The following is a 72,089-nucleotide window of genomic DNA, read 5'->3' on the forward strand; positions in this document are numbered from 1 at the left end:
TTAGCGTGGGCCATTTGATCTACAAGACATATTGCAAAGATTTTAGACTAAGTTCATGATAATTAAGTTCATCTAATCAAATTATTTAATGAACTCCCACTCAGACAGACATCCCTCTAGTCATCTAAGTGATACATGATCCGAGTCAACTAGGCCGTGTCCGATCATCACGTGAGACGGTCTAGTCATCATCGGTGAACATCTTCATGTTGATCGTATCTTCTATACGACTCATGTTCGACCTTTCGGTCTTCCGTGTTCCGAGGCCATGTCTGTACAGGCTAGGCTCGTCAAGTCAACCTAAGTGTATTGCGTGTGTAAATCTGGCTTACACCCGTTGTATTCGAACATTAGAATCTATCACACCGGATCATCACGTGGTGCTTCGAAATAACGAACCTTCTCAATGGTGCACAGTTAGGGGGAACACTTTCTTGAAATTATGTGAGGGATCATCTTATTTAAGCTACCGTCGTTCTAAGAAAATAAGATGTAAAACATGATAAACATCACATGCAATCAAATAGTGACATGATATGGCCAATATCATTTGCTCCTTTTGATCTCCATCTTCGGGGCGCCATGATCATCATCATCACCGGCATGACACCATGATCTCCATCATCATGATCTCCATCATCGTGTCTTCATGAAGTTATCTCGTCATCTATTACTTCTACTACTATGGCTAACGGTTTAGCAATAAGGTAAAGTAATCACATGACGTTTATGTTGACACGCAGGTCATAAATAAATTAAGACAACTCCTATGGCTCCTGCCGGTTGTCATACTCATCTACATGCAAGTCGTGATTCCTATTACAAGAACATGATCAATCTCATAGATCACATATATCATTCATCACATCCTTTTGGCCACATCACATCACATGGCACATGCTGCAAAAACAAGTTAGACGTCCTCTAATTGTTGTTGCAAGTTTTTACGTGGTTGCTATAGGTTTCTAGCAAGAACGTTTCTTACCTACGCCAAAACCACAACGTGATATGCCAATTTCTATTTACCCTTCATAAGGACCCTTTTCATCGAATCTGATCTGACTAAAGTGGGAGAGACAGACACCCGCTAGCCACCTTATGCAACTAGTGCATGTCAGTCGGTGGAACCAGTCTCACGTAAGCGTACGTGTAAGGTCGGTCCGGGCCGCTTCATCCCACGATGCCGCCGAATCAAGATAAGACTAGTAACGGCAAGTAAATTGACAAAATCAACGCCCACAACAACTTGTGTTCTACTCGTGCATAGAAACTACGTATAGACCTAGCTCATGATGCCACTGTTGGGGAACGTAGTAGAATTTTAAAATTTTCTACGCATCACCAAGATCAATCTATGGATTCATCTAGCAACGAGGGAGAGGGGAGCGCATCTACATACCCTTGTAGATCGCTAAGCGGAAGCGTTACTACACACTTCCTGTGCCCTTCTACACACTAGTTGAAGTGACGGTTCAGTAACCTCATCAAGTCTCCACCATCCTCCCACTCAATTTTTTCAAGAGAAACTTTTCCTCGAGAAAGGACCCGTTTCTAGAAACAATCACTTTTGCTTCCGGATCTGAAATAGGAGGTATACCCAACTATTTTTGGGTATTCTATGAAGATGTATTTATCTGCTTTGGGTTCGAGCTTATCAGCCTGAAACTTTTTCACATAAGCATCGCAGCCCCAAACTTTTAAGAAACGACAACTTAGGTTTCTCTAAACCATAGTTCATATGGTGTCGTATCAACGGAATTGTGTGGTACCCTATTTCAAGTGAGTGCGGTTGTCTCTAATGCCTAACCCATCAACGATAGTGGTAATTTGATAAGAAACATCATGGTATGTGTTGGGGAACGTAGCAGAATTTTAAAATTTTCTACGCATCACCAAGATCAATCTATGGAGTCATCTAGCAACGAGGGAGAGGGGAGTGCATCTACATACCCTTGTAGATCGCGAACGGAAGCGTTCAAGAGAACGGGGTTGATGGAGTCGTACTCGTCGTGATCCAAATCACCGATGACCTAGCGCCAAACGGACGGCACCTCCGCGTTCAACACACGTACGGTTGGGAAGACGTCTCCTCCTTCTTGATCCAGCAAGGGGAAGGAGAGGTTGATGGAGATCCAGCTGCACGACGGCATGGTGGTGGAAACAGCGGTGATCTCGGCAGGGCTTCGCCAAGCTCCAACGAGAGAGAGAGAGAGAGAGGTGTTACGTTGGGAGAGGGAGGCGCCAGAGACTTGGTGCGGCTGCCCTTCCTCCCCACCACTATATATAGGGTCCCTAGGGGAGCACCGGCCCTAGGAGATCCAATCTCCAGGGGGGGCGGCGGCCAAGGGGGGCTTGCCCCCCAAGTCAAGTGGGGCGCCCCCACCCCTAGGGTTTCCAACCCTAGGCGCAGGGGGAGGCCCATGGGGGCGCACCAGCCCACTTGGGGCTGGTTCCCCTCCCATTTCAGCCCATGGGGCCCTCCGGGATAGGTGGCCCCGCCCGGTGGACCCCCGGGACCCTTTCGGTGGTCCCGATACAATACCGATTACCCCCGAAACTTTCCCGATGGCCGAAACTGGACTTCCTATATATAAATCTTCACCTCCAGACCATTCCGGAACTCCTCGTGACGTCCGGGATCTCATTCGGGACTCCGAACAACTTTTGGGTTACCACATACTAATATCTCTACAACCCTAGCGTCACCGAACCTTAAGTGTGTAGACCCTACGGGTTCGGGAGACATGCAGACATGACCGAGACGACTCTCCGGTGAATAACCAACAGCGGGATCTGGATACCCATGTTGGCTCCCACATGTTCCACGATGATCTCATCGGATGAACCACGATGTCGAGGATTCAATCAATCCCGTATTCAATTCCCTTTGTCAATCGGTACGTTACTTGCCCGAGATTCGATCGTCGGTACCCCAATACCTCGTTCAATCTCGTTACCAGCAAGTCACTTTACTCGTACCGTAATGCATGATCCCGTGACCAAACACTTGGTCACATTGAGCTCATTATGATGATGCATTACCGAGTGCGCCCAGAGATACCTCTCCGTCATACGGAGTGACAAATTCCAGTCTCGATCCGTGTCAACCCAACAGATACTTTCGGGGATACCTGTAGTATACCTTTATAGTCACCCAGTTATGTTGTGACGTTTGGTACACCCAAAGCACTCCTACGGCATCCGGGAGTTACACGATCTCATGGTCCAAGGAAATGATACTTGACATTGGAAAATCTCTAGCAAACGAACCACACGATCTTGTGCTATGCTTAGGATTGGGTCTTGTCCATCACATCATTCTCCTAATGATGTGATCCCGTTATCAATGACATCCAATGTCCATAGTCAGGAAACCGTGACTATCTATTGATCAACGAGCTAGTTAACTAGAGGCTTACTAGGGACGTGTTATGGTCTATGTATTCACACATGTATTATGATTTCCGGATAACACAATTATAGCATGAACAATAGACAATTATCATGAACAAGGAAATATAATAATAATCATTTTATTATTGCCTCTAGGGCATATTTCCAACAGTATGCACCATATCCAATAGGGTGCAGTTGTGATGTTCGGACACACCATCACACTATGGTGGTCCAGGCGGTATTAGTTGTGAAACAATTTCCACAATGTCTTAATTGTGTGCCAAACTCGTAACTCAGATATTCATCTCTATGATATCATAGACATTTTATCATCTTGTCATGACAATCTTCAACTTCACTCTGAAATTACTTAAACCTTTCAATAATTCATACTTGTGTTTCATCAAGTAAATATACTCAACATCTACTCAAATCATCTGGGAAGTAAGAACATAATGATATCCACTATGTGCCTCAGCACTCATTGGACTGCACACATCAAAATGTATTACTTCCAACAAGTTGCTTTCTTGTTCCATCTTACTGAAAACGAGGCCTTTCAGTCATCTTGCCCATGTGGTATGATTTGCATGTCTCAAGTGATTCAAAATCAAGTGAGTCCAAACGATCCATCTGCATGGAGTTTCTTCATGCATATCTACCAATAGACATGGTTCGCATGTCTCAATCTTTTCAAAAACGAGTGAGTCCAAAGATCCATCAACATGGAGCTTCTTCATGCGTTTTGTACCAACATGACTCAAATGGCAGTGCCACAAGTACGTGGTACTATCATTACTATCTTATATCTTTTGGCATGAACATGTGTATCACTACGATCAAGATTCAATAAACCATTCATTTTAGGTGCAAGACCATTGAAGGTATTATTCAAATAAATAGAGTAACCATTATTCTCCTTAAATGAATAACTGTGTGGCGATAAACATAATCCAATCATGTCTATGCTCAACGCAAACACCAAATAACAATTATTTCGGTTTAACACCAATCCCGATGGTAGAGGGAGCGTGCGATGTTTGATCACATCAACCTTGGAAACACTTCCAACACATATCGTCATCTCACCTTTAGCTAGTCTCCGCAGCCTTTTATTTCGAGTTACTAACGCTTAGCAACCGAACCGGTATTTATTACCCTGGTGCTACTAGGAGTACTAGTAAAGTACACAATAATATGAGGTATATCCAAAATACTTCTGTCGACCTTGCCAGCCTTCTCATCTACCAAGTATCTAGGGTAGTTCTGCTTCAGTGACCGTTCCCCTCATTATATAAGCACTTAGTCTCGGGTTTGGTTCAACCTTGGGTTTCTTCACTAGAGCAGCAACTGATTTGCCGTCTCATGAAGTATCCCTTCTTTCCCTTGCCCTTCTTGAAACTAGTGGTTTAACCATCAACAATTGATGCTCCTACTTGATTTATACTTTCGCGGTGTCAAACATCGCGAGTTGCTCAAGGATCATCATGTCTATCCCTGATATGTTATAGTTCATCACGAAGCTCCAATAGCTTGGTGGCAGTGACTATGGAGAACCATCACTATCTCATCTGGAAGATTAACTCCCACTCGATTCAAGCGATTGCAGTACTCAGACAATCTGAGCACATGCTCAACGATTGAGTTTTTCTCCCTTAGTTTGCAGGCTTAAGAAACTTGTCAGAGGTCTCATACCTCTTGACATGGGCACTAGTCTGAAATCCCAATTTCAGTCTTTGGAACATCTCATATGTTCCGCGACGTTTCAAAACGTCTTTTGTGCCACAATTCTAAACCGTTAGTATTACGTACTGAACTATCACGTAGTCATCACAACGTGTATGTCAGATGTTTCCCAACATCTACAGACGATGCTCGAGGTTCAAAACACTGAGCGGTGCATTAAGGACATAACCCTTCTGTGCAGCAATGAGGACAATCCTCAGTTCATGGACCCAGTCCGCATAATTGCTACTGTCAACTCTCAACTAAATTTTCTCTAGGAACATATCTAAAACAGTAGAACCAAAGCGTGAGCTATGACATAATTTGCAAAGACCTTTTGACTATGTTCATGATAATTAAGTTCATCTAATCAAATTATTCAATGAACTCCCACTTAGATGGACATCCCTCTAGTCATCTAAGTGATACATGATCCGAGTCAACTAGGCCGTGTCCGATCATCACGTGAGACGGACTAGTCATCATCGGTGAACATCTTCATGTTGATCGTATCCACTATACGACTCATGTTCGACCTTTCGGTCTTCCGTGTTCCGAGGCCATGTCTGTACATGCTAGGCTCGTCAAGTTAACCTAAGTGTATTGCGTGTGTAAATCTGGCTTACACCTGTTGTATGCGAACTTTAGAACCTATCACACCCGATCATCATGTAGTGCTTCGGAACAACGGACCTTAGCAATGATGCACAGTTAGGGGGAACACTTTCTTGAAATTATTGCGAGGGGTCATCTTATTTGTGCTACCGTCGTTCTAAGCAAATAAGATGTAAACATGACAAACATCACATGCAAATCATAAAGTGACATGAGATGGACAATATCATCTTGCGCCTTTGACCTCCATCTTTGAGGCGCGGCATGAACACCATCGTCACCGGCATGACACCATGATCTCCATCATCGTGTCTTCATGAAGTTGCCTTGCCAACTATTACTTCTACTACTATGGCTAACGGTTAGCAATAAAGTAAAGTAATTACATGGCGTTTTCATTGACATGCAGGTCATAAATAAATTAAGACAACTCCTATGGCTCCTGCCGGTTGTCATACTCATCGACATGCAAGTCGTGATTCCTATTACAAGAACATGATCAATCTCATACATCACATATATCATTCATCACATCCTTCTGGCCATATCACATCACATAGCATACCCTGCAAAAACAAGTTAGATGTCCTCTAATTGTTGTTGCATGTTTTACGTGGCTGCTATGGGTTTCTAGCAAGAACGTTTCTTACCTATGCAAAACCACAACGGTGATATGCTAATTGCTATTTACCCTTCATAAGGACCCTTTTCATCGAATCTGATCCGACTAAAGTGGGAGAGGCAGACACCCACCAGCCACCTTATGCATCAAGTGCATGTCAGTCGGTGGAACCTGTCTCACGTAAGTGTACGTGTAAGGTCGGTCCGGGCCGCTTCATCCCACAATGCCGCCGAATCAAGATAAGACTAGTAACAACAAGCAAATTGAACAAATCATCGCCCACAACTACTTTGTGTTCTACTCGTGCATAGAATCTACGCATAGACCTAGGTCATGATGCCACTGTTGGGGATCATAGCAGAAATTTAAAATTTTCTATGCATCACCAAGATCAATCTATGGAGTAATCTAGCAACGAGGGGAAGGGGAGTGCATCTACATACCCTTGTAGATCGCTAAGCGGAAGCATTACTAGAATGCGGATGAGGTAGTCGTACTCGTAGCGATTCAGATCACGGTCGATTTCGATCTAAGCGCCGAACAACGGCGCCTCCGCGTTCAACACACGTGCAGCCCGGTGACATCTCCCATGCCTTGATCCAGCAAGGAGAGAGGGAGAGGTTGGGGAAGACTCCGTCCAGCAGCAGCACGACAGCGTGGTGGTGCTGGAGGAGCGCGGTACTCCAGCAGGGCTTCGCCAAGCACTATGAGAGACGAGGAGGGAGAGAGGTAGGGCTGCGCCTTGGGAGAGAGAGACTCGTGTGTTGTGCAGCCCCAAAACCTCCACTATATATAGGGGCAAGGGCAAGGGGAGGCGCCCTAGGGTTTCCCCTAGGGGGGGGGGTGGCGGCCAGGGCAGATGGGATCTCCCCCTTGGGTGACTTGGCCCCCAAGCCAGGAGGTGGGAATCGTAGATGGGGCGCCCCAAACCCCCTGGTCACGTGGGAATAGGTGAGGGGGGCGCACAGCCCCTTAGTGGGCTGGTTTGCCCCCTTCCCTTGGACCATGAAGCCCCCCAACACTTGTCGGGGCTCCCGAAACACCTTTCGGTCATGCTGGTCATCACCCGGTACCTCCGGAACACTTCCGGACTCCAAAACCCTTCGTCCAATATATCAATCTTCACCTCCGGACCATTCCGGGACTCCAAACAACATTCGGTAACCGCGTACATACTTTCCCTATAACCCTAGCGTCATCGAACCTTAAGGGTGTAGACCCTACGGGCTCGGGAATAATGCAGACATGACCGAGACATCTCTCTGGTCAATAACCAATAGTGGGATCTGGATACCCATGTTGGCTCCCACATGTTCCACGATGATCTCATCGGATGAACCACGATGTCAAGGATTCAGTCAATCCCGTATACAATTCCCTTTGTCTACCGGTATAGTACTTGCCCGAGATTCGATCGTCGGTATCCCGATACCTTATTCAATCTCGTTACCGGCAAGTCTCTTTACTCGTTCTATAACACATCATCCCGTGATCAACTCCTTGGTCACATTGTGCACATTATGATGATGTCCTATCGAGTGGGCCCAGAGATACCTCTCCGTTTACACGGAGTGACAAATCCCAGTCTCGATTCGTGCCAACCCAACAGACACTTTTGGAGATACCCGTAGTGCACCTTTATAGCCATCCAGTTATGTTGTGGCGTTTGGTACACCCAAAGCATTCCTACGGTATCCGGGAGTTGCACAATCTCATGGTCTAAGGAAATGATACTTGACATTAGAAAAGCTTTAGCAGACGAACTATACGATCTTGTGCTAGGCTTAGGATTGGGTCTTGTCCATCACATCATTCTCCTAATGATGTGATCCCATTATCAATGACATCCAATGTCCATGGTCAGGAAACCATGACCATCTATTGATCAACGAGCTAGTCAACTAGAGGCTTACTAGGGACATGTTGTGGTCTATGTATTCACACATGTATTACGTTTCCGGTTAATACAATTATAGCATGAACAATAGACAATTATCATGAACAAGGAAATACAATAATAACCATTTTATTATTGCCTCTAGGGCATATTTCCAACACTATGCACATAGGTGACTAGCGGGTGTCAGTTTCTCCAACTTTAGTTGAATCGAGTGTGGCTACGCCCGGTCCTTGAGAAGGTTAAAACAACACTAACTTGACAAACTATCATTGTGGCTTTGATGCGTAGGTAAGAACGGTTCTTGCTCAGCTCGTAGCAGCCACGTAAAACTTGCAACAACAAAGTAGAGGACGTCTAACTTGTTTTTGTAGGGCATGTTGTGATGTGATATGGTCAAGACGTGATGAGGTATAAGTTGTTGTATAAGATGATCATGTTTTGTTGAAGTTATCGGCAAGTGGCAGAAGCCTTATGGTTGTTTCTTTATTGCATAAGATGCAAGAGCCAAATAATTGCTTTACTTTATCGCTATGCGATAGAAATAATTGCAAGAGCAATAGTTGGCGAGACGACCATGTGACGACACATTGATATAGATCAAGATGATGGAGATCATGGTGTCATGCCGATGACGATGGAAATCATGACGATGCTTTGAAGATGGAGATCAAAGGCACAAGATGATGATGGCCATATCATGTCACATATTTTGATTGCATGTGATGTTTATCTTTTATACATCTTATTTTGCTTAGTTCGGTGGTAGCATTATAATATGATCTCTCACTAAATTTCAAGATAAAAGTGTTCTCCTTGAGTATGCACCGTTGCCAAAGTTTGTCGTGCCCAGACACCACGTGATGATCGGGTGTGATAAGCTCTACGTCCATCTACAACGGGTGCAAGCCAGTTTTGCACACGCAGAATACTCAGGTTAAACTTGACGAGCCTAGCATATGCAGATATGGCCTCGGAACACTGAGACCGAAAGGTCGAGCATGAATCATATAGTAGATATGATCAACATAATGATGTTCACCATTGAAAGCTACTCCATTTCACGTGATGATCGGTTATGGTTTAGTTGATTTGGATCACGTGATCACTTAGATGATTAGAGGGATGTCTATCTAAGTGGGAGTTCTTAAGTAATATGATTAATTGAACTTTAATTTATCATGAACTTAGTCCTGGTAGTATTAGCATATTTATGTTGTAGATCAATAGCTCATGATGTTGCTCCCCGTTTAATTTTTATATGTTCCTAGAGAAAACTAAGTCGAAAAATGTTAGTAGCAATGATGCAGATTGGATCTGTGATATGAGGATTATCCTCATTGCTGCACAGAAGAATTATGACCTTGATGCACCGCTAGGTGACAGACCTATTGCAGGAGCAGATGCAGACGTTCTGAATGTTTGGCTAGCTCAATATGATGACTACTTGATAGTTTAGTGCACCATGCTTAACGGCTTAGAATCGAGACTTCAAAGACGTTTTGAACGTCATGGAACATATGAGATGTTCCAGGAGTTGAAGTTAATATTTCAAGGAAATACCCAAGTTGAGAGATATGAAGTCTCCAACAAGTGAGCTAAAAGATGGAGGAGAATAGCTCAAGCAGTGAGCATGTGCTCAGATTGTCTGGGTACTACAATCGCTTGAATCAAGTGGGAGTTAATCTTCCAGATAAAATAGTGATTGACAGAATTCTCTAGTCACCATCACCAAGTTAGTAGAACTTCGTGATGAACTATAATATGCAAGGGATAAACGGAAACGATTCCCAAGCTCTTCGTGATGCTGAAATCGACGAAGGTAGAAATCAAGAAAAGCATCAAGTGTTGATGGTAAACAAAACCACTAGTTTCAAGTAAAGGGACAAAGGGAAGAAAGGGGAACGTCAAGAAGAACGGCAAGCAAGTTGCTGCTCAAGTGAAAAACCCAAGTCTGGACCTAAGCCTGAAACTGAGTGCTTCTACTTCAAAGGGACTGGTCACTGGAAGTGGAACTACCCCAAGTAATTGTCGGATAAGAAGGATGGCAAAGCGAACATAGGTATATTTGATATACATGTTATTGATGTGTACTTTACTAGTGTTTATAGCAACCCCTCAGTATTTTATACTAGTTCAGTTGCTAAGAATAGTAACTCGAAACAGGAGTTGTAGAATGAACAAAGACTAGTTAAGGGTGAAGTGACGATGTGTATTGGAAATGGTTCCAAGATTGATATGATCATCATCGCACACTCCCTGTACTTTCGAGATTAGTGTTAAACCTAAAATAAATGTTATTTAGTGTTTGCGTTAAGCATGAATATGATTGGATCATGTTTATTGCAATACGGTTATTCATGTAAGTTAGAGAATAATTGTTGTTCTGTTTACATGAATAAAACCTTCTATGGTCATACACCCAATGAAAATGGTTTGTTGGATCTCGATCGTGGTGATACACATTTTCATAATATTGAAGCCAAAAGATGCAAAGTTAATAATGATAGTGCAACTTATTTGTGGCAATGCCGTTTAGGTCATATTGGTGTAAAGCGCATGAAGAAAATCCATGCTGATGGGCTTTTGGAATCACTTGATTATGAATCAGTTGATGCTTGCGAACCATGCCTCATGGGCAAGATGACTAAGACTCCGTTCTCTGGAACAATGGAGCGAGAAAAAGATTTGTTGGAAATCATACATACTGATGTATGTTGTCCGATGAATATCGAGGCGCGCGGGAGGTATCATTATTTTCTGATCTTCACAGATGATTTGAGCAGATATGAGTATATCTACTTGATGAAACACAAGTCTGAAACATTTGAAAAGTTCAAATAATTTCAGAGTGGACTGGAGAATCATCGTAACAAAAATAAAAGTTTCTACGATATGATCGGAGAAGTAAAATATTTGAGTTACGAGTTTGGCCTTCAGTTAAAACAATGTGAAATAGTTTCACTACTCACGCTACCTGGAACACCACAGTGTAATGGTGTGTCTAAATGTCGTAACCGTACTTTATTAGATATGGTGCGATCTATGACGTCTCTTACTGATTTACCACTATCGTTTTGGGGTTATGCATTAGAGACAGCTACATTCACGTTAAATAGGGCACCATCTAAATCCGTTGAGACGACACCGTATGAACTATGGTTTGGCAAGAAACCTAAGCTGTCGTTTCTTAAAGTTTGAGGCTGCAATGCTTATGTGAAAAAGTTTCAACCTCATAAGCTCAAACCCAAATCGGAGAAGTGCGTCTTCATAGGATACCCAAAAGAAAATGTTGGGTACACCTTCTATCACAGATCCGAAGGCAAGATATTCATTGCTGAGAATGGATCCTTTCTAGAGAAGGAGTTTCTCTCGAAAGAAGCGAGTGGGAGGAAAGTAGAACTTGATGAGATAACTGTACCTGCTCCCTTATTGGAAAGTAGTTCATCACAGAAATCTGTTCCTGTGACTACTACACCAATTAGTAAGGAAGCTAATGATGATGATCATGTAACTTCAGATCAAGTTACTACCGAAACCTCGTAGGTAAACCGGAGTGAGATTCGCACCAGAGTGGTATGGTAATCCTGTTCTGGAGATCATGTTACTTGACGATGACGAGCCTACTAACTATGAGGAAGCAATGATGAGCCCAGATTCCGCGAAATGGCTTGAGGCCATGAACTCTGAGATGAGATCCATGTATGAGAACCAAGTATGGACTTTGATTGACTTGCCCAATGATTGGCGAGCCATTGAGATTAAATGGATCTTCAAGAGGAAGATGGACGCTGATAGTAGTGTTACTATCTACAAAGCTAGAATTGTCATAAAAAGGTTTTTGACAAGTTCAAGGTGTTGACTATGATGAGAGTTTCTCACTCGTATCTATGCTTAAGTCTGTCCGAATCATGTTAGCAATTGCCGCATTTTATGAAATCTGGCAAATGGATAAACAAAACTGCATTCCTTAATTGATTTATTAAAGAAGAGTTGTATATGATGCAACCAGAAGGTTTTGTCAATCCTAAAAGTACTAACAAAATATGCAAGCGCAAGCGATCCATCTATGAACTGGTGCAAGCATCTCGGAGTTGGAATATATGCTTTGATAAGTTGATCAAAGCATATAGTTTTATACAGACTTGCGGTGAAGCCTGTACTTACAAGAAAAGTGAGTGGGAGCACTACAACATTTCTGATAAGTATATGTGAATGACATATTGTTTTTTTTGACAGAAAGACTGTAAGGGAACCCCTTACAGTATAATTGGTGCAACAAACCCAAATTGCAAGTACCATGCCTTGAACCTGGGTGGGTGGGAAGGCATCAGCGCCTTCCCACCACTAGGCTATGCCTTAGGAGATAATGTAGAATTATTCTGCAAAGCATAAAGGAATGTTTGAAAGGAGTTTTTTTCCAAAGAAAGACCTCGGTGAAGCTACTTACATATTGAGCATCAAGATCTATAGAGATAGATCAAGACACTTGATAAGTTTTTCAATGAGTACATACCTTGACAAGATTTTGAAGTAGTTCAAAATGGAACAGACAAAGAAGGAGTTCTTGCCTGTGTTACAAGGTGTGAAGCTGAGTAAGACTCAAAGCCCGACCACGGCAAAAGATAGAGAGAGAATGAAAGTCATTCCCTATGCCTCGGCCATAGGTTCTATAAAATATGCCATGTTGTGTACCAGATCTATTGTATACCCTACACTGATTTTGGCAAGGGAGTACAATAGTGATCTAGGAGTAGATCACTGGACAGCGGACTGGACATCGGTCAAAATTATCCTTAGTGGAATAAGGATATGTTTCTCGATTATGGAGGTGACAAAAATGTTCATCGTAAAGGGTTACGTCGATGAAAATTTTGACACTGATCCAGATGACTCTAAATCTCAATCTGGATAAATATTGAATGTGGGAGCAATTAGCTAGAGTAGCTCCGTGCAGAGCATTGTTGACATAGAAATTTGCAAAATACTTACGGATCTGAATGTGGCAGACCCGTTGACTATACTTCTCTCACAAGCAAAACATGATCACACCTTAGTACTCTTTGGGTGTTAATCACATAGCGATGTGAACTAGATTATTGACTCTGGTAAACCCTTTGGGTGTTGGTCATATGTCGATGTGAACTATGGGTGTTAATCACATGGTGATGTGAACTATTGGTATTAAATCACATGGCGATGTGAACTAGATTATTGACTCTAGTGCAAGTGGGAGACTGAGGGAAATATGCCCTAGAGGCAATAATAAATTTATTATTTATTTCCTTATATCATGATAAATGTTTATTATTCATGCTAGAATTGTATTAACAGGAAACATAATACATGTGTGGATACATAGACAAACAGAGTGTCACTAGTATGCCTCTACTTGACTAGCTCGTTGATCAAAGATGGTTGTGTTTCCTAACCATAGACATGAGTTGTCATTTGATTAACAGGATCACATCATTAGGAGAATGATGTGATTGACTTGACCCATTCTGTTAGCTTAGCACTTGATCGTTTAGTTTGTTGCTATTGCTTTCTTCATGACTTATACATGTTCCTATGACTATGAGATTATGCAACTCCCATTTACCGGAGGAACACTTTGTGTGCTACCAAACGTCACAACATAACTGGGTGATTATAAAGGTGCTCTACAGGTGTCTCCGAAGGTACTTGTTGGGTTGGCGTATTTCGAGATTAGGATTTGTCACTTCGATTGTTGGAGAGGTATCTCTGGGCCCTCTCGGTAATGCACATCACTTAAGCCTTGCAAGCATTGCAACTAATGAGTTAGTTGCGGGATGATGTATTACAGAACGAGTAAAGAGACTTGCCGGTAACGAGATTGAACTAGGTATTGAGATACCGACGATCGAATCTCGGGCAAGTAACATACCGATGACAAAGGCAACAACATATGTTGTTATGCTGTCTGACCGATAAAGATCTTCGTAGAATATGTGGGAGCCAATATGAGCATCCAGGTTCCGCTATTGGTTATTGACCAGAGACGTGTCTTGGTCATGTCTACATTGTTCTCGAACCCGTAGGGTCCACACGCTTAAAGTTCGATGACAGTTATATTATGAGTTTATGTGTTTTGATGTACCGAAGGTAGTTCGGAGTCCTGGATGAGATCGGGGACATGACGAGGAGTCTCGAAATGATCGAGACATGAAGATTGATATATTGGAAGCCTATCTTTGGATGTCGGAAGTGTTCCGGGTGAAATCGGGATTTTTACCGGAGTACCGGGAGGTTACCAGAACCCCCCGGGAGCTTAATGGGCCTATATGGGCCTTAGTGGAAATAGAGGGAAGCAAGGGGAGTGTGGGGCGCGCCCCCCAAGGCCCAAACCGAATTGGTTTAGGGCAAGGGGGCCGACCCCCTCTTTCCTTCTTCTCCTCTCTCTTTCCTTCTCCCGAATCCTATTCCAACTAGGAAAGGGGGGGAGTCCTACTCCCGATGGGAGCAGGACTCCTCCTGGCGCGCCCTCTCCCTGGCCGGCCGCACCCCCCTTGCTCCTTTATATACGGGGGCAGGGGGCACCCCATAGACACAACAATTGATCGTTTGATCCTTTAGCCGTGTACGGTGCCCCCTCCACAATAGTCCACCTCGATATTACTGTAGCAGTGCTTAGGCGAAGCCCTGCGTCGGTAGAACATCAACATCGTCACCACACTGTCGTGATGATGAAACTCTCCCTCAACACTCGGCTAGATCGGAGTTCGAGGGGCGTCATCGGGCTGAACGTGTGCTGAACTCGGAGGTGTCGTGCGTTTGGTACTTGATCGGTCGGATCATGAAGACGTACGACTACATCAACCGCATTGTGCTAATGCTTCCGCTTTTGGTCTACGAGGGTACGTGGACACACTCTCCCCTCTCGTTGCTATGCATCACCATGATCTTGCGTGTGCGTAGGAAATTTTTGAAATTACTATGTTCCCCAACACCCCTCTGGTCCGAATTGGACTAGGAAGGGGGACGGCGCCTCCCTTTCCTTCCTCCCTCTCTCCCCCTTCCTTCTCTCCTAGTCCAACTAGGGAAGGAGGGATCCTACTCCCGGAGGGAGTAGGACACCTCCAGGGCGCGCCATAGAGGGCCGGCCCTCCCGCCTCCTCCACTCCTTTATATACGGGGGAGGGGGGCACCCCATAGACACAAGTTGATCATTGATCTCTTAGCCGTGTGCGGTGCCCCCCTCCACCATAATCCACCTCGGTCATATCGTAGCGGTGCTTAGGCGAAGCCCTGTTCCAGTAGCATCATCATCACCGTCATCACGCCGTCGTGCTGACGAAGCTCTCCCTCGACACTCTACTGGATCGTGAGTTCGTGGGACGTCACCGAGCCGAACGTGTGCAGATCGCGAAGGTGTCGTACTTTCGGTACTAGGATCGGTCGATCATGAAGACATACGACTACATCAACCGCGTTGTCATAATGCTTCCGCTTACGGTCTACGAGGGTACGTAGACAAAACTCTCCCCTCTCGTTGCTACGCATCACCATGATCTTGCGTGTGCATAGGATTTTTTTTGAAATTACTGCATTCCCCAACACAAAGTTTAAGATGGTGCACTGGTGGTGTTATTGCCTAGAGAAGGGGGAGGAGAGGGTGGCGAATGTGGTTGGAGTAACGGAGCCTGGAGGCTAGAGACTACGAGTGAAGTGGGTTGTGGGTGTGACACATGCATATACGTCATGGCGGGCGGGGTTAGGTTTTTGAGTGGGCTAGTTGTGGGTTGTATGGGCTTTGTATTGTGTGAGATATTGTTGTGGGATGGTCTAGAGATGTGGGGGTGTCTTCCACATGTCGGGCCTCCAATACCAGGGACCTAGGAGTAACAAGTAAGGGTAATGCAGTGTTTCCATGCATGTCTTACACGAAGGATCTTATTTCTTACCATTTACCCAATCGTGGACACCAAATTTTGATCCAAGTCTGTACCCTAACGGGCTAATTACTAATTTAGCGATCAGACACTTCAGTAATTTAATAAAATGAAACAATTAGCAATTCAAATTGGAGAAAAAATGACCTTTTCTTTTGCTAAAAATGGAATCATCGGCACTCAAAAGCAGTAAACCCAAATTTATCTAACACATAGAGAAATAATTAGCCATGGCTATCGTAGTGAAGAACATGGATCTTGACGAAAATCACACCCAGACCCCTCTTAAATGGTCTTTATTCCCCCCAAAACATGTGTAACACATGAAGCTATAAAAATTACTCGCACTGACCCATACAAATTAGTGTGTCAAACCGGCGATGTCATGCTTATTTAAATTGAACCAAGATGGACTCCTAAGTGGGAGACGGTGTTTATGCCGATAAAGAATATATGTGGTGACATAAGTGTGCACATGTCATGTTGTACGTTATATTTGGCGTTGTTTAAAAAGGCATGTTAATTCCACTTTACCCCTCTTCGTTATGGTGTACGTGATATGTGGCGTCGCTTAAAAAGTTGGGTTAATTCTACTTTACTAGTTTATCCCTCCTTATTATTTTGTATAAGGATTACCCAATTTAATGGATTATAGTTTTTACCCCATTTTAGGAATACTTGTGCCATATCTTACCCCTTCCTATTCTTGTGCTCACTATCACAAGATGGCCCCACATGCACATCATGTTGACTATTTTTTCTTCCAATGCCAATTTCTCCACCCGTTTGACCACCCACCCGGTTCGTACTTCATCTTTAATAGTTGGTTAAGTCGCACCACCTAGCCTGAATTGAAGCACAAACTTTCCACACTCTCAAGTTAATTGCCCAGAACCACCACAAATTGCTACTACTTTTGACAAAAAACACCACTTATGAGGCCCATGATTAACAAAATCATACTGATTCAAAAATGAGCCGTGTCTGACAGCGGAACTAACCAGCTAGGACCACCTATCCATGCCACGTGGCTTTTTGCAAATGGGAGCCATTAGATGGAAGTTAACGAAGCTCGCTAAGTGGTTAAATCATGCAGCACACGCCATTTGCTCTCGCATTCCCCAAATCAGACTCATGCATGTCTTTCTCTCACTCTGCTCTGAGGCCGCAGCTATCGTCGAGTCATCGGGGCACTGCCACTGACATGGTCCCGTGGGACGAGTAAGATATCCTGGTCAACTCTGACAGTTCCTTGACAAGCGTGGTCAGTTCTCTATCACATTGGTAGGGTTATGGTTGCTTGATTTAACTGATTTATTTGCATTTTAGTTCCCTAACTCTATCTGCTACAATATATGGAGTGGTGGAGCAAATGATGTGCCAACACATTGCCACCACCACCAACCTTGTGAAAGGCTGGTGGCTTTTCAATATGTGGACATGAGGAGGAAATTTCTTGGCTGTGCCGACAATGTGAGTCACTTGTAGCTAAAATTCTCGATTGCAATGCAGTGCTATGTCTCAAGTCCCGCGTTCGTGGTATGTGCATTATGGTTGCAAAACCTTGTTGGCTGGTATGAGCTAGCAATGCAACCTATCTGCTCTGTCTATGCAAGTGCTCTCCAGATTTAGTCATGAAAATGTGGTATTTTCATTTTTTCTTACTGAAGTTAATTAGCTCTCTTGTGTTCATTACATGGAGTGCTTTGCTAAAGGAAGTGACATGTCAATTGCCATTTCATATTATTTTTTTGAACTAAGATCTTTGTTAATTGGCACATGAGTGCTCAGTAAATTAAAACAATTATAGTGCAACTGATCTATAAATTTACATGTAAGAGTTGTGTTAATTAAAATGATTATAACATAAGTCTCCGTGACATACTATTTTTTGTTAATTATTAAGGAAGGGGTAAACAATGATTTTGTGGAATGGGTTGGCATGGAGTGGACAGATTCACTCAAAACGCGCTTAGCAAGGCTTTGCGAGATGTATGAAAGGGACAAAAGAGAAAGGCTTAAAGAGAAGCTTGCCACTCATGAACAAAACTATAAGATAATAGGATAGGAGAGGAAACTAGAGGCTGAACTAAGTAAGTTCAAAACTGATTTCTCCAAAGTTGTGGCTGACAAATGGCAAGCAGTAGGACTGAGAGCCCTGGCATAAAAAAATCCTTTTTTGTGGTGAAGGAGGAGCTCGAGGAAAAGAAGTTGGCTAGCAATTCAACCATTGAAATACACATGATTATGAGGATTAAGGCAAAAAAGGAGATGGATGAGTTGAAGGAGGAGGAGAAGAAACTTGAGTATGTAATTACAGATCTTCCAAAAGAAAAGGGAGAATAAGGGAAATATCAGGAAGATGGGAGAGATATGGGGTGATAAGTGAGGCTTCGGTAGAGCTGCCATCTTGTAGTAATTCTATGGTAGTCAAATTTCCAGATTGTTGTTGTAATGATGTAATGAATATTCAGTGCACTATGGGTTAATGTTGTCCGAAATGCATGACAGTTTATGATGCCGTAATGATGCACTGATGATGTATTGAATCTTTATTCAAATATCAGTTAATTTTTTAGTGAACTTCCAGTTATTGTTGCCTGAAATATGAGCATTTGGTACTATTTCCTATGTTTGCTCTTATTTTTTATCAACAACCAAATGAGTTGTATTATTTATATTTTTCAACAATATATGAGCACCATATGGGATGCCCCATTTGGTCTAGGGTTAAGCTCAAGTTTTGCTGATTCGTTGACGATGAACCTTTTAGGCTAGGTGATACTTGCATTTTCATCAAAAATTTGTAGTATAACTATTATACTTTTATGCCTTTTGAACCATATTTGCATCAATTTAATTGTGATTTATTTTAAAATGCAATTAATTGAAGAATTAATTCCTGGAGATGCTATTAGGTTGGAATATGGACCTTCATGAAGAAAGTGCACTCCATAGCCCCCCAAAATAAAATAAAGTAAGTTCCCAAAGATTTTGACTAGAAAAAACCAAGAGCCATAATGAGGCACCCAGGTGGGCCCTGGGGGCCTAGGTGCCTCCATCCTAGTGCGTCTATGGGGGCGCGTAGGGCTCCTGGTGACCTCCTAAACCTTTTCAGGTTCATCCTGAGGAGTTTCGTCCATATCCATTTTTAGTGATAGGTGCCCACCACTGGTATCTAGTAAACGAGTGGCGGGCGACCTAGGAGCGCCCGTCACTGGTGCATTTATCCCATGGCTATTTTTCTAAGAATTTACCAGCGGAGGGTGCAATTTTGGTCCCGCCACTGATATGTACACACCAATGATGGTCATAATTTCCTACCCGCCACTGGTATCTGCCCAAAATACCAATTGCTGGGTCTCAAGCCTGCTCGCTACTAATGTGACCCCCACTATAAGCATTTTCCTAGAAGTGCAATGATAATTCACCGAGGAAGAGTAGCAACACATGTAGAGGTTGATGAGGATGAAGTAGTCGATGGAGCGGAAGCTGAAGGGAGAGGCAATGTAGATGTAGACCTGCTACACCCAGGGAAGCAGAAACGTCGAAGATTACATTCACAATACCTTCTTTATTGCCTCTTTTGGCCTCCTCCATTACCTCTTTTATCATTCATTCGAGGATCAGCTCTAAGTTTTCTTCACGCACCTTCATTCATGCTTTAGGGGTTGCATATAGCTCCTCCAATTCCTCCATCACCGAGACAATTTTATGGAAATCATACACAAACACATAGTCTCCAGATTGAAATTCCACCAAAAATACCATTTTTGGCTAAAAATGGAATCATGAGCACCTAAAACTCGTAGTCCAAATTTTTCTAACATTGAAAAATGATTAACCATGGCTTTAGTAAGAAAGAACATTGTTCTCAACCTAAATCATAGTAAGACCCTGATGTTCGTTCTTCGCCCCCAAAATAGGAGAGAATTCCTTATTTGACACTCTCTTAAAATTGTGTTCCTTATTTGACACTGAAGAAAATTTTCTTCCCTATATGATCTCTAGTCTTAATTTTTTTCCCTATATGACACTCTAGTGCATTTTGTTCACGTGAAAAGACCATTTTACCCATATGTATAATGTGACCACAAATATGCTTTCGAAAAGTCTGTTGAATTAGGCCGGCCGGTAAAAAATCAGGTAAAGTCTACTACGTTTAGGAATTTTCCTCTGGATAAGCGGCGGAGTGGGCGGACAGAGTCAGCCAGCTGGACAGCAACCGCAACACGGCCGGAGCCGGCTATGCTACCTCCCTCCCGGCCATCTACTCCAGAAGACAGCCGAGCTCGCGTCGATCTCCTGGCTGATGCGTGATGCTTGAGGCGTGCTATGGATGGATGATGGATGGATCTTTTGGTGGCTCCCCGTGGGTGCGCCGTGCGTTGCCTCCTTTTGTGTGTGCGTTGTGCCTCGGTATTTATAGGCAGCTGGAGAAGGTCCGGCGCTGGCCATTGCCGTTCCGATTTTTATGGAGCGATATGGATGTAACGTTGTTTAAGATAAACGCGTCCCTACCTCAACCCCTTGAAGGTTGTTTAAATCTTTGGCCCTGTGCAGCAGCGGAATCCATCGATACAAATTGAAGCGAACGAAATTCAAAAAAAAATTGAAGCAAACAGAGCCTTTGTCTCTCGCTCTTTAGAAATCTCCAGCCGATACAAGAAATCATGACCGAGGCCTTCGATGGTTCATGTGCTAATTGACCGGTCTGGCTAGTTGTCTATACGTATTTGTGTACATATACGCGGCCAGCTTACCTGCCAGAGCGTAGATATTTAAATACGTACGCGCACCCTGACGATCAAGCGAATACATGTATTCTAGCTTCGTATGACCCGGTTCATATACATACGCATGTTGGCTGCACCGAACCGGGCGTACGTTCGTGCTAACACGCAACTTCCTTCCATACAGCTATAGGTCCTGCATGGGCCATGCAAATACGTGCACATGCACTAATGGCATGCACGTAGGTGATCACCGAAGCACACACAAAAGTGCTTAAAAAAATTCATTCATTTTTAAGAATGCATTTTAGTGTTAAAGCACACGTACAAAAGTACGTCAAACAGTCGCACTCACAAACCATACCGCATGAAACTAGACCCACAGCTGAATACGTTCTAAATACATTGGATGCATGCGCTCAGGTATACAGAATACACACACATCCCAAAAAAGACCAACGCAGGAGATAACATGTTCAGCTGTGCTCACTCTCATAAACGAATTTTCCTACTTAGGCTCAATGCTACATATTTCTGGTCACATTATGTACAGGGGCAAAAAGGTCTTTTCACGTGTACAAAATGAACTAGAGTGTCATATAGGGAAAGAAATTAAGACTATAGGTCATATAGGGAAGAAATTTTTTTCAGTGTCAAATAAGGAACATGATTTTAAGGGAGTGTCAAATAAGGAATTCTCTCCCAAAATAGAGTCCTAAAACTTACCGACCCAGGTGAAAAACACATAAGTGTGTCGAATAACGGTTTCTAAGGGAATGCCAAACATTAAATTTGACGTCATGCATATTTCGATTTACTCAAGGTGGATTCTTAAGTGAGTGATGGTGTTTATGTCAATAAAAAGCTAAATGGTGGCTCCAGATGCCAGTCAGAGCTACATAAGTGTGCACATGTCATGTTGTACACCACATCCAATATTTCTTAAAGGAAAAGTGCTAATTCCATTTTACCCAGCTTTTAGCATTTTATAGGGATTTAAGGAGTTTTAATCCATTTTAATAAAACTTTGTATCACATTTACCCTCTTTTATTCATGTGCATGTTCTAGGCACACGTGGCGTGCCACGTCGACTATTTGTTCTTCAACCACTTGTTTTCCCACCTATTCAACCGCATGCCGGACTCGTCCTCTGGTATGTCTAGTTGGTTAATTCGCGCCATCCACTTTAAATAGAAGTGCACACTTGATTACCTTTCATCCGGTTTCAAATGTAGATAGTCCCTGCCTTTTCCCCATAGGTGACCAAGGGTATCAAGCCCACATGAAGGATGCTAATTTAAAGGTGATTCTTGCTAAGCTTTGTCGTCGTAAAGAGTTCCAGTTTTCCGAATCAAAGTTGCACAGTTTTTAAAGAGAAAAAAAGTGATAGGAAAATGGCCAGGGCTAAGGTCTTAACTTGCAACCATATACTTGCACTTGGGGTTTCATCTAAATATTCAACATGGTCCTACCAGCACTAACGTTGTGGGAGATGCGTCCTAAGGGCATATCCAACGGCGAAACGCAAATCAGACACACTATCCATTCACGGACACAGATACAGAAACTTACCATCTAACCCTGTTCTTCAAGATTTAGTAGGGAAAAAAAAGAAGAACATATGTGCCTACGAGGGGGAGAGATCGGCGGCGTACCGCTCGGCACCTCCGGCAATCACCTCTTTGACGTCCATATGCCGCCCGTCCCAAAGAAGGAAAGAAAATGGTAGGGAGGAGATGAGGTCCGCCTCCTCGACCATGTACCGTAGGAGAGGCAAAACCGATGCCGGCCCGGGGCGCAATGAACCGGAGCATGAGGAGAAACCGGCCGTGGAAGAAAAACCAGTCCACATGGCGTGCCTATATATATACCTCGCCGGCCGTCCATTGCCATTGCCGGTTGATCCGCCGATTTCCCCCCACCTCCTCCTCATCCTCTTGTAGTGGCACCCACCACAAATGCTACAATCATCGACCAACGACTCCGCTCCCGCAAAGCTTTTCCCGGTCTTCGCCTTCCCACCACAAGTGTCGTCCGGCCACGGAATCGTCCCGCGAGACGCCAACCCCGTCGTCACACACACATCGCCACCAGCCCAGCGGAGTCCACAATAAAACCCAAAAGATCTCTCCATCTTTCTCCCCCATTCCCACCCCAACCCGTGTGCCGCTGCCTCGTCTCGTCTCGTCTTCTCGACCAAGTTTCTCCCTTTCTCCTCTCTCTCTTTCTCTCCGCGTTGTGGCTGTGGCCTGCGGGGCGCGGGCCGGCGGCGGTTGCTCGTTCTTCTTGGCGTATGGTCGGCCGGATGGAGCGGCAGACGGTGTCGACGTCCTCCGCGTCCTGCTCCCCCTCCGCCGCCTCCTCATCCTCTTCCTCGTCATGCGGCGGACGGAAGCGGCCCGACATACTCAACATGATCCGGGTAACCATCCGCCCCGCCCTGCCGGGGCTTAATCGCTTCCTCCTCTCTCGGCGATTACTAACAAAAGTTCCTCCTTCAACGCGTATAGTTATATATATACATACCGCTACTGTTTTGATGTTTTGGGGGTGTTTGATTGAACACGGAGGAGAGGTTTGGTTTGGTTGATCTGCCTGTGAACTCGTAAAAATTCATCCGATTTCGCTGCCAGAAATCGTTATCTATTACAATCAGAGGAGTTTTCGAGCGATTAGTACCACAATGATTTGCTTTTCTTGTTGGTTAGGAGTTTCTTTTTAACTTCTTGGCGGCGGTTAAATTAAATTTGGTAAAAAGGGGGCAAGAAAGAGTTGCAACTGGTGTAACTTGGAGTCACAGGATTTGAAAGCTTCGGTTTCTCAAATTAAAAAGAAAAAGGAAAAGAAAAATAATTTGAAAGCCTTAGTTGGATTGGCAAGTTCCAAGCCAAGTTGGACTTTGGGAGCATCGCTCCCACTTTTTGACCTGGTGCGGGTGCGGCACGCACGCAAGTCATGCCAGCCGTAAGCAACCTGTCCACCTTTTGGACCCTTCCTTTCCTTGCACCGCGTCTACTACTCCTTCCAGTCTAGTCTAGTCTAGCCACTACTCCTCCACTAGCCTTAAGCAAAACCCGCAAGGAATCACGCGCTGCTACCTTCGATTTGGTTATATAATACGGATAGGACCTATGAAGGATTCGTGCTCTATATTTGTTTCAAAATTGCTGGTTTATTGTGTCGATCTGTGTATAAAATAATCCGACAGAGCAAGGGGTAAGTTTTGAACTCTTAAAATGGTCAGCTTGTTCTCCCCAAAAAACGGGGTCAGTTTGTTAGATTACTGAAAATCTCACTAGTTACCGTTTGGACTTTACGAGCCCGCTTGATGGGCATGGAACTCTGTTGCTTGTGAATCTATTGCGTTTTTCAGATAGGGGACGTTTTTCAAAGGTTTGGGATCTGTGACATTTTTCTTGCTTTTTTTTTTGCTGTTCCTGCACTGAACATATTGTTTCTTAACATTATTCCGGAAACGACGAAAAGTATCTCGAGTCTCGATCTGATATGCTGCCAGCACAGAATATGTATACTCTTTTATGTTATGTTATTACCATTTTTGGCAGCACAGATTGTATATACAGAGATCAGTAGTAAAACACCAGTTTTGGCATGCTCTTTTATGTTATTACCATTTTCCTTTTGTTGGTCCTGTTTTTGGTCAGTCTGAATATTAATATGATCACGAGGCCTCTATGCTGACATTATGTTTTGCTTTCTCTGATCTCTGTATGCCAGAGTGCAGCATGTCTGAATTCATCATCTACTGATACTGGCAAGGGGCGGAGTAAGCAATCAAGCACCAAGGTGACACACGGATTCCACCTGGTTGAAGGGAAATCTGGCCATGACATGGAGGACTACCATGTAGCAGAGTACAAGTGCGATAAGAACCATGAGCTTGGCCTCTTTGCCATTTTCGACGGCCATCTGGGGGACCGTGTGCCCAGTTACTTGAGAGCTAACCTTTTCTCCAACATACTCAAAGAGGTATTTTCCTCTTGGTTTTGGCTTTCTACTCAGTTCCTGCAATATCAGAAGTATGCATCACTGTTGATTTCATATAAATATTAGACCCTTTTTAATTTCTTATTTTGCATTGTGAACATGTCTTTCGCTTACCGTTTCCCTTTTGGTATTGGCGCAGCCTCTCTTCTGGACTGACCCTCAGGAAGCGATTAAAAATGCATATGGCTCTACAAACAAATATATTCTGGAAAATGCCAAGCAACTTGGGCCAGGCGGTTCAACAGCAGTTACTGCTATTGTAGTTGATGGCAAGGATATGTGGATAGCAAACGTAGGCGACTCGAGGGCCGTTTTATGTGAACGGGGTGCTGCTAATCAGATCACCGTGGACCATGAACCCCATATATCCAATGAAAGGCAGAGGATTGAACAGCAGGGTGGCTTTGTCACAACATTTCCTGGTATGATTTCTATCGTGTAACTGTCTCATCATTGTTCTGTTTTTCTTTTCTGTATCTCATTATTGTTCCTAGTCAAACAGGGTATAATTGTACTCTTTGACTTGCTGACAGGCGATGTCCCTCGCGTAAATGGCCAACTCGCTGTCGCAAGGGCGTTCGGTGACCATAGCCTCAAGACGCACTTGAGTTCGGAACCTGACATTAGGCATGTACCCATAAACTCAAGTATAGAGTTCGTCATACTTGCCAGCGATGGATTATGGAAGGTTTGTACTATAACTGCTCATCTACATTTTCTTACATTATCTAATTTGTTCTCATGCTTCGGATCGTTAGTTTCTATGATCATGTGAAATATATTTGGGCATCCACATCATGACTGTTACACCTCTTTTCATGTTGCTTCATCAGTCCTTGTATTTTTTCTTTTCGCCATGCTCTCTGAAAAAAAAATCATCATTTGGTTGGGGTTCTACATCTTCTAGTTTCTTGCTTATCATCTATCTTATAATAAGTGCATGATCTGCTTCCAGGGTGATTCATCTGTATTTAGCAGCTCTGTTATGTTCACAAACCAGTTCCTAAACCTGCACCTCTTTGCTGAATTAATCCAGGTGATGAAGAACCAGGAAGCTGTGGACCTCGTGAAGTCGACAAAGGACCCCCAGGCAGCAGCAAAGCGGCTGACGACCGAGGCGCTCGCGAGGAAGAGCAAGGACGACATCTCCTGCATCGTCATCCGCTTCCGCTGCTGAATCGACCTCATTCTCCGATCATTTCAATTTCTCGATCCATGACTGAGATGGCGTCGTGATCTGATTCTCTGCTCCGATTGAAATTATGTAGTGGCTGTTATTGTTTGTACCTATAGTAGCTGTGAACAGGCTTGAGGTTAGAACATTTCATGGGGCTAGTAGTGAGTAGTGGCTAGTGTGTGCAGGGTGTGTCATTCATCTGTGCATATGTTACACCGCCATAAGTTCCCCGCCAATCTGTGGAACATCTCGTTTGTGTACTTGGTTGATTGTGATGGTAAATTGGTAATGGACCAATCATGTTAAGGTGGCGCTTTGAACTTATTTAAAAAGATTGTCTAAAAAACCAGAAGGTTGTGTGCAGCCTTTTTCCTTGTTTTCTTACCACTCTTTGTAGTGCAAGTGTCATGCACCGCCACCTAAGTAAATTATTTTTTTGAACTTCACCACCACCCAAGTAAAAAGATGTGCCACAGTGCAAAATAGTGTCGAAAGTGCTGCTGTCACTGAAAAAAGGACGAAAGGGAAAAACCTTATGACCACCTAAAGTTGTAGGAAAAAATTGAGAACATCCGAAAACTAAGGAAAACACCTAACATTATAGTTTTTTTCAAGATCCAAAAACTAAGGAAAGAACCATTGGGTGGGCACTAACTAAGAGCAACTCTAACAGACCCCGCATCCCGCCGGCCGCAAAATGCGTTTGTTGTTCGCGCAAAACCGCTTTTGCGGGCCGGCGCGGGCTGGCACAGATGCAGACCCCGTATAATGGATCTGTAAAAAAACATATTTGCGGAATATGCTTTTTTACGGGTCGGCTTCTGCGGGTTCTGATCTGGCGCAACTCCTCTCGGCCCGCAAAACTTAGATTTGCAACTTAAATTGATCTAGCATAATGCTTTTCTTCGCTTTTGCAATAACATTAGATACAAAATATATCATCAAATCTTGGCTAGAATAGCAAAACCAAAAAAAAACAAGAACCACAAGTATGCATTTCAGAAGATTTCCAACTTCTATAACTGCTCCCACTAGTTGAAGCAATATCTTCTCCATGCACTCATTGTTGATCTGCGGATTCTTGATCTTGCTTTCTTCATTCTTCATCTTTGGTTTCAAAGAAGTAGACGTTGCTTCCCCTCTAGTTGCACCTGCCGCCGCATCATTGCCTTCGATTGTACTAAGGAGTGCACTAATATCTATTAAGTTTCTTTCTATCATCAAATCAATGTATTGGCCTTCCCAAAACCAAAATGAGCATCCATCGTCCTACACAAAACATTGAGCAAGCTCGAAGTGAGCTACCGCAATTGAACTAAAGAATGAGCTATGGAACGGGTACCGCAAGTGCACGTACCCCGTAGTTTTCGCATTTGTAGAACACCCATCCGGGGTGCTTCGGCGTGCCCGAAGTGAGCCGCAACACTTGGCGCGGGCAGTCGTCGCACTCTATGAGCGGCATCGGCGGACCACAAAGACGTTGCGCGAGCGCCCAGCCCGGTGGACGACCGGACAAGTCCATGCCCGCAAACCTTCGGCGGCGGCGGGCGGATGAACCCGTTCCTGCATGCGGCCATGCGCCCTTGCCTGGGTTGCGGGAGAGGCTCCCCGACCACTCCATTGCCTGGGGCAGCAACCGACGGCCGGAAAAAGGCAAATCCAGCGGCCCGCGATGAAGTGCCACAGATCTGCAAATCCGGTGGCCCGCCGACGCAGGGGGAAGGGAGGGGAGGCCTCGTGCGCGTGGCGGCCTTCCGGCGTGCTCCTGCCGGCTGTTGTCGCCGGAATCTTGGGCGGCGGCCAGCGGCGGCGCGCGGGGGGAGAGGAGAGGTGGTTGGTGGGAGAAAGCGCGGGATGAAATGTCCCCCCACCAACCGCTTTCGCTTATATGCAGGGCACCGCAGCCGCGAGGGGGAAACCTGCGTTTTTCGGGGTTGGGGTCGGGATTTTGCCGCGCCCCCTAAAATTTTTTGCGGGCCGGGACGGAATGCAGGGTCTGATCGGGCTGGTTTTTCCGCCCCGGCCTGCATTTTGACGGTTATTTTGTGGGTCGGGGCAGGATGCGGGGTCTGCTAGAGTTGCTCTAAGGGCGGGGAATGTAAACCTCCCCCCAAAAAATTCTACACAGCGACCCTCCTAGTCTCTTGGACTGGATTCGCTGGCTCTTGGCTCCTTGATGTGGAGGCCGAATAAGTAAGGAGGCAGTGAGCGCAACAAGCTCTAAGATGAACTGAGGTTGTAAGGCATCCAAGGTGGGGATAGCACATGTGTCACGGTCTAGTGAGTCCCTAGAGAAAGTTAGGGTTCTCCGCAAGAAGTATCATGCCAATGAGCTCTATTTGTTCATCTGTTCTTAATGGAATCTATGGCTAGGAGACTAGGTGAAATAATGTTGTGAGTCATCTCTTAAATTGTTCATGGTCTGGGTTAGTGGGCGTAAGAGCATGTCCAATTAGGGTAGGGGAGAGAAGGTCTTTGGCACCACGGCTGATGTTGCTCTTGCAGATGATGTAAAAGTGGTGCCCAATTTTTCCCCCTTCTCATCTTTATTCCACAGCATACATATTGAACAAAAAATGATATGATAATTAAAACTCGAGTCAATATATCGGAAGCAAATAAAGCACAAATAGTACTAAATTATTACATAGTTCATGAATCCACAAGCTCAAATTCAACACAGTTATTCATCACACATAACACAAAGTTTATCATAAATGATATGAAACATAGAGGTAGCCTTGTTTCCCATTCCACGTCCGCCACTCCATGAGATCTCTTTGAAGATCTGCGTGAGTATCCACATGTAGAATTTGATGGTGAACTTGAAGAAAGCGGTGGTTTCCCTTCTAATATTATGAAAGTGAAGTTCTTTCTTACCTGCTTTCCCATGAATTCATACAATGAGAAATCAAACTCTTGACAATGATCATTCACAATTATCATGTTGTGCAAGATCACGACAACATTCATTATGTACGAGAAAAATTGTTAATCCCAAAACCTAGCCGGTCCTCACATCCTTTATAGCAGCTGCTTGAGCATTATGAAAGTGAAGTTCTTTCTTACCTCGAGGGCTTGAAATTGGCTCACAAATGTTGCCCACTCTGGATAAATCCCATCCGCTAGGTAGTAGCCCATGTTGTATGTGCGACCGTTTGCTTGAAACTCCACCAATGGTGCTTCCTCATTGGCTAACTGTGCAAAGAGTGGTGATCGGTGAAGCACATTGATGTCATTGTAAGATCGAGGCATGCTAAAACCATGTCTCCTGATCGGCTACGACTTCAAGAATGATAGTGGCATTCTTCACATGGCTTTCATGGCCCATGTCATCCGCAGGCAGTTCTTCCGCTTTCAATGCATGCAATTAATTGAGTTGAACATACCTGGAAACCCACATGCTTTGTTCATCTCCAAAAGCCGTTGAGTGTCTCGAGCATTGGTGCTCTCAAATAGACGAGCCCCAAAATGCCAACTGTTGGTGCAATGATTTGCCTCCTTATGTTTTGAAGATTGTCTACATAAACAGTAAGGGGCTAATGTGTTTGCTAGTGCACACAGAGTAACAGGTTCCTGAAGTAATGAGGAGTTTGGTATAAACTCCAAAGATAATATCATGCATGGTAGTGAGTATTATCAATAAAGATTATGTTATCGAGAGTGACCCATAAAATTGTTGACGTGAAGCAATTGGTTCGGTGGCATCCGTAGGAATTGACTACAGGCAAGAGAAGTTGAAGACGAATTGAAGAAGTATAATTTATTTCGTTCTTCTTCTTTCTCTTTATTGAGTCATATGACCACTGTACTATTAAGAGGGGTGCATTGTTCGAAAATTTGATTCTCTGATGCTAAACCCAATCCTATGAAAGTTGAGAGAGAAATCTCTTTGTGTTCTGAGCAAATACTTGCGAGCAAGAGACTGTGATTTTCTTCGCTGCGAAAGATTTATCTCCGAACGAAGAGTTAGCATTACTTGTTCCTCAAGTAATGTTATCGTTGCTTTCAAATATGACCGTTGAGAACATGTCGGTTGGCCATTGGCTGGACCGCGTGTCCAAAATGGTCATTTCCCATAAGGGAAGGTTGCGGCTATAAATAGCCACCCCGCACCGGCTTTGTCCAGTGGGCGCCCCTTGTGATTCTGAGTTGTTAGTTAAGAAACTCTCTCTCCAAAGTGATTTGAGTTCAAAATCCACCGAGAGAAAATCCCAGAGCCAAAAAATTAGAGAGTGTTTTAGCATCACCCGAATCTAAATCTAGTACGCTCCTCCTATTACTCTTGGGAGCTGCAAACTCTATAGACTATTAGGTGTCAATTTATTCAGAAACCAAGAGTATTCGTCATTCTCGATGAAGAAGCCTGTAAAGGTTCGGAGATCACCTCAAGTATCTACCATGAGTGATCGGTATTGGTTGACGAACCAATTGCCAAGGAGAATAGGGCGAAGAGAGTTTATCTTCTATGTTACTCCCTCTGTCCCAAAATATAAGAACGTTTTGACACTAGTGTAGTGTTAAAAACGTTCTTATATTGTGGGACGGAGGGAGTAAATCACAACCCTCCAACCAGACGTATTCCTTGTGCAGAAGGGAGAACCAGTCTACCAAATTATCTGTCGCCATCGAACATCACCAGTTATTCCTTCGCCGCTTTTCATTCAATTTGGATTGCATGACTGGATTCAACCATGTGATTACCTTCGATGTATGCGTTTAGTTCTTGTTTGATAGTTTAAATTCACTCACTGAAACCTGTTTACACTCGGTCCACTGCTAGGTCTGAGAGTTTTGAAGTTTCCAAAAGAAATTTTAAAACTCCCATTCACCCCCTCTGGTAGACATACTTCGTTCCTACAATTAGTATCAGAGAAAGGTACTCCTTGATTCTACTCATTTTGGTCTAACAACCTTAGACTTCAAGTATGTCTTTAGTGAGTTACAAGTCGCACCTCAAGATCCCCATCTTCGATGGGAAGGACTATCCCTTCTGGAAGGAGAAGATGAAGATCCGTCTCCGAGAAATTGATGATGAGATGTGGAACGTGGTGCAGAATGGATTCACTGTGGAAATACCTCAAGTTCCCACTAACAACGAGAAGAAACTTATCTAGATGGATGCTCACGAAAAATATGAAATTGGTGGCCATCTCTCTCGTGCTCAATTTCTTCGCCATCGTCAGTGTGAAACTGCAAAGAATTTATGGGACATTCTCGAGAAGATCAATGAAGGCGTTTCAACTCAGAAAGAAGCTCGCATTGATACCCTTCGTGCAAAGTTCAACCGGTTCAATAGAATTGGAAATGAAAGTTGTCAACTAACCTTTGATCAGCTGAGTGATATTGTGAATGAGCTGCAAGGTCTCGACGCTAAAGACATCAACGATCATGAAGTAGTGAAGAAATTGCTTCGGTCACTTGATAGTTTTGACACCCTTGTTCTAATGATTCATGAATGAGCTAATTTCAAGATTCTTGACTCTACTAATATCATGGAAAGACTTCATACCCATGAGGAACAGGGAGAAGAAAAGGGAGATCTGTATGGCTCTACTCACAGAAAGAGTCATGATCTCAAGGCCGTCGCCGATTCTTCCTCAGAAGACAATGCCGAAGAAGATTCTCATGACCCAGAAAGGATCAACAAGGATCTCGCATTGATCACAAAAAGGTTCCAGCACTTACGAAAGAAAAAACTAACTCGGAAGAAAGGTTCCAGAAACTCTGGCAGCTCAAAGTCTTTGTCAAAACCTACTGGAGATTACACATGCTTCAAATGTAAGAAACCGGGACATTTCATTTTGGACTGTCCTCTCTAGGAAGCTGAGATTCGTGCCTGTGGTAGATATGACTTGGTAAAAAGCAACCATGGAAAAGGGAAGTGCAAGAACTATGACTTAGATGGCGAGAAGAAATCACAGAAGTTTTCAAGAAAAAAGACATCTCCTCCTCCAAGTCGTCGTCGAGATCTTCATCGTCGAGATCTTCACAGAATCCCTCCAAGTCGTCGTCCAACCACAAGAACACCTCTTGCAAGGCCAAGGTGTACATCAGCAAGGAGCTGGACTCTGATGAGGAAGAGTCATCCGACTCTGATGGAGATCTATCCACAACTTAGTTGGAGGCTCCCAACACCACCACGAAGCTTCACCAAATGGATTGTGGCTCCACATTGACCTCTTTCGTCTAGGGTGCCCAAACACCAAAGAGTAAGAAGTTGAAGTTGATGTAGAAGCTGGGGAATTCAAAAGGGTTTGGTGGAAGTGTAGATCGGGTGAATCTCCTCCTATCCCCAAAGTATTGTGAAGTTTGGGTGGTTGGGGAAGGAGATCTCAAGCTTTTCAATGGTGGGGAATGGTGGAGCAACGCTTGGCCAAAGATTAGGATTAGGAGGAAGAAGAAGGGGATATTTATTCCCCCCATGAAAAATGTGGCTGTTGCACAACCCGCGACCTTGGGCACCCGGACAAAAGGGGTCCAGGCACCCGGATGATCTAGAGAAAAATCCCTCTCAACCTCGGGCACCCAGGCCAAAAAATAGGAACATCGACGGGGAGGGCTATGCACCCGGGGTAGGACCTCGGGCACTCGGGAGTGCCAGAGAAGTGCGAGGGCAGCGTTGGGCACCCGGGGGTTCGAGACCCCAAGCACCCGAACAGATGGTCGAAGCCATATGCCAACTTTCGGGTGACCCCGGGCACCCGGACACGGCTGAGGCCACTTGCAACCTTTTAGGATGACCTCAGGCACCAGGACATGGCCGAATCACTATGACAACTCTCGGTTGCCTCGGGGCACCCGAAAAAAAGGTTCGGGCACCCTGGCTCCTAGGTGTGGGTAATTTCCCGGTGATCTCCTTCTTCTGACAATCCTACCACATATGGGAGAAAAAGGAGTATGGAAAATTTTTGAGTTCCCCAACTCCGAAATTATAGCAACCCCTCTTAATAGTACGGATGTTCCTAGGACTGAAAAAGAAAACCAAAAAACTTTCCGAGTCACCGATGAACACCTTCTTTTTCCCTTTTTGTATCGATGGGGCTACCAACGTCCGTAGACACAATAGAGAAACCAATGTCCAGAGATAAACTTGACAACCAACATTAGTCCTCGCAAATTGTATTGTGGTCAATCTTCAAACTCGTAATTGTGTGACAATTGCACTTTCAACGATGATACAAGGGTCAAACCTACCTCAATGAACTACTGTGTGTATATATCACATTCATCTAACATAATCCTACTCGTGCATACTACATCAAAGAGGGATAAATGCATAGAAAATATAGACACAATAGAATATGGTCAAGTCGTGACTTGCCTGGTACGTTTGACGAAGTTCTTCGCACTCACGATCCTGATAATTCTATTTGTCACACTCCGAGCGGTGTACCGTAAATGAAAGAATCCAAATAAACAACCATGCCACAAAGAAGAACCAAAAGAACACCAAAAAATATGGAAATGTTGAACAACATTAATATACATATATTGGTTTAATATATAATTTAGGCCCTTAAAGTATTATAAGGGGACAAGTGAAGGAATCAACTTAAGTTAAAGGATGATGAACTATTGCAATATAAGTTTATGTTGGAGATACTATGGAATGTGATAAAAAAAATATGGAGAACAACATAAATGTTGCTTGACAGATTGCATATGACATAATAATTAATTTGCAACAAGAATCAATTGAAACAGAGCACTGTAACTCAGTTAGAGTGAAATCATGTTTGAATTGAATTCGAATTTAAATGGATCAAAAAGTATTTGAATATGGAGCATACTGGATATGAACAGAAAGTATATGACATATGCGTTTAGGTGTAAAAGAAACCAATGGAATAGGATACATGGTTTGCAAGATATGATCAAATGAAGGTTTGAATTCAAATTTTAAAAGTTCAAGATTTGAAATTATTGTTGTTACCGGATAAAGGAAGTCAATATGTACATGTAGGAAAAAGAACCACTCGATTTGGATTTACGGATCACAAGATGTGAACAAAAGAAGTTTGAATTTGAACCTGAATAAATTCGAATTTGAATGTTGCAAAAGTTTGATTTGATAGGTTCACTGGATATATGGGATCAATTTGGGCGTTGGTTTCATCGAATTTAGATAAACAAGTGAAAAGTTAGAAATGTTTGAACCTTAGGGGCTAATCTATAAAACTAGGGACTAATCAGTAACCAATTTATTATACATAGAAGACCCTATGACAAAGATTGACTCAAACTGGTCAAAACATAAAATTCACAACATCAAAGTAAAAGAAATTTGGAAAAGAATAGACGAGGGCGATGAATTTGATGAATCTGTGAAAAAATCTCTAAACATAATTGCAAAATTGAAGAGTTTCAATGAATGGAATAAGTAACTTAGCGAAAAATGTACGTACAACCGACTAGTCTAGGAATAATATGCTAAGGAGATATAAAAGAACAAAATAAAGACATGATCTTGAAAGATACCTTCGCAACACAAAGGGATGACAACTTCAATAATTTCGACCGTTAATTATTCTAGCTAAACCAAAAGTTACTTTAGCCCGAACAGAATGATTTTTGGTGCTCTTTGGGTCTCTCTCTATACAATCCCTCCGTTCCTAAATATATGTCTTCTAAGAAATTTCAATATGAACTACATACAAATGTATATGAATGTATTTTAGTGTGTAGATTCACTCATTTTGCTCCGTGTGTAGTTCATATTTGAGTATCTAAAAAAGACTTATATTTAGAAACATAGAGAGTAGTTTAGAAGTCTACCGGTATTCAAAGGCTAGGCAATTGTGGGACTAAAGTGTAATGGAGAGAGAGGAAGTTGGTTCTTTAAGTGTGCACGTACATGAGAGAGGTGTTCATATGGGCAAGAGGAAACAAGGCCCAATGAAAAATAAAACTGAGAAAGAAAAGAAAAAAAAATGGAGAAGGACAGTGGCTGGCTGGGCTTAGCCCATATGGGGAGAAAAAAAAGAGAGCAACTAATCAAAGAGCCCTCCTTTGGGGCGAATCATATTCGGCGCTTCAGGCACCCGTAGTGCATTTTGCAAACGGGCGCCTGAAGCACTCGAAGCTAGACTTCGAACCCAGTTTCATTGCGAGTGCTCCGCACTAACCACTGCGCTACTCAATGCTTCATGCCACGTACCTTCTTTTCTTTCATTTAGTTATTTTTAGTTAGCTTTTTTTTTCTTTTTCCTTTTTTCCGACTACTCTTTCCTTCTTTTTCATCGTCTTTTATGAACTTTTTCATTTTTGCGTTGATTTTTTTTTCTTTTCAAATCAATGGATTTTTTTCATTTTTTGATCATCGATGGAATTTTTATCAAATTTGACACACTTTTTCTGAAATGGATGATTTTTTTCAAATTTGATGATTTGTTTCTCAAAATTGATGAACTTTTTTTAATTTGTGAACTTTTTTTCAAAGTTGTTGTCCATTTTGTGAACTAGAGGATACACCGCACATTCCTGCGGGAATTCTAGAAAAAATGAGAACTAAAATAAGAAAATACATATGACTTATTATATTTGATTATGTATACTTGTAATAATATTTATTGTAGTTGTAAGAATATAAAATAAATATAGGTAGAAAAAATGAATGGATTTTTTCCATAATTGATTGCACATTGAGGTGGGCCTTATCCCATTGATAATGATGAGGCGGCATGCTTGCATGTTGAGATAAATAAATTAGTGATGATGGCTCTCTTAGGTATATATGATTTCGATGATTGTTTTTCAAGATTGATGTACTTTTTTTTCAAAATCGATGAACTTTTTCCAAATTTGATGGATTTTTTTATCAAAATCGATGAACTGTTTTTAAAAATCGATGAACTTTTTTCAAATCGATGAACTCTTTTTTAAAACCAATGAACCTTTTTCAAATTTATGAACATTTTCTCAATTTTGCTTAACTGTTTTTCAAAATTGGTGTACTTTTTAAAAATTAGTTCACTTTTCTCATTTTCTAGTTCAGGATTTTTGAATTTTTCTTTTTGTGAATTCTTTTCAAATTTATTATTCATTTTCCAATTTTTTTGAAAATTTTCCTAAAGTCAATTGTTAACCAGTCAGCAGGTGAACTGGTCAATCAGGGAGATATCACGTTCGAGCGAGCGCAACTATCATTTTTTTACGGGAGCTCAACAACTGATAGCGGAATGAGCGGAACTGCCAGCCATTTTCACGTTTAACAGGCCGGCCCGCTCTGTGTCGCGCGTGGGCGCCAGCGTCGCTAAGCGGTGCAGAGAGCGTCGAACGGGAGGTCCCCTCCTTCGGGGTATTCCCTAAACGGCGCCTGTTACACCCATCGGCGCAAAACGGGCACACACACCCCTTCTTCATGGTCCGGTCCATTTTTTCATTCATTATTGTTTTTCTATTAAATTCCTAAAAAAGTGCGACGGGATGATTTGAGCTTGGAACCTCTTCTTTCACGGAGAAAGACAATAACCACTACGACTCCATCCCTACCACATACAGCGGTTTCGCCTTCTAATTCTTTGTTCAGTTAATGGAAGTGGATTTTTTTGTTTTTTGTTTTTTCTTGACCGGTTTTTGTTAGATTTTTTTTCCTTTGTCTTTCTTTACTTTTTCTTCCAAAAAAGATGAACTTTTCCCAAAATTGATGAACTTTTTCATTTTTTTGCTGATTTTTTTGAAATTGATGAACTGTTTACAAGTTTTGATGAACTTTTTTCGAAATAGATGAACTTTTTTCAAATCAATGAATTTTTCCTGATTTTGTGATTTTTTTGAAAATCGATGGGATCTTTTTCAAAATCGATGATTTTTTTTTCAGTTTTGTAAACATTTAGAAAATATATGAACTTTTTTTGAAAATCGACGAACTCTTTTTGAAAAATCGATGAACTTTTTGTCAAAATTGATGATTTTTTCAAAATCAATGAATTTTATTTCAAAATCAATGATTTTTTTCAAGATTTTGTGAACTTTTTTAAAATCGATGAACTCTTTAATTTTCATGAACTTTTTTGAATACATCATTTTTTCTAATTCATGATTATTTTGTAAATCTTTGGAATTTCAATTTTTTTTTCACTTTTTATATAAAGAAATCTTGTTTTTCTATAATGTTTTCAAATAATTATAAAATCTATGCGGCAATGTAGTTCAATAAATAGCGTGGCTGCAATTTTTTTATTCTTATAATGTGTCGCGCTGCAAGTGCCCAGTAGCTCTAGTGGTTAGCCAACCACGTACTTGAGGTAAAGCGGCGCGTGTTTGATTCCACACCAGAACCAAAACATTTGGGGTATTTTTTCGCCCTATAAATACATTGCCCTGCTGCTTGTTCATGGGTCGGCCCATCAGGGTGCTGTAGTGAGCACCCATTGCGTCAGCCAGCGCATAAGGCACCCTATAGGAGCTCCCAAGCCTCCCCAAGGGTCACTTATGGTAGCTGAGGCACGTTCTCAGCCGTCGCTACGTGTTGCACTCTAGACGCCCCTTTGGATTTTGTTTTTTCAATTTTTCTGCACACATTTTCAGCCTTTAGATTATTTTTTTTGTTTTTTGCTTTTTCCAGGACGTTTCTTAGGTTTTGAAAAAAACAAAAAAATTGACGCAGAAAAACATGTTTTCTCCTTCCGCGAGAGGCGTTGTCGTGCTTCTCGTAAAAGGGAAAACACATTTTCTTTTTTCCTACGAGGAGAGGTACAGTTTTGCATCTCGTAGAGATACGCATTTGCTTTTATGAGAGGCACAAATTTGCTTCTCGGAAAGGAAACAAATGCAATTTTTTGTTTCTGCAAGAAGCACGAATTTACTCTCGTGGAGGCACGAATTTTTTTCCGCGAGAGGTATGATCGTCCCTCTCACAAAAGGGAAAAACACATTTTCTATTTTTTTTCCCCTACCACGAGAGGCACGGATTTACCTATCATAGAGGCACATATTTCCTTCTACGAGAGGCACGACCAAGCATGTCGAAAAGGAAACAAAGTGTGTTTTCTTTTTTTCTTCTTCCGTGAGAGGCACAAATTTACTTTTCGTGGAGGCACATATTTGCCGAAGCAAGATGCACGGTTGTGCCTCTTGCAAAAGAAAAAAAAACCGTGTTTTTTCTACCGTGAGAGGCACTAATTTACTCCTTGTGGCGGCACGGGTTTGCTTCCACGATGGGCATGGCCATGTCTCTCAGAAAGGGAAAACCATGCTCCTGGTTTGGTTTTCTTAGTCAGTATTTGCTGTGAAAAAAAAAGTTCGTCGAAACCTATCAACATTGGATCTAGTTTTAAATATCGCGACGTGAGGAATCCAACCACGAAAACAATTCGAGATTTGGACGCACGGTTTGAAACATAAAACATTTTGAATAAACGAATCTATGAAAAAAGAGAAAACTACCAGGTTGCGACAAAGCGTACATGTTGTGGGACACTTGTCACAACCTGGGAGGTGGAAGTAACCTTTGCAAAGAAGATTGCTCCTTAGTGATTTTGGAAAAAAGAAAAGGCTGGGCGCCACTGCTGGAATTCAGCCTGATGGGCCTGGGTACTGCACTGTGCGCTTTGCGAGAGATAGACATGGGCCGCTAATTGTATTAAGCCTGATGAACAGTATTCCTAGTTTTTTTATTTAATTCACAGAGATGGTTTTGGGGTCCCAAATAAATACAAATAACTTCGGAAAAATTCCAGAAAATTCATACAAATACCTAGGCTCATAAAAATCTCTGTACACATTTATTCTGGCCTAACGTAATTTATTTAAACCATTTTTAGCAATAAAGTCAAGTTGACTCTTATAAATAGTTCCCAAGTAAACTTTAATAATACCAAGTAATATTGTAATAATTTTCCAACTCTTCTTTATATTGAAGGTATCATATTATTATATTCCTGAGTTGGATTTGTTTTAAACAATAAAATTCAAATAAGATCCAAAAGATATATCCAGGAAAATCATTGTATTTCCTCTGTGTTTAAAATTCAAATGAATTCTCAAAAGTTTCAAATATCACTCAAATTCAAACAATAAAACAAAACAATCTTCAATTTATTTTTATTTATATAACATTCCAAAATTTAGAATTTTGGGATGTTACATGCCGTGTCATCCAGGTTGTTAGTGCACATTACACTTTTGTCCGCTTCATATCTTTTGACCTTTGTTTTTACCTTGTTCACTAATTATACCTCGTGTCCTCGTGTTCTTCCTATAAAATGGTGGATATATGCAAGGATCTGCAAATTACGCGCACCTTTCTCACATATATTCTTGATAGCGTGAACGAGTTGTTTGTAGACCCGTATGTAAACTACATTATGCAGGTAAATTATAAATTGTTTTGTAATTGATGAAATAATATCTGAGTGAAACGTACACTTTACCTACATTTTGTGGACAAGCTGCATCACATTATTGAGCATGGAGGGCCTCACTACCAAGAAATTATTGTTTCGAAATTAGCTGGCTAGTAGTACACATGATCCACGAAAAGCACAGTTCCAAAGACATTCAGAAGTGCTTAATCTACGACAGCCAACATGATTGCAGGCGGTCATAACTAAGATCCTCTAGGTGGGAGGTGGTCAAACCACTAGTAGAAAATAGGGCTTTTGTCCAGGCCAGAAAAGTGCATTAGTCCCGGTCGTGTTACGAACCGGGACTAATGGGTGCATTAGTCCCGGTTCGTAAGGCCAGGACGCCTGCCGGGTCTCAGCAGGCACCAGCCCAGTTCGCCTGACCCCTTTCGTCCTGGTTCCAGGCACGGACTAGGACTAAAGGTCATCACTCCGGGCGCAACCCCTTTAGTCTTGGTTGATGGCTGGAACCGGGACTAATGGCCAGTCTTCTACGTGATTATGACAGAGAAAAAGTTTCAGAACCTAAAGGGAATAATAAATATGACAGAGAAAAAGTTCCAGAACCTGAAGTCTCATGACTGTCACGTGATTATGATGCAAATGCTCCCGGTTGCATTGAGGGGGCTTCTACCAGTTCGATTAGCCATTGCGAAGCTATGTGCATTACTCAATGCAATCTCTTAGAAGTTAATCGATCCAGAAATCCTACCAAGGTTAAAGAATGATTTGGTGCAATGTCTTGTCAGTTTCGACTTGGTGTTCCCACCATCCTTCTTCAAGATCATGACACACGTTCTAGTTCATCTAGTCGACGAGATTGCCATTCCGGGTCCTGTATTTCTACACAATATGTTCCCCTTTAAGAGGTTCATGTGAGTCTTGATGCAACAACCAATAGCGGAAAGGACACATATTATGGTTACACAGTGGACATATGGCAACTTGACTATGGACATGATTTTAAGGTCCCTTTGTTTCGATACAAATGGGTCAATCTGCTAGGAGGCGGGGTACAGGTAGACCCACGGTACGGAATGACAACAGTGGATCTCAACAATCTTGGGCACACAGACGAACCATTCGTCCTAGCCAATGATGTAGCGCAGGTTTTCTATGTGAAGGACATGTCTACCAAACTGAGAAAAAGAAAAGACAGGGAAGCGAATACATCATACAATGAGCCAAAGCGCCACATAGTTCTTTTAGGGAAAAGAGACATCGTGGAAGTGGAGGGCAAGACAGACATGTCTGAAGATTATGAAAAGTTTCATGAAATTCCTCCCTGCAAAGTGAAGGCTGACCCAAACACCCTGTTAAACGATGAAGATTATCCATGGTTACGAATAAGCAAGGGACACACGCGAAGAAAAGGTGAAGAATGTCTCTCCACAACTATTCTAATGATGGCTTTGATCTAGAATATCACTGTAGTTACATGTCAAGAAATGAAATCCCTTTTGGTAATAGATGAGTTTTCGTCCGAAACCCTGATACTTCGAAAGAGATTATCCAATTTGTACACAAAGTGCATTGATACGTCTCCATCGTATCTACTTTTTCAAACTACTTTCCCCTTGTTTTAAACTCTAATTTGCATGATTTGAACGGAACTAACCCGGACTGATGTTGTTTTCAGCAGAATTGCCATGGTGTTATTTTTGTGCAGAAATAAAAGTTCTCGGATTGACCTGAAAATTTACGGAGAATATTTTTGGAATATATGAAAAATATTGGCGCAAGAATTATCCAGAAGGGGTCCACCTAGAGGCCACAAGCCTAGGGGCGCGCCTAGAGGGCTTGTGGGCCCCCTGGACCTCCTCCAACCTCAGCTCCAACTCTATATAACCCTATTCGGGGAGAAAAAAACAGAGAGAAGGATTCATCATGTTTTACGATATGGAGCCATCGACACCTCCTGTTCTTCATCGGGAGGGCAGATCTGGAGTCTGTTTTGGACTCCGGGGAGGGGGATTTGTCGCCATCATCATCACCAACCTTCCTCCATCACCAATTTCATGATGCTCACTGTCGGGAGTGAGTAATTCCATCATAGGCTTGCTGGACAGTGATGGGTTGGATGAGATTTATCATGTAATCAAGTTAGTTTTGTTAGGGTTTGATCTCTAATATCCAGTATGTCCTGAGATTGATGTTGCTATGACCTTGCTATGCTTAATGCTTGTCAGTAGGGCCCGAGTGCCATGATTTCAGATATGAACCTATTATGTTTTCATGAATATATTTGTGGTCTTGATCCTATCTTGCAAGTTGTAGACACCTATTATGAGTCATGATCCGCATACCCCAAGGTGACAATAATTGGGATTCTTTCCGGTGATTATCGTAGTTTGAGGAGTTCATGTATTCACTAAGTGCTAATGCTTTGTTCAGGTTCTCTATTAAAAGGAGGCCTTAATATCCCTTCGTTTCCATCAGGACCCCTGCCACGGGAGGGTAGGACAAAAGATGTCATGCAAGTTCTTTTCCATAAGCACGTATGACTATATACGGAATACATGCCTACATTAATTGATGAATTGGATCAAGTTCTGTGTCACCCTAGGTTATAAATGTTGCATGATGAATTCCATCCGACATAATTATCCATCACCGATCCGATGCCTATGAGCTTTTCACATATTGATCTTTGTTTAGTTACTTTGACGTTGCTACTGTTACAAGCACTATAAAACTGCTACTATTACTCTAATAGCAAAAAGAATGAACTAAAAAGGATCAATTAAAATATTTTGTTATGATCAACTAAAACAAAGTTATAATATTCTTCAATAGCAAAAAGAATCAACTAAAAAGTTTTTATAAACCTCTAGTTATTATCAAAATAATATTAATTTAAAATTATATAAAATTTATGCAACTAAAATTATCAAAGTATTTTTTTTAAAACTTTAATAGCAAAAAGAATTTTCATAAATATTTTTTTGTTATAAACTTTAATAGCAAACTAAAATAACATAAAAAAATAAAAAATTGCCGCCTACTAGGCCACCACGATCTGCATACGACTAGAAACTCATCTGTACATGGCCTAGGATGCAGGCCCGCGGGCTTAGCAGGCCCAACATGGCAGTGACAAAGGTTAGGCATGTACTACCTGCAATAGAGAGGAGCTCGATAGCTCAGTCGTAGCGTGGCTTATAAACCAGTGTGGGCGCCTCCCAACTAGCTAGGTGGGACTAAACTTTCACCAGCCGTTTAGTCCTAGTTGGTGGCTCCAACCGGGACTAAAGGCCCCCTTTCGTCCCGATTCGAGCCACCAACCGGGACTAAAGGTTTATGCTTCCCTCCCTTTGGGCCGCTGGCCCCTTTAGTCCTGGTTAGAGCCACCAATCGGGACTAAAGGTGGGGCTATATAAGCGAGGACTTAGGAAATTTTCCTCAACCTCTCCATTCTCCTCCTGACGCTGACGCCCTGCCCCGATGCCGCCTGGTTGCTATCGCCGCCTGCTTCGTCGCCGTCCTTGCCCCGACCCCGACGTCGGCCGCCACTCCCTGCCCCGACGCCACCGAGCCCTGCCCCGTCGCTTCTTTCCCCCAGTGAGCTCCGCCCCGCTTCCCCTGCGCCGCCACCGCCGCCCCTGCCTTGCTAGCCGCCGCCGCCCTGCTCTCGGCTAGCCGCCACCCCCTGCTCTCTGCTAGCCGCCGCCGCCCCTGTGCTGTACATCATATATGAACATTTTTTTGTTCATAAATTTTTTATGTTCATAGAATTTTTTTGTCCATATGTATGTATGTATGTATGGATGGGTGGATGTATATAGAAAATATTGATATGATGATTTTTTTGTTCATAGATTTTTTTGTCCATGTATGTATGTATGTATGTATGGATTGATGTATATAGAAAATGTTCATATGTAGAGTGAAACACTTATATGAAGTGTCTCCATTAGAACTATAGATCGATGGCGATCATCTAACAAAGTTTGTAAATTATAACAATTTCTAGAATTAATATCAATTGACACTTTTCAAACAAAGTTTTGAGCAAGCTAAAAGACTCTAGTACAGATGGAATTGATACTATCTTGTAGATCACAAGAGAGTGATCAATATTGATATAAGGCACTAACCCATAGGATGTACAAGACAATACTTGTAGCCTTTGGAAAACAACGAAGTGATGTTTAAAGATGAGGAATCCTCGGACTTAGCAGAATTCCAGGAATTTTCAAGATATTAGTAAAACTTTAGAAATTCATAGAAAATTAATCGTAACTCTAATGAAAATAATTTATATATGAAAATTGATCAGAAAAATACGACGAATCCGAATATGCCCTCTGTTCGTCTATCACAAGCAGCTAGCATAGCGAACATGGAACCGTTCCCCTCCGTTTCATTTGTCCGAAATGCAGACTTCGGGAAAACATTCCCGGATGTTATCCCCCTTCACCTATATCGTGTAGTGCCGCGCTAGAACACCCCTAACTCTCTTGGGAATTCAACATATCCCTGAAAACTTCGACATGAGGGGGGGGGGGTCCGCAAGCAGTATCCTCGACGACCATGAGAGAGGCGGTCCGCAAAGCGTCCTCTCTCGAAAGATAGGATGACTCATCAGACATGAGGGGGGGGGGGAGTCCTCGACGACCGTCTGAATCTGACTATTATAAAACTTGTGAACTTTGCATGATGTTTGCCACTTATCCATTGCTCATATGCATATGATTCCTTGTTGTGTTAAGTCTATGTTTGCCATTAATCCATCTCTCATGGTTATATATTGCCATGTTGTAATATTTACAGAAACTATGGACAGAGACTTAGAAAAAGAAGAGTTGTTGGGGGATATAATCCGCGACAGAGGTGATATCACCTTGTCATTTCTCAACGACACCGATGGTGAGGAAAGAGAGGATGACGACTCCGGTGATCCAATGGAGGAGGAAGGAGATCATGACGGTTCCGGTGATCAAATGGAGGAGGAAGGAGATCATGACGGCTCCGGTGATCGAATGGAGAAGGGAGCCTTAACTGTTGCAAAGTCCGGCGAGGAATATATATATATATATATATATATATATATATATATATATATATATATTGATGCTTCTTTCTTCTTTTAGCCCTCCGGATCGAGCCAAACTTTGGTAAGGAGACGAGGCCCGAGGAAAAGGTTGGGCCAGGATGAAAGGTTCACGATCGAGGAAGTCTCTCGAGATGGCCAACCGGTTGCTCCCAAGTGGACCAAGGACAAATTTGTACATCAGTGCAGAGTTATTGTTAGGGACATGATACGTCTCCAACGTATCTATAATTTTTAATTGTTCCATGCTATTATATTATCTGTTTTGGATGTTTATGGGCTTTAATAAACACTTTTATATTATTTTTGGGACTAACCTATTAACCCAGAGCCCAGTGCCAGTTTCTATTTTCCCCTTATTTTAGTGTTTCGCAGAAAAGGAATATCAAACGGAGTCCAAACGGAATGAAACCTTCGGGAGCGTGATTTTTGGAATGGAAGCAATCCAGGAGACTTGGAGTAGATATCAGGGAAGCTTCGAGGTGGCCACAAGGCAGGGAGGCGCGCCTGCCCCCTGGGCGCGCCCTCACCCTCGTGGGCCCCTCGTGGCTCCCCTGACCGACTTCTTTTGCCTATATATATCAATATACCCTAAAAACATCGGAGAACAGAATAGATCGGGATTTCCGCCGCCAGAATCCTCCATAGATACCGAAGACCAATCTAGACCCGTTCCGGCACCCTGCCAGAGGGGGGAATCCTTCTCCGGTGGCCATCTTCATCATCCCGGCGCTCTACATGACAAGGAGGGAGTAGTTCACCCTCGGGGCTGAGGGTATGTACCAGTAGCTATGTGCTTGATCTCTCTCTCTCTCTCTCGTGTTCTTGAGGTGATACGATCTTGATGTATCGCGAGCTTTGCTATTTATAGTTCGATGTTATGATGTTTCCCCCCTCTAATCTCTTGTGATGAATTGAGTTTTCCCTTTGAAGTTGTCTTATCAGATTTAGTCTTTAAGGATTTGAGAACACTTGATGTATGTCTTGCACGTGCTTATCTGTGGTGACAATGGGATATCATGTGATCCACTTGATGTATGTTTTGGTGATCAACTTGCGAGTTCCGTGACCTCATGAACTTATGCATAGGGGTTGGCACACGTTTTTGTCTTGACTCTTCGGTAGAAACTTTGGGGCACTCTTTGAAGTTCTTTGTGTTGGTTGAATAGATGAATCTAAGATTGTGTGATGCATATCGTATAATCATACCCACGGATACTTGAGGTGACATTGGAGTATCTAGGTGAAATTAGGGTTTTGGTTGATTTGTGTCTTAAGGTGTTATTCTAGTACGAACTCTATGATAGATTGAACGGAAATAATAGCTTCATGTTATTTTACTAGGGACTCTTGAATAGATCGATCAGAAAGAATAACTTTGAGGTGGTTTCGTACCCTACCATAATCTCTTCATTCGTTCTCCGCTATTAGTGACTTTGGAGTGACTCTTTGTTGCATGTTGAGGGATAGTTATGTGATCCAATTATGTTAGTATTGTTGAGGGAACTTACACTGGCGAAAGTATGAACCCTAGGCCTTGTTTACTATCATTGCAATACTGTTTGCGCTCACTTTTATCACTTGTTACCTTGCTGTTTTTATAATTTCAGATTACAAAAACTATTATCTACTATCCATATTGCACTTGTATCACCATCTCTTCGGCGAACTAGTGCACCTATACAATTTACCATTGTATTGGGTGTGTTGGGGACACAAGAGACTCTTTGTTATTTGGTTGCAGGGTTGTTTGAGAGAGACCATCTTCATCCTAGGCCTCCCACGCATTGCTAAACCTTAGGTCATCCACTTGAGGAAAATTTGCTACTGTCCTACAAACCTCTGCACTTGGAGGCCCAACAACGTCTACAAGAAGAAGGTTGTGTAGTATACATCGCTCTTTTCTGGCGCCGTTGCCGGGGAGGTTAGCGCTTGAAGGTATATCTTTAGATCTTGCAATCGAATCTTTTTGTTTCTTGTTTTATCACTAGTTTAGTTTATAAAAGAAAATTATAAAAATGGAATTGAGGATACCTCATATGATTCATCTTTTTAATATCTTTCATGAGAATAAGGATTCCGATAATTGTGCTCAAGTGCTAGAAGAAGAATGCATTAGAATGTTTGGCACTAAATATTTGAATGATGATCATGATTGTAATGTTGTTAGTATGAATTCCTTGAATATCCATGATGCTAATGATATGCAAAGCCACAAGCTTGGGGAAGCTATGTTTGATGAAGATGATATTTTTTGTCCCCCAAGTTTTTATGAGCAAATTTATTATGATGAAATCATGCCTCCTATTTATGATGATTATATTGATGAAAGTGGATTTGGAGATGTCATGACTTTATTTAGTGATGAATCCACTATTTCGGAAGAGGTTCCAATTGATTATGAGAACAAAGTTGCTACTTATGATGACTATTGTGATGACTTGTATGCTATTAATAATAATGATATCCATGAAACTTGTCATCGTGAATTCAACTTTCAATTGGATTATGCCTCACATGATAGTTATTTTGTTGAGTTTGCTCCCACTACTACTCATGAGAATAAATTTTCTTATGTGGAGAGTAATAAAAATTCTATGCTTGTAGATCATGAAAAGAATGCTTTATGTGATAGTTATATTGTTCAATTCATTCATGATGCTACTGAAAATTATTATGAGGGAGGAACATATGCTTGTTGGAATTGTAATAATATCAAGTTTCCTCCCTACGTGTTGAAAATCTTGAAGATTTGCTTATTTTACCTTCCAATGCAAGTTGATTCTTGTTCCCATAAGTTGTTTGCTCACAAAATCCCTATGCATAGGAAGTGGGTTAGACTTAAATGTGCTAGTCATATTCTTCATGATGCTCTCGTTATGTTTCAATTCTTATCTTTTATGTGAGCATCATTGAAATCATCATGCCTAGCCAGGGGCGTTAAACGATAGCGCTTGTTGGGAGGCAACCCAATTTTATTTTTGTTCCTGTTTAGTAATAAATAATTCATCTAGCCTCTGTTTAGATGTGGTTTTATGTTTTAATTAGTGTTTGTGCCAAGTAAAGCCTTTAGGACCTTCTTGGGTGATTGTTGTTTGATCTTGCTGTAAAAAACAGAAAGTATGCGCTCACGAGAATAATTTTCATTTCTTACCAGAGAGCGATAAAAATACCAATTCCACTTGCAGTAGATTAATAAACAAGTTGCCTAGGACTTCCTAATTTCTCAGGATTTTTGGAGTTACATAAGTATTCGAAACCTACAGATTACTACAGACTGTTATGTTTTTGACAGATTCTGTTTTCTATGTGTTGTTTGCTTATTTTGATCAATCTATGAGTAGTATCGGAGGGTATGAACCATAGAGAAGTTGGAATACAGTAGATATTACACCAATGTGAATTTATAATGAGTTCGCAACAGTACCTAAGTGGTTATTTATTTTCTTATACTAACGGAGCTTACAAGTTTTCTGTTAAGTTTTGTGTTGTGAAGTTTTCAAGTTTTGGATAAAGATTCGATGGACTATGGAACAAGGAGTTGCAAGAGCCTAAGCATGGGGATTCCCAAGGCACCCCAAGGTAATATTAAAGGACAACCAAGAGCCTAAGCTTGGGGATGCCCCAGAAGGCATCCCCTCTTTCGTCTTCGTTCATCGGTAACTTTACTTGGAGCTATATTTTTATTCACCACATGATATGTGTTTTGCTTGGAGCATCATTTTTTTGCTTGATGTTTTAGTAAAATACCAAGATCTGAAATTCTTAAATGTTAGAGAGTCTTCACATAGTTGCATAATTATTCAACTACTCATTGATCTTCACTTATATCTTTCAGAGTAGTTTGTTGTTGCTCTAGTGCTTCACTTATATCTTTTTAGAGCATAGTGGTGGTTTTATTTTATAGAAATAGATGAAATATCATCTTCACTTATATCATTTTGAGAGTCTCTAAACATCATGGTAGTTTGCTTTGGTTATGAATTTAGTCCTAATATGATGGGCATCCAAGAGGGATATAATAAGAACTTTCATATAAAGTGCATTGAATACTATGAGAAGTTTGATACTTGATAATTGTTTTGAGATATGGAGATGGTGATATTAGAGTCATGCTAGTTGAGTAGTTGTTAATTTGAGAAATACTTGTGTTGAAGTTTGTGATTCCCGTAGCATGCACGTATGGTGAACCGTTATGTGATGAAGTCGGAGCATGATTTATTTATTGATTGTCTTCCTTATGATTGGTGGTCAGGGAAGAGCGATGGTCTTTTCCTACCAACCTATCCCCCTAGGAGCATGCACGCAATACTTTGTTTCGATAACTAATAGATTTTGGCAATAAGTATGTGAGTTCTTTATGACTAATGTTGAGTCCATGGATTATACGCACCCTCACCCTTCCACAATTGCTAGCCTCTCTAGTACCGTGCAACTTTCGCCGGTACCATAAACCCACGATATACCTTCCACAAAACAGCCACCATACCTACCTATTATGGCATTTCCATAGCCACTCCGAGATATATTGCCATGCAACTTTCCACCGTTCCGTTTATTATGACACGTTCCATCATTGTCATATTGCTTTGCATGATCATGTAGTTGACATCGTATTTGTGGCAAAGCCACCGTTCATAATTCTTTCATACATGTGACTCATGAGTCATTGCACATCCCGGTACACCGCCGGAGGCATTCATATAGTCATATTTTGTTCTAAGTATCGAGTTATAATTCTTGAGTTGTAAGTAAATAAAAGTGTGATGATCATCATTATTAGAGCATTGTCCCATGTGAGGAAAGGATGATGGAGACTATGATTCCCCCACAAGTCAGGATGAGACTCTGGACAAAAAATAAAAAAAAGAGAAAAAAGAGGCCATAAAAAAAAGAAGGCCCCCAAAAAACAAAAAAAATAAGAGAAAAAGAGAGAAGGGGCAATGCTACTATCCTTTTGCCACACTTGTGCTTCAAAGTAGCACCATGATCTGCATGATAGAGAGTCTCCTATGTTGTCACTTTCATATACTAGTGGGAATCTTTCATTATAGAACTTGGCTTGTATATTCCAATGATGGGCTTCCTCAAAATGCCCTAGGTCTTCGTGAGCAAGCAAGTTGGATGCACACCCACTTAGTTTCTTTTTGAGCTTTCATACACTTATAGCTCTAGCGCATCCGTTGCATGGCAATCCCTACTCACTCACATTGATATCTATTAATGGGCATCTCCATAGCCCGTTGATACGCCTAGTTGATGTGAGACTATCTTCTCCTTTTTGTCTTCTCCACAACCACCATTCTATTCCACCTATAGTGCTATGTCCATGGCTCACGCTCATGTATTGCATGAAGATTGAAATTTTTTGAGAACATCAAAAGTATGAAACAATTGCTTGGCTTGTCATCGGGGTTGTGAATGATTTAAATATTTTGTGTGATGAAGATAGAGCATAGCCAGACTATATGATTTTGTAGGGATAGCTTTCTTTGGCCATGTTATTTTGAGAAGACATGATTGCTTTGTTAGTATGCTTGAAGTATTATTATTTTTATGTCAATATTAAACTTTTGTTTTGAATCTTATGGATCTGAATATTCTTGCCACAATAAAGAAGATTGCATGGATAAATATGTTAGGTAGCATTCCACATCAAAAATTCTGTTTTTATCATTTACCTACTTGAGGACGAGCAGTAATTAAGCTTGGGGATGCTTGATACGTCTCCAACGTATCTATATTTTTTTATTGTTCCATGCTATTATATTATCTATTTTGGATGTTTATGGGCTTTAATAAATACTTTTATATTATTTTTGGGACTAACCTATTAACCCAGAGCCCAGTGCAAGTTTTTGTTTTTCCCCTTGTTTCAGTGTTTCGCAAAAAAGGAATATCAAACGGAGTCCAAACGGAATGACACCTTCGGGAGCGTGATTTTTGGAACGGAAGATATCCAGGAGACTTTTAGTAGACATCGGGGAAGCTTCAAGGTGGCCACGAGGCAGGGAGGCGCGCCCCCACCCTCGTGGCTCCCCTGACCGACTTCTTTTGCCTATATATATCAATATACCCTAAAAACATCGGAGAATAGAATAGATTGGGAGTTCCACCGCCAGAAGCCTCCGTAGCCACCGAAAACCAATCTAGACCCGTTCCGGCACCCTTCCGGAGGGGGAATCCCTCTCCGGTGGGCATCTTCATGATCCCGGCACTCTCCATGACGAGGAGGGAGTAGTTCACCCTCGGGGATGAGGGTATGTACCAGTAGCTATGTGTTTGATCTCTCTCTCTCTCTCTCTCTCTCGTGTTCTTGAGGTGATACGATCTTGATGTATCGCAAGCTTTGCTATTATAGTTGGATGTTATGATGTTTCTCCCCCTCTACTCTCTTGTGATGAATTGAGTTTTCCCTTCGAAGTTGTCTTATCAGATTGAGTCTTTAAGGATTTGAAAACACTTGATGTATGTCTTGCATGTGCTTATCTGTGGTGACATTGGGATATCATGTGATCCACTTGATGTATGTTTTGGTGATCAACTTGTGAGTTATGTGACCTCATGAACTTATGCATAGGGGTTGGCACACGTTTTCGTCTTGACTCTCCGGTAGAAACTTTGGGGCACTCTTTGAAGTTCTTTGTGTTGGTTGAATAGATGAATTTGAGATTGTGTGATGCATATCATATAATCATACCCACGGATACTTGAGGTGACATTGGAGTATCTAGGTGACATTAGGGTTTTGGTTGATTCGTGTCTTAAGGTGTCATTCTAGTACGAACTCTATGATAGATTGAATGGAAAGAATAGCTTCATGTTATTTTACTACGGACTCTTAAATAGATCGATCAGAAAGGATAACTTTGAGGTGGTTTCGTACCCTACCATAATCTCTTCATTTTTTCTCCACTATTAGTGACTTTGGAGTGACTCTTTGTTGCATGTTGAGGGATAGTTATATGATCCAATTATGTTATTATTGTTGAGAGGACTTGCACTAGTGAAAGTATGAACCCTAGGCCTTGTTTCAACACATTGCAATACCGTTTGTGCTCACTTTTATCATTAGTTACCTTGCTGTTTTTATATTTTCAGATCACAAAAACCTTTATCTACCATCCATATTGCACTTGTATCACTATCTCTTCGCTGAACTAGTGCACCTATACAATTTACCATTGTTTGGGTGTGTTGGGGACACAAGAGACTCTTTGTTATTTGGTTGCAGGGTTGTTTGAGGGAGACCATCTTCATCCTACGCCTCCCACGGATTGATAAACCTTAGGTCATCCACTTGAGGGAAATTTGCTACTGTCCTACAAACCTCTGCACTTGGAGGCCCAACAACGTCTACAAGAAGAAGGTAGTGTAGTAGACATCAGGAAAGTGTTTCGATCAGCATCGAAGAATGGAATAATAAGAAGGACCATGAAGTTTCTTATGTCCACGATAGGTAGAAAGATGATCTTTGGAACTCGTTGATGATAAATTTCAGCCTACCGCCAGAGGAGGATCCGTATAAGCCAGTGATTCTCCCAAAGGTCAAGGCATTTGCTCTTAAGAAGATGGCAGAACTATTCAAGAACTGGAAGAAAGATTTGAACAAAAAGTTTGTCGACAAAGACAAGACTTCAGAATTCACCGGTCAATATGAGAAGATAAAAGATCACCGGCCCGCATTTGTGTCCTACAATAAATCGGAGAAGGCTAAGCAAAGGTCACAGACAAATAAGAAAAATGTTGCAAAGAAGAAGTATCACCATGTTACGGGGTCAGGTGGCTACAACAAAGCCCGGCCTATGTGGGACAAAGCTGGGCAAGACCTGCTTGCTAAAGGGGTCCAACCAGCAACATTGCACTGGCTAGATCGGGCAAGGACTTGGTTCTTCGGGGTTGGGGGAACTTTGGACCTAGAATCAGGAAAGTGTGTTTTCATGAATGCTCAACTTGCAACACCCGTCAAGAAGCTTGAGGAAGCAATCAAGGAAGCGCAGGAAGGGAGGTTCCATCCCAATAGAGAGAAGGATGAGTTGTCCAAGGCCCTCGGGAATCCTGAATACCCTGGACGAACACGAGGCACATCAGGCTCCATTCTGTGGGTGCATGGGTTTCCCGACAACAGTGGTTATAGAAGCCGAGAGAGAAAGAAGAACGAGGAAGCAGGCGAAATGTAGAAGATCAATGAAAGATTAGCGAAACTAGAGGAACTTCAGAGCCAGCGAGCTACTGGCCAACCATCTCAGTGACACGAAGATCCTTCATTCGACAATGCCCCGAAGCTACCCCACCATCTCAACGGAGAAGCAGCGTGGCTTCCATGGAGCTTGTTCAGCATGATATCACGGCTCCTCGCTACCCCGTGGATCCTATCACGGAGAATGAACATTGTGTTCTAATGGCGAAATGCCATAACCTCACCTTGAAGGCGGCGTTCGGCTATGTCTTACCTCCTCGAGTTGAGGGAGCTTTCCATTGCTGTTAGATTCCACATGGCTTTGCTATTGTCGGGGTGGATGAAATAATGGACGGATTTGAGGGGCTGGAGCTTGAGTACCCTATAGGTGAAGGGGAGATTCTTTAAAAAAATGCCTTAAGGAGTACCTGTCTATGGAGAAAGGAGAACATCAAGCTTCCAAATTGGATGCCACCTGAGCAGACTCAGCCGGAGGAGGCCCCTTAGCAGACTCCTCATAGTCCAGCTCATCCGTCTCAGCTGCGTGAGTCATCTTCGGTGCCTGAGTTGTCTATGCCGCCTCAGCCGTCTCCGGCGGAGGAGGCCCCTCAGCAGAGTCCTCTTCCGCCTCAGCTGTCTCTAGTGCGTCAGCGGACTCCACCTCCTCCGGCGCGTCTGTGGACTCTGCCTCCTCCGACACGTTGGCGGACTCCGCCGACTCAGCAACAACAGAAGAGAGGCGGCGCTGCTACGGTGGCTAGCAGTACAATAAGCAAGAAATTCAGAGCTGGTCCCAGCCTCAGGGCTCCTCCAAAGTTACCATATGAGAGGACTAACGAGGAAAACAAGGACATCATGGCTGCCGAAGTGCAGGCCCATTTTTAACGGAAACGTCCACTTCTGAAGGAAATAATAGATCTGGTGAAAGTGAAGCGCACTCTGGATGCCCTCAAGTGACCACCACCGCCTCCGTCACAATCACGCTATGACCGCTGTATTGAAAAGACATATGATGAAGCGCGGCGGTCGGGAAGTACTACCAGTGCTGCAAAACGAAGTGGGAAAACAATTCCCTAGTCGGCGAACAAGAGAACCAGTCGTGCCCCCCGCTCAAGGTGTCTAGCAATATCGCTAATCATCCGGGGCTAGCGCCCGGTACCACTCTTGGTGATTACGTGGGCAATGATGTATAGTTTGAAATGGCTAAGGTATTACCACCCTTTAGATATGAAGCCTCTCGTCAAACCTGATCAGCTCCCACATCTACCAACGATGATGCAAACATTACATGACTCGTACTTGGAAACCTGCAGCAGGGAAGAGACCGACAGTATCTTGCTGGGAATTAAAGATGAGCACGACTTCATTGGAGTCAACCTGATGCCTATTGAATTTGTGGCATTATTTCAGTTATTCAATCAAGACGCCATCGTCAAAACTCTCATGAGTTTCTATTGTCTGTAAGTATTATTTCTATAAATACGTCTCTAGCTCAGCTCGTTCATTGCATGTTTATATAATTATCCTCACTATATTATGCAGATTGAAGATCGTCGAATGCAAAGAGGACAAATATATGACATTGGGTTCATTATGAAGGAAATATGCCCTAGAGGCAATAATAAAGTTGTTATTTATATTTCCTTATATCATGATAAATGTTTATTATTCATGCTAGAATTGTATTAACCGGAAACTTAGTACATGTGTGAATACATAGACAAAACTAATTGTCCCTAGTATGCCTCTTCTAGACTAGCTCGTTAATCAAAGATGGTTAAGTTTCCTAACCATAGACATGTGTTGTCATTTGATGAACGGGATCACATCATTAGAGAGTGATGTGATGGACAAGACCCATCCGTTAGCTTAGCATAATGATCGTTTAGTTTTATTGCTATTACTTTCTTCATGACTTATACATGTTCCTCTGACTATGAGATTATGCAACCCCCGAATACCGGAGGAACACCTTGTGTGCTATCAAACATCACAATGTAACTGGGTGATTATAAAGATGCTCTACAGGTGTCTTCGATGGTGTTTGTTGAGTTGGCATAGATCGAGATTAGGATTTGTCACTCCGTGTGTAAGAGAGATATCTCTGGGCCCTCTCGGTAATGCTCATCACTATAAGCCTTGCAAGCAATGTGACTAATGAGTTAGTCGCGGGATGATACATTACAGAACGAGTAAATAGATTTGCCGGTAACGAGATTGAACTAGGTATGATGATACCGACGATCGAATCTCGGGAAAGTAACATACCGATGACAAAGGGAACAACGTATGTTGTTATGCGGTTTGACCGGTAAAGATCTTTGTAGAATATGTAGGAGCCAATATGAGCATCCAGGTTCTGCTATTGGTTATTAACCAGAGATGTGTCTCGGTCATGTCTACATAGTTCTTGAACCCGTAGGGTTTGCATGCTTAACGTTCGATGGCAGTTTGTATTATAAGTTATGTGATTTGATGACCTAAGTTTGTTCGGAGTCCCGGATGAGATCACGGACATGACGAGGAGTCTCAGAATGGTCGAGAGGTAAAGATTCATATATTGTAAGGTTACATTCGGACACCGGAATGGTTCGGGTCGTTTCAGATGAGTTTCAGAGTACCGGGGGTTACCGGAAACCCCCCGGGAGGTTAACGGGCCACTATGGGCCTTAGTGGAGAAGAGAGAGGGACGACCAGGAGGCGGTGCGTGCCCTCCCTTGCCAATCCGAATTGGACAAGGTGTGGGGGCTGTCACGGGGGGAGGGGTTATGTGTGGCTGGGCCGGCCTGGCCTAGTGGCTTGCTGGGCCGAGGCCCGGTTGGGGTTTTTCCCTTTTCTTATTTTTATTTTCTATTTTATTTTAGTTCCTAATTATTTTAGTTTTAATAAAATACCAAAATGGCATCTAAATTGATGTTACAAATTATGTCACAACCACAAAAAGCTTCAACCCAAAATAATATAGTTTAGCATTTTACAAATTACAAAAGGCATTTGAATAGTTATTTTAGCTACGGTTTTAATCATCTTATAGTATTTAAACATTTTATATAGGTGTGGCTTGTCCATCATATTTACTTATGCAATATTTGGTTTACTCTGATCATTTTAGTTTTAATATTTGAAAACTTTTATTGTTTGGTTGATTTTGAATTTTGAATTTGAAGCGGTTTCGAACTAACGTGAGACTAGCAACAGTAATCGAAGTGACATGGCATCATTAGCAGAGAATTACTGTAGCTTAATTATCTGGGCGTCACAATTCTCCTCCACTACAAGAAATCTCGTCTCGAGATTTAAGAGGTGAAGAAAGGAGGAAGTTCTGGCTAGGAAATTCTATCGACTCTTCTTGGTTTTAGTTTCTCTTCTCGAAGTGGTCGATCCATAACGTTGATGTCTTCATTCCTGTGCATCAATACATCATGATGAGGTTGTCGTCCTTCCTCCAGGAACTCCATCATACTTATGAAAATGATAAGGGTTAACTTCGGAAGAACGGGCCCCTACAAGGTTGCTTAGCCGATAAATAACACCAGGGAAGGTGGTGAAAAGTAACTCTCGAATCTAATCTTAAGAAAATATCGAGAGCAAAGTAAGAAAGTGCAAAATAGAAGTTTCAAGCGCATAGGAAATCGTTCGTTGCCTGAAACAGAGTGTGTAAGGGGTTCAGAGCAACTGGAATAAGTAGTGTGTCCGATACTTGGATTGATCACTAGGAAGGTGGCTCATGAATTACATACGAAGCCAAGCATGAGGAATATCCTTTAGGAGCTGGGGTGTACAGGAGAGTCAGGTTTCGATCCTGACGAACTATGGGTTATGGGCCCACCATGTGGTTAAAAGTAGGAAGGTCTGTGACATCTTGCACGATCATGTAAGCAAGGCATGTTTGAGGATAGTCTGTTGGTCATGTCGTCAACAACATCGATACCAAGGGAGAGGGATGAAGAGAACCATTTTCCTGCTCGTTGAACGAGGCAGACCAGTGATGTCTACTACACAACCTTCTTCTTGTAGACGTTGTTGGCTCCAAGTGCAGAGGTTTGTAGGACAGTAACAAATTTCCCTCAAGTGGATGACCTAAGGTTTATCAATCCATAGGAGGCATAGGATGAAGATGGTCTCTCTCAAGAAACCCTGCAACCAAATAACAAAGAGTCTCTTGTGTCCCCAACACACCCAATACAATGGTAAATTGTATAGGTGCACTAGTTCGGCGAAGAGATGGTGATACAAGTGCAATATGGATAGTAGATAATAGTTTTTGTAATCTGAAATTATAAAAACAGCAAGGTAACAAGTGATAAAAGTGAGCGCAAACAGTATTGCAATGATAGTAAACAAGGCCTAGGGTTCATACTTTCGCTAGTGTAAGTTCCCTCAACAATACTAACATAATTGGATCATATAACTATCCCTCAACATGCAACAAAGAGTCACTCCAAAGTCACTAATAGCGGATAACGAACGAAGAGATTATGGTAGGGTACGAAACCACCTCAAAGTTATTCTTTCCAATCAATCCGTTGGGCTATTCCTATAAGTGTCACAAACAGCCCTAGAGTTCGTACTAGAATAACACCTTAAGACAAAAATCAACCAAAACCCTAATGTCACCTAGATACTCCATTATCACCTCAAGTATCCGTGGGCATGATTATACGATATGCATCACACAATCTCAATTCATCTATTCAACCAACACATAGAACCTCAAAGAGTGCCCCAAAGTTTCTACCGGAGAATCACGATGAAAACGTGTGCCAACCCCTATGCATAGGTTCATGGGCGGAACCCGCAAGTTGGTCACCAAAACATACATCAAGTGGCACATGGTATCCCATTGTCACCACAGATATCCACGGCAAGACATACATCAAGTGTTCTCAAATCTTTAAAGACTCAATCCGATAAGATTACTTCAAAGGGGAAACTCAATTTATTACAAGAGGGAAGAGGGGGAGGAGAAACATAAGATCGAACTATAATAGCAAAGCTCGTGATACATCAAGATCGTGCCAAATCAAGAACACGAGAGAGAGAGATCAAACACATAGCTACTGGTACATACCCTCAGCCCCGAGGGAGAACTACTCCCTCCTCGTCATGGAGAGCACCGGGATGATGAAGATGGCCACCGGAGAGGGATTGCCCCTCCGGCAGGGTGCCGGAACGGGTCTAGATTGGTTTTTGGTGGCTACAGAGGCTTCTGGCGGCGGAACTCCCGATCTATGTTGCGTTCTGGAAGTTTTAGGTCACGTGGGTATATATGGGTGCAGGGAGGACGTCGGAGGAGCCACGGGGGTCCCACGAGACAGGGGGCGCGCCCTAGGGGGGGAGGGCGCCCCCACCCTCGTGAGCACCTCGTGTCTCCCCTGACGTGGGGTCCAAGTCCATCAGGTGTGTTTCCTTCCAAAAATAACTTCTCCAATTGATTTCGTTCCGTTTCGACTCCGTCTGATATTCATTTTCTTCGAAACACTGAAATAGGCATAAAACAGCAAATCTGGGCTGGGCCTCCGGTTAATAGGTTAGTCCCAAAAATGATATAAAATGTATAATAAAGCCCATAAACATTCAAAACAGTAGATAATATAGCATGGAGCAATCAAAAATTATAGATACGTCAGAGACGTATCAGCATCCCCAAGCTTAATTCCTGCTCGTCCTCGAGTAGGTAAATGATAAAAACAGAATTTTTGATGCGGAGTGCTACTTGGCATAATTTCAATGTAATTCTTCTTAATTGTTGTATGAATATTCAGATCCATAAGATTCAAGACAAAAGTTCATATTGACATAGAAATAATAATACTTCAAGCATACTAACTAAGCAATTATGTCTTCTCAAAATAACATGGCCAAAGAGAGTTATCCCTACAAAATCATATAGTCTGGCTATGCTCCATCTTCACCACACAAAATATTTAAATCATGCACAACCCCGATGACAAGCCAAGCAATTGTTTCATACTTTTGATGTTCACAAACTTTTTCAATCTTCACGCAATACATGAGCGTGAGCCATGGATATAGCACTATAGGTGGAATAGAGTGGTGGTTTGTGGAGAAGATAAAAAAGGGGGAAGATAGTCTCACATCAACTAGGTGTATCAACGGGCTATGGAGATGCCCATCAATAGATATCAATGTGAGTGAGTAGGGATTGCCATGCAACGGGTGCACTAGAGCTATAAGTATATGAAAGCTCAAAAAGAAACTAAGTGGGTGTGGATCCAACTTGCTTGCTCATGAAGACCTAGGGCATTTTGAGGAAGCCCATCATTGGAATATACAAGCCAAGTTCTATAATTAAAGATTCCCACTAGTATATGAAAGTGACAACATAGGAGACTCTCTATCATGAAGATCATGGTGCTACTTTGAAGCACAAGTGTGGTAAAAGGATAGTAGCATTGTCCCTTTTTTTATTTGGCCTTTCTTTTTTATTTGGCCTTTATTTTTTTATTTGGCCTTTCTTTTTTTATGTCCTTTCTCTTTTTTTCGGACAATGCTCTATTGAATGATGATCACCACACTTCTATTTATTTACAACTCAATGATACAACTCGATACTAGAACAAAGTATGACTCTATATGGATGCCTCCGGCGGTGTACCAGGATATGCAATGAATCAAGAGTGACATGTATGAAGAAATTATGAACGGTGGCTTTGCCACAAATACTATGTCAACTACATGATCATGCTAAGCAATATGACAATGATGAATGTGTCATGATAAACTGGATGGTGGAAAGTTGCATGGCAATATATCTCGGAATGGCTATGGAAATGCCATAATAGGTAGGTATGGTGGCTGTTTTGAGGAAGGTATATGGTGGGTTTATGATACCGGCGAAAGGTGCGCGGTATTAGAGAGGCTAACAAAGGTGGAAGGGTGAGAGTGCGTATAATCCATGGACTCAACATTAGTCATAAAGAACTCACATACTTATTGCAAAAATCTAGAAGTTATCAAAGCAAAGTATTACGCGCATGCTCCTAGGGGGATAGATTGGTAGGAAAAGACCATCGCTCGTCCCCGACCACCACTCATAAGGAAGACAATCAATAAATAAATCATGCTCCGACTTCGTCACATAACGGTTCACCATACGTGCATGCTACGGGAATCACAAACTTCAACACAAGTATCTCTCAAATTCACAACTACTCAACTAGAATGACTCTAATATCACCATCTCCATATCTCAAAACAATTATCAAGTATCAAACTTCTCATAGTATTCAACACACTCATAAGAGAATTTTATTATTCTTGAAGCATATTAGGATTTTAAGAAAATTACCATGCTCTTTAAGACTCTCAAAATAATCGAAGTGAAGCATGAGAGTTCATCTATTTCTTCAAAATAAAACTACCACCATGCTCTAAAAGATATAAGTGAAGCACTAGAGCAAATGGCAAACTACTCCGAAAGATATAAGTGAAGCACTAGAGCAAATGGCAAACTACTCCGAAAGATATAAGTGAAGATCAATGAGTAGTCGAATAATTATGCAACTATGTGAAGACTCTCTAGCATTTAATAATCTCAGATCTTGGTATTCTATTCAAACATCAAGCAAAGCAGAAGAAAATGACATCTAGTAATAGCAAACATCATGTGAAGAAGCAAAAACTTAGGATCAACCGATACTAACCGATAATTGTTGAAGAAGAAAGGTGGGATGCCAACTGGGGCATCCCCAAGCTTAGATGCTTGAGACTTCTTGAAATATTATCTTGGGGTGCCTTGGGCATCCCCAAGCTTGAGCTTTTGTGTCTCCTTAATTCCTCTCATATCACGGTCTCCCTAAATCTCAAAAGCTTCATCCACACAAAACTCAACAAGGACTCGTGAGATAAGTTAGTATAAATCATTGCCAAAACCTTATCATACTCTATTGTAGCAAATCACTAAAATTATTATTCAACATTGCATACTAAATGCCTCTGCATATTTAATAGTCCTATACTCAAATAGAATCATTAAAGAAGCAAACATATGCAAACATAACAGCAATCTGCCTAAACAGGATAGTCTGTAAAGAATGCAGCAATATCCATACTTCCCTAGCTCCAAAAATTATGAAAAAAAATTCCCACTGTATTAAATTTATCAGAGCTTAATATTCAAAAGGTTTCAACATTTTATCACATTCTGACTTTTCTATAGAATTATTGCAACAGCGGTAAACTTTCTGTTTTCAAACAGCAACATGTATACTTGTAACATAGGCATAGTAAAGGCTATCAATGCCAATTTTATTGAAATAAAAGATGCAAAACATTATTCTAAATAACAGCAAGCAAATCCTAACAAAATAAATTGACGCTCCAAGCAAAACACATATCATGTGGCGAATAAAAATATAGCTCCAAGTAAAGTTACCGATGAACGAAGACGAAAGAGGGGATGCCTTCCGGGGCATCCCCAATCTTAGGCTCTTGTTTGTCCTTGAATATTACCTTGGGGTGCCTTGGGCGTCCCCAAGATTAGGCTCTTTCCACCCCTTATTCCATAGTCCATCGAATCCTTACCCAAAACTTGAAAACTTCACAACACAAAACTTAACAGAAAACTCGTAAGCTCCGTTAGTATAAGAAAATAAATTACCACTTCAAGGTACTGTAATTAACTCATTATTTATTTATATTGGTGTTAAATCTACTGTATTCTAACTTCTATATGGTTTATAAACTATTTTACTAGACATAGATTGATCAAAATAAGTAAACAACACATGAAAAACAGAATCTGTCAAAAACAGAACAGTCTGTAGTAATCTGGATCAAATGTATACTTCTGTAACTCATAAAATTCTCAAATAAATTGCTGGACCTGAGGAATTTATCTATTAATCATCTGCAAAAATAATTAACTAAATATCACTCTCCAAATAAAAATGGCAGGAATTCTCGTGAGCACTAAAGTTTCTGTTTTTTACAGCATGATCAACAAGACTTTCCCCAAGTCTTCCCAAAGGTTCTACTTGGCACAAACACTAATTAAACAACTAAAACCACATATAAACATAGGCTATATGAATTATTTATTACTAAACAGGAGCAAAAAGTAAGGAACTAAAATAAAATTGGGTTGCCTCCCAACAAGCGCTATCGTTTAATGCCCCTAGCTAGGCACGATGATTTCAATGATGCTCACATAAAGGATAAGAATTGTAACATAAAGAGAGCATCATGAAGAATATGACTAGCACATTTAAGTCTAACATACTTTCTATGAATAGGGATTTTGTGAGCAAACAACTTATGGGAGCAATAATCAACTAGCATAGGAAGAAAAAACAAGCATAACTTCAAAACTTTAAGCACATAGAGAGGAAACTTGATATTATTGCAATTCCTACTAGCATATATTCCTCCCTCATAATAATTTTCAGTAGCATCATGAATGAATTTAAAAATGTAACCAGTACCTAAAGCATTCTTTTCATGATCTACAAGCATGCAAAATTTACTACTCTCCACATAAGCAAAATTCTTCTAATGAATAGTAGTGGGAGCAAACTCAACAAAATAACTATCATGTGATTGAAAATTAAGACCAAGATGACAAGTTTCATGGTTATCATTATTCTTTAAAGCATACATGTCATCACAATAATCATCATAGATAGGAGGCATGCTCTCATCATAATAGATTTGCACATCAAAACTTGGGGGACAAAAATATCATCTTCATCAAACATAGCTTCCCCAAGCTTGTGGCTTTGCATATCATTAGCATCATGGATATTCAAGGAATTCATACTAACAACATTGCAATCATGATCATCATTAAAATATTTAGTGCCAAACATTTTATAGATTTCTTCTTCTAGCACTTGAGCACAATTATCCTTTCCATCATACTCACGAAAGATATTAAAAAGGTGAAGCGTATGAGACAAACTCAATTCCATTTTTTATAGTTTTCTTTTATAAACTAAACTAGTGATAAAACAAGAAACTAAAAGACTCGATTGCAAGATCTAAAGATATACCTTCAAGCGCTAACCTCCCCGGCAACGGCGCCAGAAAAGAGCTTGATGTCTACTACACAACCTTCTTCTTGTAGACGTTGTTGGGCCTCCAAGTGCAGAGGTTTGTAGGACAGTAGAAAATTTCCCTCAAGTGGATGACCTAAGGTTTATCAATCCGTAGGAGGCGTAGGATGAAGATGGTCTCTCTCAAGCAACCCTGCAACCAAATAACAAAGAGTCTCTTGTGTCCCCAACACAACCAATACAATGGTAAATTGTATAGGTGCAGTAGTTCGGCGAAGAGATGGTGATACAAGTGCAATATGGATAGTAGATAATAGTTTTTGTAATCTGAAATTATAAAAACAGCAAGGTAACAAGTGATAAAAGTGAGCGCAAACAGTATTGCAATGATAGTAAACAAGGCCTAGGGTTCATACTTTCGCTAGTGTAAGTTCCCTCAACAATACTAACATAATTGGATCACATAACTATCCCTCAACATGCAACAAAGAGTCACTCCAAAGTCACTAATAGCGGAGAACGAACGAAGAGATTATGGTAGGGTACGAAACCACCTCAAAGTTATTCTTTCCAATCAATCCGTTGGGCTATTCCTATAAGTGTCACAAACAGCCCTAGAGTTCGTACTAGAATAACACCTTAAGACACAAATCAACCAAAACCCTAATGTCACCTAGATACTCCATTGTCACCTCAAGTATCCGTGGGCATGATTATACGATATGCATCACACAATCTCAATTCATCTATTCAACCAACACATAGAACCTCAAAGAGTGCCCCAAAGTTTCTACCGGAGAATCATGACGAAAACGTGTGCCAACCCCTATGCATAGGTTCATGGGCGGAACCCGCAAGTTGGTCACCAAAACATACATCAAGTGGCACGTGGTACCCCATTGTCACCACAGATATCCACGACAAGACATACATCAAGTGTTCTCAAATCTTTAAAGACTCAATCCGATAAGATTACTTCAAAGGGGAAACTCAATTTATTACAAGAGTGAAGAGGGGGAGGAGAAACATAAGATCGAACTATAATAGCAAAGCTCGTGATACATCAAGATCGTGCCAAATCAAGAACACGAGAGAGAGAGATCAAACACATAGCTACTGGTACATACCCTCAGCCCCGAGGGAGAACTACTCCCTCCTTGTCGTGGAGAACACCGGGATGATGAAGATTACCACCGGAGAGGGATTGCCCCTCCATCAGGGTGCCAGAACGGGTCTAGATTGGTTTTCGGTGGCTACAGAGGCTTCTGGCAGCGGAACTCCCGATCTATGTTGCGTTCTGGAAGTTTTAGGTCACGTGGGTATATATGGGTGCAGGGAGGACGTCAGAGGAGCCACAGGGGTCCCACGAGATAGGGGGGCGCGCCCCCACCCTCGTGAGCACCTCGTGTCTCCCCTGACGTGGGGTCCAAGTCCATCAGGTGTGTTTCCTTCCAAAAATAACTTCTCCAGTTGATTTTGTTTCGTTTCGACTCCGTCTGATATTCCTTTTCTTCGAAACACTGAAATAGGCATAAAACAGCAAATCTAGGCTGGGCCTTCGGTTAATAGGTTAGTCCCAAAAATGATATATAATGTATAATAAAGCCCATAAACGTTCAAAACAGTAGATAATATAGCATGGAGCAATCAAAAATTATAGATACGTTGGAGACGTATCAATCCACGTACCCCCAAACATCCAGGAGCACCACGAAAACCTAGTTCCACCACCGCAACCTTCTGTACCCGAGAGATCCCATCTTGGGGCCTTTTTCGGAGCTCCGCTGGAGGGGGCATTGATCATGGAGGGCCTCTACATCAATTCCATGGCCTCTCCGGTGATGCGTGAGTAGTTCATTTCAGACCTACGGGTCCATAGTTATTAGCTAGATGGCTTCTTCTCTCTCTTTGGATCTCAATACAAAGTTCTCCTCGGTCTTCTTGGAGATCTATTCGATTGAATCTTCTTTTGCGGTGTGTTTGTCGAGATCCGATGAATTGTGGGTTTATGATCCAGTTTATCTATGAACAATATTTGAATCTCCTCTGAATTCTTCTATGTATGATTGGTTTATCTTTGCATGTCTCTTCGAATTATTAGTTTGGTTTGGCCTACTAGATTGATCTTTCTTGTAATGGGAGAAGTGCTTAGCTTTGGGTTCAATCTTGCGGTGCTCGATCCCAGTGATAGAAAGGGAACTGACACGTATTGTATTGTTGCCATCGAGGATAAAAAGATGGGGTTTATATCATATTGCATGAGTTTATCCCTCTACATCATGTCATCTTACTTAAAGCATTACTCTGTTCTTATGAACTTAATACTCTAGATGCATGCTAGATAGCGGTCGATGCGTGGAGTAATAGTAGTAGATGCTGAATCATTTCGGTCTACTTGTCGCGGACGTGATGCCTATATACATGATCATACCTAGATATTCTCATAAATATGCTCAATTCTATCAATTGCTCGACAGTAATTCGTTTACCCACCATAATACTTATGCTCTTGAGAGAAGCCACTAGTGAAACCTATGGCCCCCGGGTCTATCTTCCATCTTATTAATCTTCCAACACTTAGCTATTTCTTTTGCTGTTTATTTTACTTACATCTTTATTTTCTTTATCATAAAAATACCAAAAATATTATCTTATTATATCTATCAGATCTCACTCTCGTAAGTGACCGTGAAGGGATTGACAACCCCTTTATCGCGTTGGTTGCGAGGTTCTTATTTGTTTGTGTAGGTGTGTGGGACTCGAGCGTGATCTCCTATTGGACTGATACCTTGGTTCTCAAACACCGAGGGAAATACTTACGCTACTTTACTACATCACCCTTTCCTCTTCAAGGGAAAACCACCGCAGTGCTCAAGAGGTAGCAAGAAGCATTTCTGGCGCCGTTGCCGGGGAGATTCACGCCAAGTCAAGTCAAGATTTGACTCCTGAAACCGAGCCATTTCTTGCACCATTGCTGGAGTCTATGCACAAGTCAAGACATACCAAGTACCCATCACAGACTCTTATCCCTCGCATTACATTATTTGCCATTTGCCTCTCATTTTCCTCTCCCCCACTTCACCCTTGCCGTTTTATCTGCCCTCTCTTTTTCCGTTCCCCTTCTCTTTTTTCTATTTTCCTTTTTGCCCGTTTCTTGTTTGCTTGTGTGTTGGATTGCTTGCTTGTCACGATGGCTCAAGATAATACTAAATTGTGTGACTTTGCGAATACCAACAACAATGATTTTCTTAGCACTCCGATTGCTCCTCTTACTGATGCTGAATCTTGTGAAATTAATGCTACTTTGTTGAATCTTGTCATGAAAGATCAATTCACCGGCCTTCCTAGTGAAGATGCTGCTACCCATCTAAAAAAGTTTGTTGATTTGTGTGATATGCAAAATAAGAAAGATGTGGACAATGATATTGTTAAATTGAAGCTATTTCCATTTTCACTTAGATATCGTGCTAAAGCTTGGTTTTCGTCTTTGCCTAAAAATAGTATTGATTCATGGAATAAGTGCAAAGATGCTTTTATCTCTAAGTATTTTCCTCCCGCTAAAATCATCTCCCTTAGAAAGGATATTATGAATTTTAAGCAACTTGATCATGAACATGTTGCACAAGCTTGGGAGAGGATGAAATGAATGATACGTAATTGCCCTACACGTGGTTTGAATCTTTGGATGATTATACAAATTTTTTACGCCGTATTGAATTTTGCTTCTAGAAATCTTTTAGATTCGGCCGTGGGAGGCACTTTTATGGAAATCACTTTAGGAGAAGCTACTAAACTCCTAGATAATATTATGGTTAATTATTCTCAATGGCACACTGAAGGATCTACTAGTAAAAAAGTGCATGCGATAGAAGAAATTAATGTTTTGAGTGGAAAGATGGATGAAATTATGAAATTGTTTGCTAATAAGAGTGCTCCTACTGATCCTAATGATATGCCTTTGTGTACTATGATTGAGAATAATAATTAATCTATGGATGTGAATTTTGTTGGTAGGAACAATTTTGGTAATAACGCGTATTGAGGTAATTTTAATTCTAGGCCGTTTCCTAGTAATTCCTCTAATAATTATGGTAATTCCTACAACAATTCTTATGGAAATTTTAATAATACGCCCTCTGAATTTGAGACTAGTGTTAAGGAGTTTATGAATTCACAAAAGAATTTCAATGCTTTGCTTGAAGAAAAATTGCTTAAAGTTGATGAATTGGCTAGGAACGTTGATAGAATTTCTCTTGATGTTGATTCTTTGAAACTTAGATCTATTCCACCTAAGCATGATATCAATGAGTCTCTCAAATCCATGATAATTTCCATTGATGAGTGCAAAGAAAGAATAGTTAGGATGCATGCTAAGAAAGATTGCTTTGTGAAAGTGTGTTCTTCTAGTTTCTATGATAATAAAGATGAAGATCTAAAAGTTATTGATGTGTCTCCTATTAAATCTTTGTTTTGCAATATGAATCTTGATAATGACGGGACTGAAGATGAGGCACCTTTACCTAGAAGGCGTTCCAAAAATTTGGAGTTTTTAGATTTTGATGCAAAAATTGTTAAAAGTGGGATTGAAGAGGTTAAGACTTTAAATAGCAATGAACCCACCATCTTGGATTTAAAGGAATTTAATTATGATAATTGCTCTTTGATAGATTGTATTTCCTTGTTGCAATCCGTGCTAAATTCTCCTCATGATTATAGTCAAAATAAAGCTTTTACTAAACATATCGTTGATGCTTTGATGCAATCTTATGAAGAAAAACTTGAGTTGGAAGTTTCTATCCCGATAAAACTTTATGATGAGTGGGAACCTACAATAAAAATTAAAATTAAAGATCATGAGTGCTATGCTTTGTGTGATTTGGGTTCTAGTGCTTCCAAGATTCCAAAAACTTTGTGTGATTGGCTAGGTTTCCGTGATTTTGATGATTGTTCTTTAAACTTGCACCTTGCAGATTCCACTATTAAGAAACCTATGGGAAGAATTAATGATGTTCTTATTGTTTCAAATAGTAACTATGTGCCCGTAGATTCCATTGTTGTTGATATAGTTTGCAATCCTTCATGTCCTATTGTTCTTGGTAGACCTTTCCTTAGAACAATTGGTGCAATTATTGATATGAAGGAAGGGAATATTAAATTACAATTTCCATTAAAGAAAGGCATGGAACACTTCCCTAGAAAGGAAATTAAATTACCATATGAATATATTATGAGAGCCACTTATGGATTGCCTACCAAAGATGGAAATACCTAGATCTATCCTTGCTTTTATGCCTAGCTAGGGGCGTTAAACGACAGCGCTTGTTGGGAGGCAACCCAATTTTATTTTTATTTCTTGCTTTTTGCTCCTGTTTAGTAATAAATAATTTATCTATCCTCTGTTTTGGTTGTGTTTTTTGTGTTTAATTAGTGTTTGTGCCAAGTAGAACCATTGGGAAGACTTGGGGAAAGTCTTTTCGATCTTGCTATAAAAAACAGAAACTTTAGCGCTCACGAGAATTGCTGCCATTTTTATTTGGAAAGTGCAATTTAGTTAATTATTTTTGCATATTATTAATAGATAAATTCCTAGAATTTTTGGGGTTCCATAAGTTTGCGTTAGCTACAGATTACTACAGACTGTTCTGTTTTTGACAAATTCTGTTTTTCGTGTGTTGTTTGCTTATTTTGATGAATCTATGGCTAGTAAAAGAGTTTATAAACCATAGAGAAGTTAGAATACAGTAGGTTTAACACCAATATAAATCAAGAATGAGTTCATTACAATACCTTGTGTTGGAAATATGCCCTAGAGGCAATAATAAAATGGTTATTATTATATTTCCTTGTTCATGATGATTCTCTATTGTTCATGCTATAATTGTGTTATCCGGAAATCGTAATACATGTATGAATACATAGACCACAACATGTCCCTAGTGAGCCTCTAGTTGACTAGCTTGTTGATCAATAGATGGTTACAGTTTCCTGACCATGGACATTGGATGTCGTTGATAACGGGATCACATCATTGGGAGAATGATGTGATGGACAAGACCCAATCCTAAGCGTAGCACAATATCGTGTAGTTCGTGTGCTAAAGCTTTTCTAATGTTAAGTATCATTTCCTTAGACCATGAGATTGTGCAACTCCCGGATACCGTAGGAATGCTTTGGGTGTGCCAATTGTCACAAGTAACTGGGTGGCTATAAAGGCACACTACGGGTATCTCCGAAAGTGTCTGTTGAGTTGGCATGAATCGAGACTGGGATTTGTCACTCCGTGTGATGGAGAGGTATCTCTGGGCCCACTCGGTAAGACATCATCAAAATGAGCTCAACGTGATCAAGGAGTTGATCATGGGATGATGTGTTACGGAACGAGTAAAGAGACTTGCCGTAACGAGATTGAACAAGGTATCGGTATACCGACGATCGATCTCGGGAAAGTGCTATACCGGTAGACAAAGGGAATCGTATACGGGATTGATTGAATCCTTGACAAAGTGGTTCATCCAATGAGATCATCGTGGAACATGTGGGAGCCAACATGGGTATCCAGATCCCGCTGTTGGTTATTGGCCAGAGAGATGTCTCTGTCATGTCTGCATGGTTCCCGAACCCGTAGGGGAGAGGGTTATAGGGAATAAAAGTACGTGGTTACCAAATGTTGTTTGGAGTCCCGGATGAGATCCCGGATGTCACGAGGAGTTCCGGAATGGTCCGGAGGTAAAGATTTATATATGGGAAGTCCCGTTTTGGACACCGTAAGTGTTCTGGGCATTATCGGTGACGTACCGGGACCACTGGAAGGGTTCGGGGGTCCACCAGGAGGGGCCACCAGCCCCGGAGGCTTGCGTGGGCCAAGTGTGGGAAGGGACCAGCCCCTAGGTGGGCTGGTGCGCCTCCCACAAGAGGCCCAAGGCGCATGGAAGGGGAGAAAGGGGAAACCCTAGGCTCAGATGGGCCTAAGGCCCACCTAGGGTGTGCCCCCCTCTCTCCCCCTCTGGCCGCCCCCTAGATGCATCCAGGGCTGGCCGCCACCCCTAGGGGTGGAACCCTAGATGGGGGCGCAGCCCCTCCCCTCCCCTTATATATAGTGGGGGTTTTGGGGTTGCCAGAGACACGAGTCTCCCTCTCTCTTGGCACAGCCCTACCCCTCTCCCTCCTCATCTCTCGTAGTGCTTGGCGAATCCCTGCTGGAGTGCCACACTCCACCACCACCACGCTGTCGTGCTGCTGCTGGACAGAGTCTTCCCCAACCTCTCCCTCTCCCCTTGCTGGATCAAGGCGCAGGAGACGTCACCAGGCTGCACGTGTGTTGAACGCGGAGGCACCGTTGTTCAGTGCATAGATCGGATTCGGACATGATCTGAATCACTGCGAGTACGACTCCTTCATCCGCGTTCTTGTAACGCTTCCGTTTCGCGATCTTCAAGGGTATGAAGATTGATACGTCCATTTTGCATCATGCTTTTATATCAATATTTATTGCATTATGGGCTGTTATTACACATTATGTCACAATACTTGTGCCTATTCTCTCTTATTTTACAAGGTTTACATAAAGAGGGAGAATGTCGACAGCTGGGATTCTGGCTGGAAAAGGAGCAAATATTAGAGACCTATTCTACACAGCTCCAAAAGTCCTGAAACTTCACGGATGATGTTTTCCAAATATATAAAAAACATTGAGCGCAAGAACTTCACCAGGGGGGCCACACCCTGCCCACGAGGGTGGGGGCGCGCCCTACCCCCTTGGGCGCGCCCCCTACCTTGTGGGCCCCCCTGGTGGCCCTCCGGTGACCATCTTCTGCTATATGGACTCTTTCGATGGGAAAAAAAATCATAAGACATCTTCTCGGACGAAACTCCGCCGCCACGAGGCGGAACCTTGGCGGAGCCAATCTAGGGTTCTGGCGGGGCTGTTCTGCCGGGGAAACTTCCCTCCCGGAGGGGGAAATCATCGCCATCGTCATCACCAACGCTCCTCTCATCAGGAGAGGGCAATCTCCATCAACATCTTCATCAGCACCATCTCATCTCAAAACCCTAGTTAATCTCTTGTATCCAATTCTTGTCTCCAAGTCCGGGATTGGTGCTAGTAGGTTGCTAGTAGTGTTAATTACTCCTTGTAGTTGATGCTAGTTGGTTTAATTGGTGGAAGATCATATGTTTAGATCCTATATGCACATTAATACCCCTCTGATTATGAACATGTTTATGCTTTGTGAGTAGTTATTTTTGTTCCCGAGGACATGGGAGAAATATTGCTATTAGTAGTCATGTGAATTTGGTATTCGTTCGATATTTTGATGAGATGTATGTTGTCTCTCCTCTAGTGGTGTTATGTGAACGTCGACTACATGACACTTCACCATTGTTTGGGCCTAGAGGAAGGCATTGGGAAGTAGTAAGTAGATGATGGGTTGCTAGAGTGACAGAAGCTTAAACCCTAGTTTATGCGTTGCTTCGTAAGGGGCTGATTTGGATCCATATGTTTCATTCTATGGTTAGGTTTACCTTAATACTTTTGTTGTATTTGCGGATGCTTGCAATAGAGGTTAATCATAAGTGGGATGTTTGTCCAAGTAAGGGCAGCACCCAAGCACCGGTCCACCCACATACCAAATTATCAAAGTATCGAATGCGAATCATATGAGCATGATGAAAACTAGCTTGACGATATTCCCATGTGTCTTCGGGAGCGCTTTACACCATATAAGAGTTTGTCCAGGCTTGTCCTTTGCTACAAAAAGGATTGGCCACCTTGCTGCACCTTATTTACTTTTGTTACTTGTTGCTCGTTACAATTATCTTATCACAAAACTATCTGTTATCACTTATTTCAGTACTTGCAGAGAATACCTTGCTGGAAACCGCTTATCATTTCTTTCTGCTCCTCGTTGGGTTCGACACTCTTACTTATCGAAAGGACTACGATAGATCCCCTATACTTGTGGGTCATCAAGACTCTTTTCTGGCGCCGTTGCCGGGGAGGGAAGCACCTTTGGTAGGTGGAATTTGGTAAGGAAAAATTTATATAGTGTGCTGAAATTTACTGTCACTTGTTACTATGGAAAGTAATCCTCTGAGGGGCTTGTTCGGGGTATCTTCACCCCGACCAGTAGAGCAAAGAGTTGCTCCTCAACCTACTGAACCTACTGAAAATGAAAATGCTTGCTTTGAAATTCCTTTGGGTATGGTAGAAAAACTGCTAGCTAATCCTTTTTTAGGAGATGGAACAAAACATCCTGATGAACATCTAATATATGTGGATGAAGTTTGTGGATTATTTAAGCTTGCAGGTGTACCCGGAGATGTTGTTAAGAAGAAGGTCTTCCCTTTATCTTTGAGGGGAGATGCATCGACATGGTATAGGCTATGTGACGATATGGAGTCTTGGAA

The 72,089-nt window shown here is 41.9% G+C and overlaps 1 protein-coding gene across 2 annotated transcripts; it reads left to right on the forward strand.

Moving 5' to 3' along the window:
* The first annotated feature begins 22,797 nt into the window (after positions 1 to 22,797).
* On the forward strand, positions 22,798 to 26,411 carry LOC123190236 (probable protein phosphatase 2C 44). 2 transcript variants are annotated; one of them, XM_044602846.1, is made up of 5 exons: positions 22,798 to 23,324; positions 24,641 to 24,892; positions 25,050 to 25,332; positions 25,444 to 25,598; positions 25,947 to 26,411. In XM_044602846.1, the coding sequence occupies exons 1-5, from the start codon at positions 23,196 to 23,198 to the stop codon at positions 26,085 to 26,087; spliced, it is 960 nt and encodes a 319-aa protein (XP_044458781.1). In that variant the 5' UTR covers positions 22,798 to 23,195; the 3' UTR covers positions 26,088 to 26,411. The 2 variants fall into 2 exon arrangements, with proteins under 2 accessions (XP_044458781.1, XP_044458782.1); XM_044602847.1 differs by lacking the exon at positions 22,798 to 23,324 and adding an exon at positions 23,388 to 24,118.
* The last annotated feature ends 45,678 nt before the right edge of the window (positions 26,412 to 72,089 follow it).

The sequence above is a fragment of the Triticum aestivum genome, chromosome 2A (assembly GCF_018294505.1).
Source record: "Triticum aestivum cultivar Chinese Spring chromosome 2A, IWGSC CS RefSeq v2.1, whole genome shotgun sequence".
Lineage (NCBI taxonomy): Eukaryota > Viridiplantae > Streptophyta > Magnoliopsida > Poales > Poaceae > Triticum > Triticum aestivum.

Excerpts from the sequence above, each read along its gene's own strand:
- LOC123190236 (XM_044602846.1), top strand. The coding sequence starts at position 23,196 with ATGGTCGGCCGGATGGAGCGGCAGACGGTGTCGACGTCCTCCGCGTCC. Across the intron at positions 23,325-24,640 it reads ACATACTCAACATGATCCGG|AGTGCAGCATGTCTGAATTC; the intron begins GTAACCATCCGC and ends TCTGTATGCCAG. Across the intron at positions 25,599-25,946 it reads CCAGCGATGGATTATGGAAG|GTGATGAAGAACCAGGAAGC; the intron begins GTTTGTACTATA and ends GAATTAATCCAG.